The 72,089-nt window shown below is 41.5% G+C and overlaps 1 protein-coding gene and 1 pseudogene across 4 annotated transcripts; both read left to right on the top strand.

The window, feature by feature from the left end:
* Positions 1–14,160: 14,160 nt before the first annotated feature.
* On the top strand, positions 14,161–52,543 carry BDNF (brain derived neurotrophic factor). Of its 3 annotated transcripts, none has more exons than XM_081240064.1 (2): positions 14,161–14,459; positions 48,918–52,543. In XM_081240064.1, the coding sequence occupies exon 2, from the start codon at positions 48,939–48,941 to the stop codon at positions 49,683–49,685; it is 747 nt and encodes a 248-aa protein (XP_081096190.1). In that variant the 5' UTR covers positions 14,161–14,459; positions 48,918–48,938; the 3' UTR covers positions 49,686–52,543. The 3 variants fall into 3 exon arrangements, with proteins under 3 accessions (XP_081096190.1, XP_081096192.1, XP_081096191.1); XM_081240066.1 differs by lacking the exon at positions 14,161–14,459 and adding an exon at positions 15,444–15,599; XM_081240065.1 differs by lacking the exon at positions 14,161–14,459 and adding an exon at positions 46,909–46,962.
* On the top strand, positions 29,249–29,692 carry LOC308620429 (mitochondrial import inner membrane translocase subunit TIM14-like; annotated as a pseudogene). Its single transcript has one exon. The product of its transcript is annotated as a mitochondrial import inner membrane translocase subunit TIM14-like (transcript).
* Positions 52,544–72,089: the final 19,546 nt, after the last annotated feature.

The following is a 72,089-nucleotide window of genomic DNA, read 5'->3' as shown; positions in this document are numbered from 1 at the left end:
TCAAGGCAACTTATTTGAACCCAGCACAGAAAGGATCCAGATATTGAAGCAATCATTTTCTGAGAAAAGATGACTTGGAAAGTTTTAATTTGAACAATGATCTCAAACTTCTACAGATTACTTTTTTTTTTTTTTTTTTGCGGTAGGCGGGCCTCTCACTGTTGTGGCCTCTCCCCCTGCAGAGCACAGGCTCCGGACGCGCAGGCTCAGCAGCCATGGCTCACGGGCCCAGCCGCTCTGCGGCATGTGGGATCTTCCCAGACCGGGGCACGAACCCGTGTCCCCTGCATCGGCAGGTGGACTCTCAACCACTGCGCCACCAGGGAAGCCCTACAGATTACTTTTTAAAGGGATGGGATGATGAGAGACTCACCATCAAATTAAATGCTTATTTTCTTTGTACAAGCAGAAGTTCTCATTTTTCAGGTCATTTCTTTTTAAAATCAAAGATATTACACCCTGAAATTGTCTGGGCCTCATGAATAATGCATGATATACACATGATAATAGATAATTAGATGGACCAACCAGGAGGAACATGAAAGGGAGCTGGTAGCTCAAGGATTGCAGAAGGTGTGTGGGCATTTTGACATCCAGGAAATGCTATAGATTTGTCCTTAGCTAACTCAGACTGGTGGAGATAATTAAGAAAAATGTGGGTGTAGAAAGGCTACACTCCTTGGGATTGGCTAGATTGCTGTAGTATTTCAAAAACAATTGGCACAGCTGCCCACACTGGACATGATTGCCCTTTGAGAAGGCAGTAGTTATTGACTTTTTTTTTTTTTTTTTGGCGGTACACGGGCCTCTCACTGTTGTGGCCTCTCCCCTTGCGGAGCACAGGCTCCGGACGCGCAGGCTCAGCGGCCATGGCTCACGGGCCCAGCCGCTCCGCGGCATGTGGGACCTTACCGGACCGGGGCACGAACCCATGTCCCCTGCATCGGCAGGCGGACTCGCAACCACTCCACACCAGGGAAGCCCACTATTGACTTTTATAAAGATGCCATATTTAAGATAACTTCGGATGCACTCGGGATGACATACATCATTCTTGAATTCTATTTTAGACAAATGGCAAAATATATTTCAAAGTATTAATTTAAAAATAAAAAATTTAAAGTCGAGTTTCTAAAAATCAGCAGTTTAGCAGTGTGTGACCTCCGAATTTAACAGTTCAGTCTGAAGCTAGGAGAAATCTCTGGCCTGTGTGAGGCATTTTGACCATTTATGAACATTTTCTGGATCACCCCAGGAGGTACAAAGTACTTTGCCAATGTTTTCAACCTCTGAGTGAATGTTAAATGCACTCAAAAACCTTCTCACACTGGGAGAGGGAAACCCAATCAATAGCCCGAAACAGCAGAAGAAAATGCTCTGAGATCTTTGTGCCCAGAGTGCATGCTATGATGTAATGGAATCCAGGATTCCTTCAGAATATGCTAATTCCCATACCCATCAACACCAGAAGGAGTTGGAACTGATTTGTCTTACCTCCATCTTCAAGGAAAATAGCAACGACCTACTATCCCTAGGTAAAAAGGTGACTGTGGGGAAAAAATAGCTAAGTTGGGTGATTGTAAAAAGGCTCCATAAATATATAAAGCCTTTGGGATAGGACATTACAGGGCAAGTGAATAGAAAAAAGAGAGGGAACGTGAAAAAAATTAAGCAGAGAAATAAAAAGGGAAACCAAAATAGGGTTAGTATCATATGGGGGCTCTTGAATAGACGTGTCCACTCCGAGAGTATTCTTCAAGGCCATTTGTCTACTGAGCCTGATCTCTACCACCCATGCTCATTATTGTTCCGGTTACGTTGGTAGGAAACAATGATTTCTTCTGCTTTTACCTTCCTCCTCCAGTAAGGGCTTCTGTCTCCCCCAGCAACTTCCACAACCAATGTTTAAGAATGGCCTTGTTATTGTCTCTCCTTGGCATATGTTGGATAAACATGGGCTTGGTAACCACTTCTGTGCTGTGGACTCCACTCTTTTGGCAGTCTGGTCAAGCCTATAAACCCTTCTCAGAATAATGTTTCTAAATGAATAAGACTTAAAAACATATGATTACAAAGGAAGCCAATTACCTTGAAATATAGTTTTAAAAATATTTAAAAAGTAGATTGTGTGATATAGTAACATATGTGCTTTCTTAAGGCACTAAATAAGATCTAGCAGCAAGGTGAGTACTATAATTTTGCAGTAGTGATAAGCATCAATGTATTTCAAGATATCTGTAACAACTGACATGTGATATGAAGGTGACTGTGATTTCTATCAGTGACAAAGTCTGCAAATACTACTGTGTAGCCTTTCCCAAACATATCTGACCATAGAACGCTTGGAGAAGGGGGTGCTGATTAACATGGCATAGATTCAGAAATGTTAGTTTAGTCTCTCTCTGCCTTTCAGTGTGAGCCATTGAGTTTTCCATCCTGGCATTTGGAGAAAATTTTAAAATTCACTTTTGCCATTTGACAAGTTGCCAAGTGGATAAAGAACCAACTGATGAGATGGCTAAGGTGTAGTAGACATGTTTCTATTGGCTGAGCTTGCTGTTACTCCGAAGTTTATCCTCAGCACCACACGGGCTACCCCACTACCCTAGAATCCATTGTTCCATTGAAAAAGAGAAAAAGTCCAGACTCTGTTCACTAACTCAGTGAGCATGGCCTCAGATTCCTGGTGTGACTTCACTAACCTCAATAAGTTATAAAGACTTCATTTCTGTCATTACTATACTATGGGAAAGTATATGCAAATTATGATGGGATGGGATAACATTCATTTTGCATTTATCCAGGGCTAAGTTGTTTGCTTTGTATTTGACATTTATTATTTCACCCTCAAAGCAATTCTCTGAGATAGATTATATTCTAATTGTATAAATAAGGAAACTGGAGCTCAGAGAGTTTATTTACCCCAAATTATACAGCAAATCTTAAATGGAAAAGCTAAAATTCAAACCTAATTTTCTCTGGTTCCAAAGTCCATTATAAAACCACACTTCCCTATCTAATAGCTACCACCCAGATTTGATTTGGGTTCCCCATTATCAGGTTTGCACATACATTTTGTTAAGAGATCTTCAACACAACCCTTTGAGATGGCTGAGAATTTCAAAATCAGCGGCCACAAATGCTGATTTAGAATTATATTGAATCTTTTCTAACTAATGAAAAACTTTCAGACCACTAAGTGTCACCTATCAGTTTTGAAGCGCCATTTTCACAATCATAATATGGAGAGAGTGATGTTACTTAAAGTGTTTGGGGAGGATCAGATAAATTAATAATCAAATCAAACTTTACTGAGTTCACTGTGGTGAGCATTCTACATTTCCATAGTTAATCGAATCCCCACAATGATCTTTCTAGGCAGAGATTATTAGTATTCCTATTTGAAAGATAAGGAAACTGAGGCATCAGTTAATTAATTAACTATCCTAAATTAGCAGAGCCAATAAGTGGCAAAGCTTGACTAAACCCAGGTCCAGGCCCTTTCTTTTAATCAGTAAACTAATCTGTAAGTCCCTATGCAATCTTAGCTGTTCTTATTATAATTGTTGTCATGTTTAAAACACCAGCAAGAGAGAAAATTGTCCAGAAATAAGTACATAGTCACTGAAGACAAAGATTACTATCTGAGGGCTTCCCTTCCCTGGTGGCGCAGTGGTTGAGAGTCCGCCTGCCGATGCAGGGGATACGGGTTCGTGCCCCGGTCCGGGAGGATCCCACATGCCGTGGAGCGGCTGGGCCCGTGAGCCATGGCCGCTGAGCCTGCGCGTCCGGAGCCTGTGCTCCGCAACGGGAGAGGCAGCAACGGTGAGAGGCCCGCGTACCGCAAAAAAAAAAAAAAAAAAATTACTATCTGGAACTCTTCACCTGCACGTTCTTCCTTCCACTTACTTTAGTTTATTAACCCCATGGATGATGTGTGACTCCTTTCTTAACTTGTTTAGGGCAGTTCCAAGTTAGTTGACTTCTGAGAGTTTCTGAGTAAGAAACGTTATAAATTGTTTAGATTAGGAGTTAGTGTGTTTAGAAGCCTTTTCATAAATTTGCCTTTTCAAACTGTTACTGGCTATAGCACTGCCGATGCTGTGATGAGGAACTCCCTCTCCAAAAACACAGTGGATGACAAACCTCCAAAGCTAACATGCTGTTTACAGAGATGGAAAATAAGAGGATGGCCAAGCACAATCCTAAACGTAATTGCAAGGCTTACAGTCCCTGCTGGGGACTAAAATGTTTATTGGCTTTCCTTCTGCAATTTAATGTTCTTCCTCCCAAAGCCCTACTCCAAACTTGGAACTTCTCTGGAAATAGCATCTCATTTGGGGGAATGCCAGGTATTTGTGTCTGGGTCCTTTGCGTCTTTGCACCAACTCAGAACTCAGAATAGCAGCTCTAGAAACTAAGGCGGGGGATAGCCTGGGTAAGGGAGTAATACGTCTATTTGCACATCTTCCTAATACATTTCTTCCATCTTCCTCCTGGGAAACAACTCTTAGAAAGATGTGGTTTTAAATGAGAGATTGGCTGCATACTGGTAGTTGAAGACAGTACAAGTCAGTGGTCTCTGCAGAGGTGCTAAAGTCATATAAGGAATCAAGGATGTGGAGGTCAATGGGAAGAATCCATCCAGCCGCCATTCTGATCTATGCAAGGAAGGATGACCTGAACTCATAATGCATTTGATATGTCCCAGAGCTCAGAAACCAGCCCAGGGGGGAAAGGATGATCTTAAAGGACATTTTGGTGTATGAAAAAGTCTACCTAAAACCTCATCAGAGATAACTATGTATTATATAGAAGAGTATGCATCCTTACCTTGGCTCAAGGCTCTTAACTTTAGGGGAAATATTTTCATGAGTTCCAAGTTTAGTTTACCAAATGATACACAGTTCCTGCAAGCAGTCCAAATTTAGATAGAAAAAAGCCTTAAAGACGATCTAGTTCACAGGTTTCCCCAGTACACTGAAATCACCTGAATCATTCGTTCCTTTGAGCTAAGGTCTGAATGTGCTGCCAGGCTTGACAACCACAGCTTATAGCGCACTGCCCTGGTTTCATTGATCAGGCAACTGAGGTGTACAGTAGTTAAGATTGCTCCACTTATTCAACAAATATTTCTGTGAAACTGATAGTATTGATGTGAACAATCTTGGGCTAGTGAAGTGATTTGTACAGGTCACACAGCCAGAGTGATAGTTTAAACTAGAACCCCAATTCTCTTGACTACTGAGGGCCTTACAATCATATCATGTGACAATGATATTTCTTCTATTTCCCAATAATCAAAACATAAGAAAACAACGGGGCTTCCCTGGTGGTGCAGTGGTTAAGAATCCGCCTGCCAGTGCAGGGGACATGGGTTCGAGCCCTGGTCCAGGAAGATCCCACATACCGCGGAGCAACTAAGCCCATGCGCCACAACTACTGAGCCTGTGCTCTAGAGCCCAGGACCCACAATACTGAGCCCATGTGCTGCATCTACTGAAGCCCATGCACTCTAGAGCCCATGCTCCGCAACAAGAGAAGCCACCACAATGAGAAGCCCATGCACTGCAAGGAAGAGTAACACCAGCTCGCAGCAACTAGAGAAAGCCCGCATGCAGCAACAAAGACCCAACACAGCCAAAAAAGTAATAAATGAAAATTTTAAAAAAAGAAAACAATGAATAGTCTGTGCAAGATTTTAATTATCTTGATTTTCAAAGTAAAGCTTTTTTGTATATAGCTTAGATTAATTTCTTAAATATAAACATACTTAACAAAATGTTAATACCATTCCAATATGACATTATTAATTTCAAATTGGTAGCACAAAACTAATTATAGTATTTTAAATTTCTTCAAACCTCCACAGTTAATTTACGATTATTGAGACGCTAAGACAAGATGAATTGAAACCTCAAGTTTTCATTCATTCCTATATTATTCCCAGAGTTTTCAGTTGGTTCTAGATTTTTATCTGAGATTTGACAACAGCTTTATTTATTATTCTTGTAGCTTCCTCCCCTCTCACCCTAGGAAAACAAAAAATTGATTTATTTTTCTTAAAACAATCAAGAAATAAGGAAGAAATTCTAAAATTTCTTAAAATCCCTTGTCTTAAAAATGTTAGGAAATGTTTACTAATTTAAACTTTAGATTTCTTAACTCATGACATTTTCCAAAGGAATACGCTTTAAGACTGTTCCTTTGTTCTTCATATGACATCTATACATATAATTCTGCTTTTGAAATTAATTTCTATTATTAAATACTATTCTGAAGTTGTGCTCTTATCAATTCATTGAAGGGTAAATTAGAATTTTATAAATTCTTCCTAGGAATGGAGGGCAAAATCATATCAATAAATAACAATCTGACTTATCAAAAACACAGTAACAAAAAGTAAAATTAGAAAAAATGTTAATTAGTCAAGCAAATAGTCAAGAATATGTCAAACTTTGACATATTTTTTTGAGATAAATTGGCATCATGTAGGTTAGCATGATCCTTTTTTATGGAATTCAACTTATTTTTACTCACTTTAATTAGTTTTTGTGTGCAGATAAAATGGAAGGCAATGGAAATTTGGCTTGCAAAGTAGTTCTAAGATGATCTACATCCACAATCTGGTTGTAATATCATAAAAATATGTTTATTATGTGAGAATGGTAATTCAAGTTAGCATTCAGTATAGACATAAAGCAATGAGCAATGCAAGTTAACTTCAGTTATTTATCCTGGGAATTTTTTTTTTTTTTTGCTAAAAAGGCCAGAATATATGATAGCATTGGCTCATTCTTCCCAAAGCCTCCTGGAAAACATGTCTATGAAATATAAGTTCCTCAATGCTAAACATTTTACTGCATTTGGGAGAAGCATAAAATTTGGTAAGAAAGGAAGTGTTGGGTCTTCATTTTTCTAAATTAGTATGGAGCCTGTCTTAAGGAAAGCTGACTGTGGGCTGAATTCGCATCCCAGAAATATATTTAATTTGTATCATGGACTCAAAATCTGACTTCCAAAATTGGATATCTAGCCTTATTTTCCCCCACCTCACACACGTCAGCCTCTCTCCCAGGTCATGACTACTGTCCAAGCAGAGAAAAATGAATTTTCCTGAGTACATATGTAACAATAACTAAAATGATAATTAATTAATTAATGGGTCTTGGGATTTAAATGTGTGGCGCTGCTTTCCCCCATTCATTTCCCATTCTACCACATCTCTCTGCCCTCACGTTTTACGAACTATTATATTTGTCCTATCCATCTGTATCAACATCACCCTTCCTTAGGTTCAACTAGATTCTGCACTTCTTGTTACCCTTCTTGGTAGACTAAGGTTTTAGAAGTTCCTACTTAACAGCAAACACTCTTAGTAATCTTTTGATCACAGAGTCCCTTGACAGTTTCTCAAAATGATATTATGAAGGGGAAGTAAATGTTCCCTTTTTCTACTCAGTTTCTTTTTAGAGTGTTGATTTCATTCCATGTCTGGCTTAATTTCTTCTTGGGATTGCTGGATTGATTTTACAGTTACCATTGAATTCCTTCAACTTGCCCTAAACAGACAACTGTGAGTAGTAAGAATGATATTTCAGCTGATCCCATGCTTTTCAGCCGGGCTATCAAGAATTAGAAGACCCCAAATATTTGGTCACATTGGATTGTGAAATCATAATTGAGATATACCTGACAAGTGAAATCATCAGTTAAACTTGATTCTTGGAATCACGTAGGTTAACATGATTCTCTTTTATGGACTTCAACTTAGTTATACTGTATTCTAATTAGTTTTTTGGGGGGAGGGGGGGTTCACGGGCCTCTCACTGTTGTGGCCTCTTCCATTGTGGAGCACAGGCTCCGGACGTGCAGGCTCAGCGGCCATGACTCACAGGCCTAGCTGCTCCGCGGCATGTGGGATCTTCCCGGACCGGGGCACGAACCCATGTTCCCTGCATTGGCAGGCGGACTCTCAACCACTGCACCACCAGGGAAGCCCTCTAATTAGGTTTTTAATGCAGACAAAATGAAAAGAAATAGTCCAATTTAGGAGAAAGTTCAAACTTCAAAATTCATGTAGTGTAGACCTTACCTTCTGAGAGAAATTACTTGAGAAGATGAAAGCACTATCCTAATTTATCAGGTAAAGGTGCACAACTTGGGACATTAAGTGGAGAACAGAAAAATTACTTGTTCTTAAACAATTTTGTTGAGAAGTAAAAATAAAATGTCTTATTAAAGATCTGTTTCTTTTGAAAAATGCTTCATCTGAAAACTAAGGATAGAATATATAGCTTTGACATAAGGGCTCATCATTTATGAAACAATCACTTCTGTCTCCAAGTTGCAAGGGAAGGATTTGTCATTCTGATTGAATCTTCCCTCTAGTTTTTCCCAACAGCTGTGTTCAGATAATTCATGACTCCAATGTTTCCTGAGCCCTGGATAATTTCACAGACATGTCTAATACAGGCCTCCATATTTTCAGAAGAATATGGAGATCTTGGAGGAGATCCAGGGTAGACCAAGGGCCATGATTAATGGATTGGAAGTTGGAGTTTATGAAGAGAGTTTGTGAGATCTGATTTCTCGCTACGAGAAAAGGCTGAGGGGTGACTTAATAGCACAAGAAGGTTAGGAAGCAGCTGTTCTCCATCTTCACTAAGGTTGGATGAAATGAAATAAAATATAAATTGCAACAAGAACAAAAATGTGTTGCAAGTGAGAATTTCCAAGCCCTAGAATGGCTGGATTCTTAGGTCCTCAGAAGAAGCATGTGTAGTCTATTTCCTTGGTCTGCGGTGATAGGCCTATGAGTAGTGAGGTGGATGAGATAATCTCATAAGATCCCTCTGGATCTATCTTTTTATAAGTCTACCTAATCATATTTAGAAAAATTATTTTCCTGAACTATGTCTCATTTTCTCCCTACCACTACCTCCACCCCTGATCCCTTATCCTTTGTCCACCTTCTGTAAAACACTGCTAACAAAAGATGGCTAGGGCACTGATCAACTATGGGGGGCCCTCCCCAGCTGCTAGCTGCCCCTCCAGCTTTTTTTTTTAATCAGTTATTTATTTATTTATTTTATTTTTGTCTGCGTTGGGTCTTAATTGAGGCACACGGGATCTACGTTGAGGCACGCGGGATCTTTCATTGTGGTGTGCTGGCTTCTCTTGCAGGTTTTCTCTCTCTAGTCGTGACATGTGAGCTTCAGGGTGCGTGGGCTCTGTAGTTGTGACGTGAGGGTTCCAGAGCTCATGGTCTCTCTAGTTTGCGGCACATGGGCTCTCTAGCTGAGGTGCACGAGCTCAGTAGTTGTGGCACAGGGGCTTAGTTGTCCCACGGCATGTGGGATCTTAGTTCCCTGACCAGGGATCGAACCCATGTCCCCTGCATTGGATGGCAGATTCTTTACCACTGGACCAGCAGGGAAGTCCCTGTCCCTCCAGCTTTGGGAACAAGTTTCTTGTCCATCACTGCTACCCCTTGGCCACTAGGGTCATGCTGATGGTCATTCTTCTATACACTAAACCCATGACAAGGGAAAACAAAACCAAACAAAGCATAATTTCCTAATTTTAACTAACTCACAAGTGGCCCAATGGATTAAAAGACAAACATTATGTCTAGAATTTGAGCAGCTAAAGGGCTGAAATGTGTTTTACTCATCTGCCTGGATTCTAGTCCATAGAGCATTGGCTGGCAGTAGGTGCTCAGCAAGTTTTTATCAATTGAATGAACGAAACTAAGAAGTGAAGGTAGTTAACTGAAGTTGAGAAAGGTCAAGAGCGTTAGAGGTTTCCAAATGATTCCACATGTGAGACAAATCTAAAGCCTAATCCTTGCTGCCACATGTGTGCCACTGAGGACTTTATTCCCACCAGCCCTGGGCTATCCAGAGGACTTGGACAAGGCATCACAAGCTGCTTGGGTCCTTCCTCCAAAAAAAATTCACCGTAGGCACTGTGTAGATTCAGAATCATGGGAAAATAGGACAAATTCTTAGTGTGATTTTTAAAACATGACTTTAGGAAGTTCAGTAATTATTTTTTTCTAAATTTTTTTGCATATGTTGCTAACTTTCTCCATGAAGAATATAAAATTTAGCAGTAGGAAAGCTCTCACCCCAATCATCACACAGCCTAAATAATTGGGTCTCAAAAATATAATCCGCTCCTTACAATCTGATTCAATGTCCTGAAACCCTTTGGTTTAAACTTGCTAAATCTCCTGGCTCTTCTCCCAGCAAAACCAGCAAAGAGTCAGCTACCATTGTCAGTTCTAACTTTTGTCCTAAGCCCTCAATCACATCCCTTCTGACTATGCTTACAGAAACATTATAACAAGTAAACCAATTTATTCCTCACTATTATTTTTTAAATGTTCTCAGGGAAAATCTGGTAACTTGGAGGGCTACAAGTTTATGACTCTTATATGTCTGTGAGTTAGTTGTTTCATAATGGTTTTTATGCATTTTTTTTGATCCAACTAAATATTATTCCCAGATGGGATCAGTTTTTGACCTTCTTGTGCTACTCTCTTTTTTTTTTTTTTTTTTTGCAGTATGCGGGCCTCACTGTCGTGGCCTCTCCCGTTGCGGAGCACAGGCTCCGGACGTGCAGGCTCAGCGGCCATGGCTCACGGGCCCAGCCGCTCCGCGGCATGTGGGATCCTCCCGGACCAGGGCACGAACCCGTGTCGCCTGCATCGGCAGGTGGACTCTCAACCACTGCACCACCAGGGAAGCCCTGTGCTACTCTCTTAATCTTGGACCTTCTAACATTTTCTTACTATGGTTCCTTTCTTTTGTTTGCCACTAATGGCCATGCCTGGTTACATAATTCCTGTAACAGGTGTTAACCAATTTGGACACATTTGAATATGGCACACAGCTATTCTTATGGTTTATGAAAAGCTTACATACAAGAAGTACACCTCATATTAAGGTACCATCTAATTAATAGGGATATTATTCCTCCTTTAAGATTTTTCTCAGGACGGGCCTTACTCAATAATTTGGAGGATTGTGAGTGACAGTTTGGCATTAGATTGGGGCTTTGAAATCATGACTTTGACATCTTTGTCACTCTGCTCAGCAGGAGAGTTTTCTGTTTACTTATTATTTTCCCTATGCTAATTACTCCAATTTTCAGCAGTTTTTGAGGTCAATTCATTTGATTCTGAACGCCTTTTTTTTTTTTTTTTTTGCAAGGAAGACTGAAGGCAGGAGTAACTAGGAAACTTAAGTAAACATAATTAAACATAAAATGCTTATAGTGATAGTAGAATTGACCTCAGCCAATTAAAATTATTAATAGAAAAAATATGTCAATGTCAAATCTGAGCTTACTGCCTCTGTTCCCACTTGGGTAATGAGGATTAGTTCACATTTCCTGACAAGAATAGATGGGAATTTCTCCCTGACCTTTGTCCTTCTAGAACATTGTGTTAGGATAGTATTAGACCATAACCAAAAATAAATAGGGATTTTGACTAATTCAAAATTAATTTTGTAAGTGAAATAGGAAGCATTTTCTTTTCAAGCAGTGAAGTTTTTCCTCCTTTTGGTGATCGAGGAAATATTCAGATCACAAACTTGGAATCTTTGCTCCTAACACAGCAATCATGTCAGAGACCAATCTTTAAGAAGAGTCAGAAATACGTGCTCTATACTTTCAGCATCACCCGTGATCACAATAGGAAAATTATTTTGTAAAAATTTGATCTTAGACCTCTAACACTATCTCTATATGCTACCAGAATTAAACAAATAAAAAAATTATTCAGAATTCCATTCAAGACACTGGTACAACTTTAGTTTACCTTGGTGTCTTTTTTAAATGTAAGATGTATTTTTAAGGCAAATAGGCAAGTGTTTAAGTATGGTCTTTTATTGTTTTGGTAACACCATAATCACAAATCAGAAAGTTTGGAAATGCTCAGAAGTGTCCAGAGGTCTGATTCATTAGAGGGTTTATCTGAATTGGCATTTGATCTTCTTTTATTTCTAAATATTCCTGACATTTCTGATTCATCTGTCTTTTCCTCAGTAAAACTGCACCACACACTGGAAAGTAAAGATATATCCATCTGTATAACATCAAGGGAGAGTAGGAGTAAGAAGACTGGCCATAGATACAATCAGAGTCTCAGAATTAAGGACACTCCTTCCTTCAGAAATGCTGACGTGGTGACATGAATTTAGCATATAGATTTGCCATAACTTCTCACTCAGCAGCACTGAGAATGCTAAGATTCTTGATATGCACTGGCTAGGTATTTTTCAGGAAGGAACTAAATTACAAATGAGCTTAAAAAACTGTGGAAATAATTCATTTTCAAGCAAATTTAAAGTTGGAAAGTAAGCATTGGTTTGAAGTTAGCATAAAATTATTAAAAAAAAATCTTAGGGTAGGGCTCCTCCAGTACTTTATAAATCAGTACAAGTTTTGTTTTTTTAAATGTATAATCTAGCCTCTCAAATTGTTTTGCCATATTAAAAGAAATTGTGTCTGCATTCAGCCTACACCCCTGTCAATCAATTCAGAGGTTCTTTGAGGTGGCCAGGCTGGGCTTCTTGGCCTCTGTCCTTCATTGCTTCCCACTAGCCAGTCTATTTCACTTACATTAAATATTCCACAATATACTTCACCATCTGTGCTGTACGGTAGTTTGTATTGGTGATGTATACCCTCAAGTTGATAGAGGTGCAAAGCTAAATGTGTGACACTCTAAGAATAGCATGTATTTGAATAATTTGACTATTCAGTCCAACAGTTTGCAAAGAGGCTCTGAAAGATCACACATCCTGATAACACTTCCAAGAAACAGACAGCTTCCCTTTATTAGGGGTGGAGAGAGGCAGGGATATTTCTAGCTAGAGTTCCTGATTTATTAAAGTCTTATCTCTGGCATTTAACTGTGTGAACTTGGGCAAATTATTTTGTGGCACCGAGCCTCAGGTTTTCATTTATAAAATAGGAATAATAATTTCTGTGACTGGTCTTTAGGAGCTCTAAAACAGCTAATATAAGTGCACTCATTTTTTAAACTGTAAACCCTTAGGTAAACTGAACTGAGTATATAATGATATTATATACTCAGTTCAACAGCACATTTTTGATAACCACAGGAGGGTCCAGGAAAGGAAACTTTATAAATCTTTCCCTTTCCCCAAATTAATGTTGGACTGTTTAGAGAAATTTTTAAAGCAGTGAGTCTTAGCAATTATTAGGTCAAACCCCTTTGAGATTACAGAAAAAAATGCACATACACATAAAACTGCCTACCAAATTTGGGGGGAGATTACTATGACACTCATTTATGCATCTCTTAAGAATGTTTCTCAAAGTGTAACCTCAGATTTTCTGCTTCCCAATCACTAGAGGTGCTTGTTAAAATGCTAATTTATGGACGCTGCCCCACCCTTACTAAATCACAATTTCAGGAGGAGAACTCTGCATTTTAATAGGCAACCCAGGTGGTTTTTTATGCTCGGAGGAGGTCCAAGGACTCCAAGTTAAATGCTGGGGTCTTGTTCCGTTCCTTATTCTAAATTTTAAGGTCTGTCCTAGTGCTTACGGATCGGTCGAACTAATGGGAAGAAAATTCAGCTTTAAAGCAGGAACCTAGGTAGACGTTTGAAAACGTTCGTCCAATGGCAAAATGAAAATGGTCCTCTGGACCCTAGCCACTTAAATTCTCTCCAAGGGTCTCGGCTACCTGCAACTAAGAATCCGAAAGACTGCTCTTCTGCTGCGGGGGGAGGGGCGCGAGGTGAGGATTAATTGAGCCAACTGCCCACCCCCTACACACACACACACACACACACACACACACACACACACACGTTTAAACAGAGGCTTTTTATTTATCTTTGCTGCCCAGGTTCTTTATTAAAAGGATTGTTTTATGTGTGTAAGTTTGCTAGGGAGGGAACTGAAAACATCTGCAGAACCATGCAATGCCCTTTAACGGAACTCTTCTAATAAAAGATGTATCATTTTAAATGCGCTGAATTTTGATTCTGGTAATTCGTGCACTAGAGTGTCTATTTCGAGGCAGCGGAGGTATCATATGACAGCGCACGTCAAGGCACCGTGGAGCCCTCTCGTGGACTCCCACCCACTTTCCCATTCACCCGGAGAGTGCTGCTCGCGCAGCCGCTCCCCCAGGCGAGCTAGCATGAAATCTCCCTGCTGCCGAGATCAAATGGAGCTCTTCGCTCAGGGGGTGCGAGTATTACCTCCGCCATGCAATTTCCACTATCAATAATTTAACTTCTTTGCTGCAGAACAGAAGGAGTACATACCGGGCACCAAAGACTCCCCCCTACCACTTCTTTTTAACCAAAGAGAACGTGAAAAAAGAATAGAGTCTGGGAGTTTCGGTGCCGAAGTCTTCCCCAGAGCAGCTGCCTTGATGTTTACTTTGACAAGTAGTGACTAATAAGGTGGGTTTCTTTTCTTTCTTTCTCTTGCCGTTTTTCTCTGGTCGGCTAGAAAGCGTATGGCTTGAGTGAGGTCTGTCGTTGCCTCGGCTTCCTGGCTGGAGCAAGTAACTTGGTGTAACGTTATCTGGGGGCGTTCATTAATAAAAAATGCCGTTATTATCTTGATTGAATTCCTATTAGGCAAACTCCGGAGAGGTCAGTGCACGAACTCTGTTTAAGCCGCGGCGTGTTTAAGGTAGCGGAGTAAACCAGTAGCCCCCATGCTCCATGCGATTTCATTGTGTGCTCGCGTTTTCAAGCTCCGTCGTGCGGGAAGGTGCGGGAAGGTGTGTCCATGGCCCGGGAAACGCACGCCCTCTCCCACAGAACTTGGGTGCCGGGATGGGGCGGAGGGAGTTGCCGAGGAGGGGAGCAAGACCCTGGGGGCTCTGGATTCGCGCTCGCTAGCTCCCGCCCCGGCGCGCACAGCCTGGGTTTACGCGGAGGGCGCGGGACGATGGGTTCCCCGGGGCGGGGGCTAGGTCGCCTCTCAGAGCCGCGGGCGTGGCGCGCGCGTCCAGTTGGGTCGCCCCAGGGACGGGCGCGGGGCTTGCGGGGCCACGTCGCGGGCCCCCAGCGACTGGCGGAACGGGGCGCGCGGGCCCGGGGAGCTCCGGAAGCCCGGGGAGTCCCTGAGGCCGAGCGGGGGCAAGGGAAAGGCGCGGCGTCCCCTTTAAGCTGCCGCCCCGCACGGGTCTCGGTGGCGCGGGCGAGCTCGGGGGTGGGGGGCGGGGGGCGGCGCCGTTTGACCAATCGAAGCTCAACCGAAGAGCTAAATAATGTCTGACCCGAGCTCGAGGCGCAGGCTGGAGCTCTGGGTCCCCGTCGCCGCCGCGCCGGGGCGCACCCGCCCGCTCGCCGTCCCGCGCACCCCGTCGCGCCACGGGCTCCGGGGCGGGGCCGAGGAACCGGCCCGGCGCGCCCCCCACCTCCTCCTAGAGAAGCTTTGATGAGACGCTTCAACTGCAGCTGCCACCCGCTTCTGTGGGGCCGGCGGCGAGCGGCTCCGCGACGGGGACCGGGGCTGGGCGCAGGGGCCAGGAGAGGGCCAACGATGTGACTCCGCCGCCGGGGACCCGTGAGCTTTGTGTGAACCCCGAGGTAGGCGAGCATCGGGCGTGGGTCTTGGCGCGGGAGCCGCCGATCCGCCGGCGAAAGTTGGCTGGGGGGGGGGTCCCGAAGTTATGGGAAGAGGCCAGAACTCCTCCTTTCCTCCCTTGCACGAGTCCCGAGAAGGGGGGACTTTGAGTTGCTCCTTTGGAGCTTTCTCCTCCCACCCCACGATCCAGAGGGGCAGCCAGGACCCCCGAGGGAGAGGAACGCCTGGAAGCCCCGAAGTGGGGGAGAGAAAGCCAAGAGGAGACGCAGAGCTGCGCGATGGGGGAAGACGGCGCCCCGCGGTCCCCCGAAACCCTTCTCCAGCAGAGGAGAGGCTGTGAGAGCGGCCAGGGAGCCAGCTGTCGGGGGCCCCGACTGAGGTGACGGGCTTGGGGCTGAGATAGGAATCTTTCCCATGGGCTGGGATGTCCCCGCGCAGATTTCGGGGGGCCCCTTGCTCCCTCAGCCCTCAGCCCCGTCCGGGGCTCCAGCCAAGCTGCACACTGTCACCTGCTCCCCAAGAGTTGAGATCAAAGCGGACTTATCCTGGTCCAGTACCAGTTTATCTCGGGAAACTTGAGACACCGCTGCAGCTCGGACGTGAAAGGGGCTGCGGGACTCCGGGGCTAGTTGTGCCCACACCTCTCTCCATCCCGTGCCCCTCCCTTGAGGCACCTTCCAGGAAAGTAAAAGGTTTTGACTTTCGGGGGCTGGGAGGGATGTGTGTGTGTATTGGGGGGGACAGGTTGTGACTGGGGTAGGTCTCTGGGGATGCAGAGCCGGGAAGAGGAAATGGGTGAGTGAGCCGTGCCTGGAAAGAAATAGCTGAGGGTTGGAGGCCTTTTGCTCGACGGGCAGAGAAGGGGAATTGCAGACCGGTGGCACCTCTAGGGAAGAAAAGCCTTGGGGCTGCTGGGGTGAGCTAGAGTGACTGTCGGAGGATGCTGTGTTTGTGTGTTGCGGGTGGAGCGGGGTGGAGGGACTCGGTTGGAGGGGCCCGAAGGAGGTGGGGGGTGGGGGTGGGGTGGGGAGAAAGGCGCTAGGGAAGGTAGAGGGTGCCCTCTGCCGGCCAAGCTGCCCCGAGCAGCTGCTGGGGGTGGGGAAGTGGTAAGAGACGGCTTTGCGGAATCCCTTCAGTAGCTGGTAGGAGGGACTTGTTGAATGACGCTTCTGACTCCCGACTCGGATGAATTTCGACTCGTTGCGCCTCTTTGGCTCCAATGCAAAAAGTTTTCCTTGAGCTGGGGGAGCTTTGACAGGCTACGGTTAGTGGTGTGTTAGGGATTCCTGGATCTCATTTTAGTGTCCTTCAGGGATCTCAACGCTTACTTCTCTACGTCAGCAGTAAACAGCGAACGTTTTCTGACAAGAATGCAGGAATGTTCTTGGCCAGAAGCAAAGGAAAGCATATTTCTGAGTGTTTATTAATTCTAGTAGAGTTATCTTTTAAAGCAAAGCCATATGTAATTGGGAACGTTGATTTTTCACTGCATATAAGACTGCATATTGATTTTTAATAGGATATAATGTTATTAAATGAGACCTTCAAATTGGCTTGACTTTTGGGAAAATACCCCTTCTCCTTTAATTTTATCCAAAAAAATCTATTTTTTATATGTTCGTTATAAAGTCAGAGGCTTAAAAGTATATTTAAAAGTATATTTGTATATACTTACATTTTTTGCATTTTAATTTATTGAGGTATAGTTACAGATTTAATTCATCTAAACATGGGACCCCTCGATGTTTACATTATTTTTAGGTTGAAGGTTTCTGAGATTATGGCATGTAGCACTTCAAATTATTGTTATTATAAGTAATAGATCACAAAGTTTTGACCCTGGGAACCACACCCCTTTAAAACAGTCTCTAACTCCTGTTCCTTGATTTTGCAAATACCTTGCTTAAGATTCTTCTTTTGTAAGTTTACTGCTGGACTTGCAGCGGAGGTAAGAGAAAGGAAAGAGACACTTGTTGAAATGTAACCATACCTTTACTGGAATTTAAAACACATTGGTTACCCTTACTGGAATTCCAGGGCCATAAAGTCGTTGTCTTTTTTTTTTCTTCCACTTTATTTTGCAAAATGTGATAAATGTTGGTAAATATAGACTGGTACTAAGTATTATGACAGGAGAAGCACTGTGTATGTAGAGCTATTTTAAGTCATTACAGAACGTTTTCTATTTATGAATGATATAAGCAGAAAGAAATGATTTCCAGATAAACAAGACTTACGTACATGTTTTGAAGCATTAGAACATTGCAGACACACTTAGACATCACATTTTTTTAAAAAGGAAAATAACAGAGTAATTTTTCACATACCTTTGGAGCCTTTCATTGCCTATTCAGAGCTGAATTAGTAACTGGAAATCTTGTTTATTTTAAGATGATATTTAAGGTCTTTTGAGATTTATAGCAGGTCAACATTTGAATATCCAGAAAATAAAGCATTTAGGAACTCTGTTTTAGGATGTCTTTTCAATAAGTGTAACTTTTACTTGCAAACAGAAGGAGCTAAGAAAGTGATCATTTGCCTAAAATGCAATGATCTCCTCAAATGATTCATTTATACTATGTGAGTTAATTGCCTAAATCTCAAAATGGCCACAGAGGGGTGAGAAGGTGCTGGAATATTGCTGGTTCATTTTGATTCACTAGGAGAGAGGAAAGTCCTGTAAATAATGCAAATTTCTAAAATCCTGGCTCAAAGTCCTTGAGTTTCCTGTTTAATAAGGGCACCATTAGAATGTAAGTTATTCTCTTCTTCCTGGAATGGTTAAGAGTCCCAGCTTTTCAATAGTCAAGAGGAATATGATTGATAATCTCATTTCTTTTCAACATAAATAGCTCTGGTTTGTAACTTAAACACACACAGCAAGCTGAGCACACCCACCTGATAGTGGAGCAAAGAGCTTGTTTATGTTTTTGTACATTTGTCTTCAGAATCTTCTGTAAGTATCCAACACCTCCGCCACCACCCAACCTGGGTCACACACATCCATCCACAGCCCCTACATGCAGGTAGTGAATTTGTGGAATGTAACACCCAGCAGCTTTGGGTCTCAACCATAGACTTTATCTTCTACTGAGCTTCAAGAATATTGAAGATGTACACAATGGAAAGGTCATATACTAGTAGTTGATTAACATTTTAGGTTTTGTAGGTTAGTCCCAGAGTAGACAGAAGAACTATTTTAGACTGCTTGAATGAAAACAGCATGGAGAAGTATTAAATATATGAAAGCTCAACTCTGAATACCTTTTAAAATGAAAAGCACTGCTATTTCAGATGTCCATAATACTGAATTTATTTTAATGGTTGAAACATAATTTTCAACTTTCATTTCCCTGTATAGAAGATTTGTTTGTGTGAGGGGGCTAGCCTAGCCTAGCCCAAAGCATGTGACTATATCCCTTCAATAGGGTAATTGCTAACTTGTCTCAACTTGTTGTCAAACAATTGTTATGGAGCACTCGGTTTCCACTAATTGCAAAATTGCTGCTTAATTGAAGTACTCTCAACCATCTAGTGCAGCCTTTCAGCCACTGGCAGGCTCTGTAATCTCAAGCTGTTAATTGCATTTTAATAGAGGAAAGGAGGAGAGAATTCCGGGGAATTCTAGGTTTAAAACAGCTGGCTGTTGTTCAGTGGAGGAAGAAGTCATTTGAAAGTTAAGTTGCATTGTGATAAATTTTCTTTGTTAGGATGAATAACATGCCCAGATGGGCATTCAAAAAGTGAATGAGTGAACTTCTTGGTTACACTCTCCATCCATTTACTCTGTTTAGGATGGAGTAATGTCAAACAGTAATTGATGTTGGCAAATGAAATCCGTATGTCATTTGTATGTGGGGTTTAACCCTAGGAAACAGAGGAAGGCATTGGTATTTTTAAGCTTAGACAAGTGTCCTCAAAGTCTCCTTAAACTTCCACTTAAGGCATAGAATTACTTAATCCTAAATCATTTTATACTTTAAATGCATCTCTGACTTTCCAGAATACTTATACTAAAGCCTTAGAAAAGTCATGGACCCATTTATTAAATATATGGAATCATTATTGATGATAGACACGAAACAATGGAGCTCACTGATATATGGACTTTGGAAAACCTTTTCTGGGGTGAGGGAGTGGTAAATGCGCATGTTTTCTAAGTGAACTGGAAGGTATTCTTATTTCTGTGAGAAAAACATGAATAAGAAGTATTTAAATGAAAGTACTTAAATTCAAGTACAAACTCTGGGACACTTATACTCTTGGTGAAACAAATCTGACCCAATAATACTGGATGCTAAGAAGTGACTCATTGCCTTGATATCTCATCTATACGTTGCCTAAAGTTTGAGCATGGTTCCATTAGATGAATTGGGGGCTGGGTGTAGAACAGGAGAGTGACTGGAGGGGAAGCAAAGTCAATTCACAAGCTTCAGTGACAGCCATAATAAAATAAAAGTTTATTTCCGAAGAGCCCAGAGAATAACGAATGTTATGCAGTTTTCCCCAGAGGTTCACTTGAAAGAACTTTTCATTGGTTGTCACGGTAGTAATGTCTTGATTTTGAAAGTTCACAGAACCTAGTAGCTCTTAAATGTGCTTTCATCTTGGTTCCTTTGGTCTGACTGAAGCTTTATGACGACCCTCTGTGTTTTTGACATGCCCCTGCATTTTAAAGGGATAAGGCAGGGCAAAGGAAGATTCTTTAAATCTAAGACAGCATAACCAGGAAATGTGTAAAATCATATGGTAGAAAAATCACTTAACCTCAAGTGGCTTATTAAAATCAAACTAGAAGGCAATCTTTCATTTAATTACAACTAGTATGTATAAAATTAAGATTTATGTGATGGAAATGGAAAGAAAATAAACAGACAGTTGGAAGGAATTTAAGCAACTCATCAAAAGTTGAAGTAATAGCGCCACCTAGAGAACAAAATCACCAGCTTTACCAGCCAAACAGCTTATTTGCCATATGAGCCATTTTCTAAGGCTACAGTTACTAGGATTGCCTTGCCACCCTATTCGGATTTGGTGAGTGTATGTGCGGGGGAGGGCAGGGAGGGTATGGCTTAGGGTGCACTTGGGATTGTAGATGAGATTTTAAAACAGGCAGATCCATACCCATACCTCAATACCTACACTAAGTCCTTTTAACATTTTAATATTAGCCAAATGTAGAATAACCTGCCGGGAATAAGGGCTGGCCTCCTTTTTAACATTTATTATTTTCAAGGATATATGTTGAAGCATTGAATACAAAGGCTCTGATTTTATTTACTTGCTACAGGCAATCCATAACCCTTTCTGAGATATGATAACACCAAATAAGTAGAGTAGAGAGACCTTAAGAATGTCTTTGATCTGTGATCTTATTTTAACTTTAATGATTTGAGAAGAATTAAGAGTAAAATAAAAGGTCGTGTATGTGGCAAGACTTTAAACACCAAAAAAGTAAGGGGCGGGGAAAGGACAAAGAGAAGGCAATTTTAAGAGTTGCCTCAACCTTAGAATAAATAAAGATGTACATCTGAGCCAGCACCAAAACCGGTAATGGAGCCAGGAGCCAATAATTACAAATTAGCTTAAAATTCTTTGATGACAAAATCTGCATTTCATTCATTTTTGCATGCTTCCACAATAGTATCCAAAATGATTCTGGTAGCAGAAGAGGCACTTAGGCAAATATTGTTGAATGAACAAATAGATTGACTAATAGTTGCCTCAGCTTCTGACTAGCAATGTGGGCAATGAAGAAACTTTATAATTATAGAAAAATGTGTATTTGTTTTGCTGGCAGAGAGGCAGAAATTGGAAGAAATAAATGTAATAATATTTTTGTTTTTCTAGTATGTATTATAACTGCCCTTTAGTTGGCTTAATTCTAAAATTTCTTATGTACAATTTGGCTCACTCGTAAAGTTGTCATGTTTGGAACATATGAAATGTTAAAGCTGATTTAGACAGTAGCAACTATAAAGCTACTGGTGGATTTTCGTTTAAATGTTTTCAGTTTTGGGGTACTGGTGGGCGATGCCAGTCATTGTGCTTCAGGGAATGGAAGATGGTATATGTTAAGTTTGTTCCAATTTCTGGTAAGCAGTTAACCAAAGAAAGTCAGTATATTGTCTGTGTCATGCATAGAAGCAATCAGGTGCAGAAAACTTTACTTTTCAGGAAAAACATTACTAAAAAAATAGCTATATATCTATAGCTTATGTATATATATAGAGAGATATGGGGGTGCGGTGGGAGAGGGAGAGAGAGATAGAAGGAAACTCCTTGAATAAAATTTTTGCCACATGGGATTTAGTCTAATCGCTCTTGGTTTGGAGCTGTTACCATCAGCATTTGCTGCCTTTTCTGATACTTGCTTTCTGCTTTTGAAAACGGAACCTGTGCTCAAATCGAAACAAGTTTTTCTGTCTTTTCACATATTCATCTGTTTCTTGAATCATGGGGAGTGTTTTTAAACACAGATAAATTTCTTTTACATCATGCAGAATCTGAAGGCCAAGAAATTTGCTTCATGCTGCGGGCAGAGATGCTTGGTGGAGTCCCAGGCCACATTCCTAGACCAGACTGGTGAAGGTGTTCTCTCTTACAAAACATGGGGAAAGCACATCCAACATTCACACACTGGCTGATAATGTATCTGAAGTCACAGATGATGGGCTTATCATTTTGAAACATAAAGCCAGCAGACATTCTGTTGGATGATAGAACCTGGATCATTTACATTTACTTAAATGTAAAATACTGTGGTTAGGTTAAAAGTCAACTGTATAAATAGAGAGAATATGGAGTTGAGACAAGGTTTTGGGGGCTGACTTGGACTGTACAAAGGAAACTGCAGGTTCAGTGGGAGCCAGTGGTGTGTGTGTGTGTTGGTGTGCGGTGGGGGGCTTTGGACAAAGTTATTGTGTTTTGGTCTGTACTAGTAGAAGCCTAACACGCAAATGGAGAAACTAATAATTTCCCCCCATTTCTAAAGTAGACTATGTATGGAATATCTTCCGTTTAAGGAGCTGAAATAGGTTGCTTTCGGTACAGCACTGACAAATTGGTGTATATTGTGATCACTGTGATCATGATGCATAGGAAGTTGGAAACCATTGGCAAGTGAGGAATGGCTGAGAGAACTTGGAATGGGTGGCTTGGGGACAAGAAAACTTAGTCTGGAATGGTGAATGTATTCTTTCTACCTTAGGTAATCTAAATCACATGATGGTAGGTACCTGGAAGGCTGGGTTAAGAAGAATTCTGGAGCTGTCCAGCCTCAATGAGAAAGAATGTTCTGACTGTTTCTGCCTGCCACGGCTGGGGGATTAGAGTGGCAACATGTGTGACATGTTTTTGACGTCCTAATTTAGAGGACAGTCTTCACAAGTGTAAAGAACTGGCACATGGAGGAGGGAGAGAGTTTTTTTTATGTTGCCCCAGAGAGCAGGTCTAGGACCAGTGATAGAATTTAGGCACTGTACGTAGTATCTAGAAGAACTTTCAGTTCCATTTAATTAAGCAAATATTGCAGGCTCACTGCATACAAAGCACTGTGTTGAGGGAATTATTATCTAACAAAGAAAAAAAGAAGCTTCTTTGGAATATGATCAGTTTCCTGTTATAGATATTTAAGCAGAGGCTGAAACCCATTCAGAAAGGACAGCTATTAACATGAGAGGTCAGAGTTAGGTACATTCTGAAGTACCTTTGTATTCCTAAGTTTTTCAAATATATTGATCATATCATAAGTATGCTCCTTATTTTGAGTTCATATACAATCCTAATGACGATCATATATTTCTGTCTTTGGATCCTCTACCTGAGATAGGGGCCGTACCATAAATTGAGCATCAGAAATCCTTCCCATTTCTTTGCAAAGTGCTGGGCTTTTACTTTTTTCATGCTTACAAAAGTAATTATTTTTCCTTTGGATCAGACAGAATGGAATGTTTAAAAAGAGAATCCTGATCAGATTCAGATGCCCAAATTGCTTAAGAAATTAGCCTTTGACATTAGATTTTTTAGAGAGTTCAGCAACTGAACTGAAAAAACCCCTCAACATTCACCTTCCCCTTCTGGGAACTGCAGAATCATCAGCTTTCCAAAGAGTTTCTTTTTTTAAATGTAAACTGTCAAATCAGTGGACCCCTCCCCCCAACCCCTTCAGGCTTCAACATGGATGGAGTTAACTTTTTTTTTTTATAACTTATTTTGCTCTTCTGTAGATCAGTTGGAGATTAACCAACATGGAGATGTCATTAAAATGCAAGTCTAGACCCTAGGTTGCATGGCCCACTCCTAGTACTCATGAATATTTATTCCTCATGGTCTCTAATACTGCTTTCAAATATTCATATTGTCAGTCATCAAAGCAAGCAGTTTACTGTTTACATCCCCTTTAGAGCATCACATATTTTATATATAGTTCATGTTGCTACATGTATGTTTTCTCCTGTTTCAAAGCTTTTCTTTAAAGAAAAAGTAAAAGTATTACATGCAGGGAATGATTCTTTTATTTATTAATTCATCAAGTGTTAATTGAGTGCCCAGTGGGTGCCAGGCACTGGGCTAGATGGATCCATCCATCTTCAGGTGCCCCTTGATAAGGAACTCCAGTGATTCTGCCAGTTAAGTCTTCCATTACCTCTTCATATACTCACTTCAAAAGAGTATTTTTAAAATCTATTGAACGAATTCTCTGAGTCATTTCAGAACTTCCTGCCCATCCTGTATTTTCAGTTATGGATTGTAATATTTTGGAAGAATTTATGTCACTTTTAAGAGATTAATCTTTTTTTATATATAACAATCAGGTATCATTTCGTGTTCAAATTAAGGCAACAAAAATGCTTGTTAGTGTCTTAAACATTTTGCTATTATTTGAGGATATTTCAAGAGGAATTCTTTTATTTATTTATTTATTTATTTATTTATTTATTTATTTATTTATTGGCTGTGTTGTGTCTTCGTTGCTGCACGCGGGCTTTCTCTAGTTGTGGCGAGCGGGGCCTACTCTTTGTTGCAGTGTGCAGGCTTCTCATTGCGGCGGCTTCTCTTGTTGCAGAGCACGGGCTCTAGGGGCGCGGGCTTCAGTTATTGTGGCTTGCAGGCTCTAGAGTGCAGGCTCAGTAGTTGTGGCACACGGGCTTAGTTGCTCCGTGGCATGTGGGATCTTCCCCGACCAGGGCTTGAACCCATGTGCCCTGCATTGGCAGGTAGATTCTTAACCACTGCGCCACCAGGGAAGCCCTCAAGAGGAACTCTTGTAATGATGCTGGTAGAAGCCATAGTAGAAGGAGAACTTCTGGACTAAAGATGCTGTTCATTTCCACTGATGTTATGATGGATTTTTTCCGTACTTACAAGGACATGTTTGGGCCTTTTAGTATTCAGGAATGTGTCTTTTATTTTGTAGTGTTTATAAGCCCTGTGTGTTTTCTCCCTAAAGAAACTAAAAATGTGAAAATGCTTCCATTTACTAGAAGCTGGTTTCATGATTATGCTGAGTAAGAAAAAGAAGGAAAAATCAGTGTAGTAAATACTATATTGCCTTTAAACATTAGTCAATAGCATGCTTAAACTGTAATTTTTTAAAGAGTTTCCTAAAACCACTTTTCAATCCATTGGGTGGTCTCCTTTCACTGTGAAGTCAGGAGGTGTTTTTGCTCAAATACATGGAATAAATAAGGATCTGTATGTAGTGTTTGTGGATCATGTAAATATGTCAATGGAACTAGAGCACAGTTTGGTACCATCAACTCAGAAATGTTTAGCTTCTTGATATACTGAACAAAGAAGCAAATTTTCACATATTCTCTTGTGAATCTCAAAAAAAAAAAAATCACAGGATCAGGAAGTAGTAATAGATCCCATTTTCCTTCTAATACCAAACCTATAGCCACGTTTCTAACCTTCTCCTTCACTCCTGAGCAGGGCAATCAGAATAAACCATAAATCCATAAATAAAAAAAGAATAAGCCATAAATAAATAGTGCCAGGACTATTCCATTCATTCTTTGTTCTTTGAGACAAAATCAGAGGGTTAGACACAGGTCCTCTAACCTCCAAATTAGTGGTATAAATGTAAATAAGTACATTGTAGGATTTTTTTTTCCTGTAATACAATCTTACTTAAAATCCCAATGTGTAAAACAAAAATAAGCAGGGCTGAGTTAGTTGAACTGCAGGTGGGAACATCAGTGTCCTGTCTCCTTGGCCTCGATTTAGCCCCTTGCAAGAAGGCTCTTGACACTCTTGTCTGCAAAACCCAGCTGGAAAACTGTTGTTCTAGAGAAAAACCAATAAGTAGAAATCCCAAAGTCTTAAATCTTCCTTCCTTCTTCATGGAAATGACTGTCCTCCTGCCCATTCCTGTGGCCATTCTCTTGCATTGAGAGTTGTGTTCATCCGCTTGTTTAAATTATTCATGGATGGTAACTTGGTAACATAGATACAGGTATGTGAAATTTTCCCCACTGCATAATTATTAGAAATAATCATGGACATGTAACGGCTGAGAAGCAACATAAGGTGACCTTACCTTAAATATTTTATTAATCATTGAAATTTATCACCATTAATAAAATTTATTTTAAAATGTTCTTCCTAAAATACCAGTATATTTTTCTAGTTTTCACATCCCTGGCAATGATTTTTTTTAAACTTTGAAGTGTCTATTATTCCAGAGCATCTGATTGTTCTTCAGAGTTAGTCTCATCTAAGAATTTAGGGGAACCCTCGCCATCACTGTTCCAAGCAGTATCAGAGATTATATATATATATATAAATTTATTTATTTGTTTGTTTTTATTTTTGGCTGTGTTGGGTCGTCATTGCTGTGCACGGGCTTTCTCTAGTTGCGGAGATCGGGAGCTACCCTTCATTGCGTTGCGTGGGCTTCTCATTGTGGTGGCTTCTCTTGTTACGGAGCATGGGCTCTAGGCACGCAGGCTTCAGTAGTTGTGGCTTGCGGGCTCTTGAGTGCAGGCTCAGTAGGTGTGGCGCACGGGCTTAGTTGCTCCGCGGCATGTGGGATCTTCCCGGGCCAGGGCTTGAACCCGTGTCCCCTGCATTGGCAGGTGTATTCTTAACCACTGCGCCACCAGGGAAGCCCCAGTATCAGAGGTTTTGAAGACTTGCCCTAGTGCAGTGCCCCAGTAGAAATTGGTACTGGGACCAAAAATCAGTTGGTTTGTCATCACTAACATTCCTACATGATTTTATTGTCATATATAGGTAAGATTGTACACCTCGGTAATAACCTTGTCCAAAGGTATAGTGCTCCATACATTAAGAAAATGCATTCACATGTCTCATTCCACTTGATTCTATAAATAACTTTGAAAAAATTTGGGCAGACATTATTCCTATATAACAGTTGAGGAAACTGAAACTTAGAGTAGTTAAATAACTTGATCCAAAATGTACAGCTATGGAACCAGAGCAAGGATTACAGCTTCATGACTTCTCCTAATCCAGCCCTCTGACCATCATGCTGGCTGTCTACAACCGTGAACTGCAGAATTCAGGTTAGAAACCATATTTCACCCTTGATGCGTTAATGTGGGTGCCCGGCACAAATGGAGACCAGTGTCGTCACCCTGGCCTAGTGTCCACTCTAGAGAAGCGATTGGCACCCTTCTGTGTGCCAAGGAAGAAGATGATGATGGGAAGATAAAAAATGTTTACTCTAAGGAGTTTTTAAATTTAGTTTCCTTTTTTTTAAAGAAAACAAAAAACTCTTGAAAAAAGAGAAAAAGGATATGTCTTGTTCCTTGAGCTTCTTAGTTATAATTTTGCTTAAAGCTGAGGGTCCTGTAAGTGAACTGTTGGAAAGCATACCATGGAGCAGTGGTTCTTAAAGATGGTGATCATCAGAATTACCTTCGAAACTTAAAAAAAAATACAGCTATCAGGTCCTAAGCCCTGAGATTCGTGTGTTTGGTCCAGAGCCTGGCCATATGTTATGTTTAGAAACTTCCACCGGTGGTTCAGATGTGCAGGAGGTTTAAGAATTGCTGAACTAGAAACCAAATAAATTTAAAAAGACATCATTTACTTCATCGTCCAAATACTTGGATTTGAGCATGGTTAGAAGTGGTTTGCAGTCTTGTAAATAATCATAAATTCAGAAGCTTTGAGGTGGGAGGTCTGTTGAAGATATTCTTCTGACTTGAAAGATACTGCATAACTGCAGACTTCCATGTGAGAGCAGAAGGCCTGCGACAACATTCCTGGGCCCAAGTGTCGAATTGGATTCCAAGGCCACCGCTTACTTACAAGGTCTAGGCCCTTGTACAAACTACTTCCGATCTCTGTGCCTCAACCTCCTAACAGGGTCGTGGTAGGGATTAAGTGTGTTAATACATGTAAAGTCCTCAGAACAGTGCTTGGCATAGTAAATGCTTAATGAATTTCAGCCACTGTTGTTATTACTGGCACTTTCCAGCCCTAAAAGAGTACCTTTTATGGCTTATTGTCAAGACAATTAAAAACTGTATCAGCATGCTCCATGCCTAAATCTGCTTCACTTTGTACCAACGGTGACAAGACCAGAACTCTTTTGTTGTAATCTTCAGAGGCTAATTTGTTTACTTGTTGACTTTCTCTTCCTTTCATCCATCTGAGTCCTACCCATCCTTTAAGACCCAGCTCGAATTTGACTTCCTCTAGAAAGACTCCTGCCCAAGAGAAACCTGTTCTATCTGAATTCCTGGGTCATCCATGGTCTCTATCTTACAATTCAATAGTTAACTATATAAGCAATAATTGCACAACTATTAAAACATTATTGGGTGTCTTCTCTGTATCAGGTTCTCTGCTAGGAGCTGTGGATGTGATGTCTTAGTTGAGAAAAACATTCTAGAGTATCCTGCTTAGGATGCTTACAGCATGTTCTACATTAAACTGTAATTGTTTGCTCACATGTCTAAACTGTTCTGCATCCCCCACCCCCTTTAACAGTGAAGTTCCAAAGGCAGGGATTCTCTCATTCATTTTGGTGTCCCCAGTATCTGTGCTCATAGTATGTCTATTAAGTGAACAAAAAGTTAAAAAGTCAATTTTAGGAGAACACTAAGTCATAGTCATTCTAAGCAATAAGTTTGACAAGTTGATATCCAAACAAGGCCTTCACAGATAACCCAGCCATGGAAAGATGGGCAACCTTTGTAGCTCTGGTGAGAGAAGAGGCCAAAATGTAGCTTTAAAAACATTTGTGGATTTTTTTTTTCCTTGTGGAATAAACATGGGCTACAACTTACTTTTCTTCACATGAGGAAATGACAGAAACATAGCCGGTTATGACCTTCAACTTCATTCAAGTGACCAGAGCTCTGCTTATGAAACATGAGCTTGTATCCCTGACACTGACATACACCTTGGAGGTGTTAACTCATTATCCCTGTGTTCCTGTGAACATTTTTTTAAGAATTGTTTCTGATCTTGTGAATCTCTAACTAAATGATTAACCGTGTGATATTGACCATTTGGAGTGACATTGAAACACCTCCCTTGAAAGCTGTTGACAGTTAGCTGGGAGTGTGCCCACCTCCATAATTGATTTTCTTGTTGTATTTGAAAGTCAGTGAGGATTTAAACTCAGGATTCAGCCACTTGAAGAATCTATTAGAGTTACCACTTTGTAGAGTTGGTGGGGTGGAATGTACCGCGCTCCCGGTGGAGGCAGAGGAGCCGAGCGGGAACCATGGCCAGTACAGTGGTAGCAGTTGGACTGACCATTGCTGCTGCAGGATTTGCAGGCCGTTATGCTTTGCAAGCCATGAAGCACATGGAGCCTCGAGTAAAACAAGTTTTTCAAAGTCTACCAAAATCTGCCTTCAGTGGTGGCTATTACAGAGGTGGGTTTGAACCCAAAATGACAAAACGGGAAGCAGCATTAATACTAGGTCCAAGCCTACTGCCAATAAGGGAAAAATAAGAGATGCTCATCGACGAATTATGCTTTTAAATCACCCAGACAAGGGAGGATCTCCTTATATAGCAGCCAAAATCAATGAAGCTAAAGATTTACTAGAAGGTCAAGCTAAAAAATGAAGTAAATGTATGATGATTTTTAAGTTCCTATTCATTTATGTATATGAGTACCAGCTTTTTTATAATAAAGTGCCTCAAAGCTACACATTTTTTAAAAAAAACAGCTACCAGGTTAATTATTCCTGCTTTACATGAAGCTTCCTTGAAAATGGTTCTCTTAAAGCAAAGCACATCTAAACTTGGTCAGTTCTTAATAACCTGTGCTGAATGAATAAATGAATCCTTAATTGAAACAGAGCACATTCTGATTCTTAATCAGAGTTAGTTTAAGCCTCTTGTGCAAGAGGAGACTCTGACGGTAATAATATAGGATAGTAAGCCTCCTAGGGAAATTTCTGTAAGGAAGCATGGTCAACTGAAACATGAAGCTGAAAGTGAGACGACATTGCATTTGACCCAAAGTGGCCTGGGAAATTCTTAGCAAGGTCCATCAAAGTCATTAAGTGGTGGTCTCAATGCATTGTACGGTTTAGACCACTTAGACCCAATTGGAACCAGGCATCTTGCACAAGGACTTTCCTTAACCAAAGTAGAAAGGAGTTCTTTGCTTTCTTCTGAGTTCCAAAGAGACTTCTGGTTTCCAGACCAGGTGTCTAGATAGCAGTACCAAGTTAGGGCACCAACAGTGAACTTCCTCCTGTGGTTATTTCCTACCTCTTGGAATGGAATGTTTCACTTCAAGAAGGTGAGAGAAGCAACCTTTGGGGTTTCATGATGAGTTTAACATTGTGGTCCAGCTTGACCATCCGTTTAAAGGGAGATCTGCTTTCCAGATGACCATAAATATGGAGAAGAGAAGGTTTTCTTCTTTCTTTCTTTCTTTTTTTTTTTGTTTTTTGAGAAGATTTTTTTCTTTTTTGCCTTTTTAGAGAGTGCTTTTCGTACCATTTCAAAATTTGGGGTAAAAGGTGGTCCCCTAGGGAGCATTTTCAAAAGTGTTTGAAGTTTGCATTTTATTTTGGAGGAAGGTTGGAGGCCTACCTATATATGACAGGCACATGGCTCCAACAACTACACTGATCGCAAGGATAAGGGCCATCCTTTTGAATCATTCATTTGACATTGATCTTGCATCTGTATTCAGGTCTGTGCCCTTTAAGTTTGCTCCATATATGTTTCCCTAATTTCCCTGTTAAGGCTTCTAGAATTTGCAGTATATTCAATTACAGATGACCACATATGGAGTCATTTAACCATATGTCTTAATCTTCAAAGTCTTACTTTGTCAGCCTGCTCTTTTCTTCTGTTTACATTTAGATTCCATCTTTTGGAAGTTTTCTTTCCTCCCCACCATCTAAGTGTCTCAGAGACTTTTGGGAATGGGTCTCATTCTCCTTCTGTGTTTGGCCATGGTCACTCCTCAGCTTGGTGTTGTGCTTTACAAAGGTTGTTTGTAGGGTTGCCCTTTAGAGTTTATAGAGCCTTTTTCTATGTGTTGATGATGCTTGACATGATGCTGTGACAGGCAGGGTGAGAACTCTAATCCTCCTTCTGTCACAGAGCTGAGGCAGCAGAGTCCTTGAATTGGCTCACCCATGAATGTTCACCCATGAATTTGCCCAATTTGTTGGTAAAAAATGGCCAGTTCTCAGCCATTTTATAGGGTCAACTTAATAGCAGGTGGGAAAGGCGGACCAGAACTCGGGTCTTCAGTCCCCAGCCCCAGAGACAGTCCTTTATATCCAAGTATCCCACATTAGATTGGTTTCCAGAGATGTCCCAGAAATTGAGATGGTTCCCCCAAAGACTTTTGGTTTTAGTCACCACCAGGACCTAGAACTGGTTAAATCTCTTGAGTGTCTGTTGCATCAGAGCACTGTGGGAGATTCTTTGGTGCCAAAAGCAAAGCCACTAGGTTAAACATTTTTTTAATTGGTTATTTTTAATTTAAGTTTTTGATAATTTATTTACATGATTCAAAAATCAAAATAGTATTAGAAAGTCTACGTTGAGCTCAACACCTCTAATCATTAGAGAAATGCAAATCAAAACCACAATTAGGTATCACCTCACACCAGTCAGAATGGCCATCATCAAAAAATCTACAAACAATAAATGCTGGAGAGGGTGTGGAGAAACTGGGACCCTCCTGCACTGTTGGTGGGAATGTAAATTGATACAGCCACTATGGAGAACAGTATGGAGGTTCCTTAAAAAACTAAAAATAAAACTGCCATATGACCCAGAAATCCCACTACAGGGCATATACCCTGAGAAAACCATAATTCAAAAAGAGACATGTACCACAGTGTTCATTGCAGCTCTATTTACAATAGCCAGGACATGGAAGCAACCTAAATGTCCATCGACAGATGAATAGGTAAAGAAGATGTGGCACATATATACAATGGAATATTACTCAGCCATGAAAAGGAACAAAATTGAGTTATTTGTAATGAGGTGGATAGACCTAGGGTCTGTCATACAGAGTGAAGTAAGTCAGAAAGAGAAAAACTAATACCATATGCTAATATATGGAATCTAAAAAAAAATGGTACTGATGAACCTAGTGGCAGGGCAGGAATAAAGATGCAGGCATAGAGAACAGACTTGAGGACACAGGGGGAAGGGAAAGCTGGGACGAAGTGAGAGAGTAGCATTGACATATATACACTACCAAACGTAAAATAGATAGCTAGTGGGAAGCAACCGCATAGCACAGGGAGATCAGCTTTATGCTTTGTGACCACCTAGAGGGGTGGGATAGGGAGGGTGGGAGGGAGGGAGATGCAAGAGGGAGGAGATATGGGGATACATGTATACATATAGCTGATTCACTTTGTTGTACAGCAGAAACTAACACACCATTGTAAAGCAATTATACTCCAACAAAGATATATATTAAAAAAAAAAGGCTACATTGAGAATTCCTGCCCCACCTGTGCCATGCCCACCTGTATCCCCACCTGACACATACCTTCTGTGGGTGGTCGTTTGTATTCGTCTCATGTGAATACAGTGTGTTTTATGGAAATACAGGTAAATATGAATATTATTATATTCCCCCAGTTTTAAAACAAAAGATAGTATGTATATGTATACATCTGCTGATTTGTATCTTGCTTTTATCACTTACCAATATATTTCAGAGAGCTTTCCATTCCAGTATATGGGAGCTAACTTGTTTACAGTTGCACGAATTCATTGTAAATATGCACTATAGTTTATATACTTTCCTTTAGCTAGAAATGGGACTCCTTCTAGTATTTTTGCTATTCTATGCCTTGTTGCAATTAATAACCTTGTGTATGCATCATTTTGTACGTATGCACCTACCTATTACTGTACATTTATTCTCAGAAGCGGAATTGCTGGATTAGCAGGAAAATTCATTTAAAATTTTGATAGTATTGCCTTATTGTCCTGCAAAAAGGTCTTGAACTGTTTGTACACCCACCATCAGTAAATGAAAATGCCTGTTTCACTACAGCCTCACCAACAGAGTGCATGTCAGTCTGAAAGATGAGAAACGGGAGGCGACCTTCTAAGTGAGGTCTCAGTCTCTTCCGTGTCCCCTGGTTTGCAGTGGGAATACTGCCCAGTTCCGAGAGCTGGTGCAGGCATCAGTTCCAATGGAAATAATGCCTCACCATGACGTGGGCTTACGCCAGCTCTAGTGACACACATGGAATGGACCCACATTGCCACTTGCAGAATTTCCTGCAGTGGAAAGTTGAACATGCATTCATTATTCACCCAGCTAGCAATACTGGGTCTAAAGAGCACAACAGTGTTTACTGGAATAGAAAAGGAAATTGTTCCACTGCAATGCCCTGCGTACCAGGCTTTCAATGCTTGTTTCCCAGCTGCTAACCTTATTTCTAGGGACTGAATTCCAGAGAGAGATCCCAAATCACAGAGGAAGTCTTGCTACATTTGGAGCTTTCATACCCAAGGGGGTGCTCTTTTGAGAAATAATTTTGCACTTACCCTAAGATTTGTAATTAAATAATTAGTGCTTTATAAGGTGAAGTAAAACTATGGGATACAATGTTGCAATATTGCTAGACTTCCCCATTAAAGTTGTCCGGTAGTTTCCTGCATGTTACAAATAGGGCATCCTGTGAGAACATAAGATTTATAGCCTAGATAACATCTCCACATGTTGAAGACTATATATTACACATCATCCTTGCACGACTCTGCCATTCCCACTGGTAAGATTGATTCTCCATCTTATTCTTCTCTGAGGACAGTGTGCTCCGTTCAGAAAAAATTCACTTTAATTCCACTGCACAGAGAAGTGTGCTAAATGAGCCTGGCAGAATGGTCATTCAATCCAAACGAACATTCTTCTCTTTCACAGAATTTTTGAAGGGGCCACTTAAAAGGGGAAAGCCACTCCTCTCTCCTATGTGGACTAGTTGCACTTGGGGAGTTAACTGATGACTGTGTCTGCCCTACACAAGAAACACAAAACAATTCCTGGGCATAAGGGTGGACTGCCAGAAGCTAGCTGACACACCACTGACAAATGCAGATACACATTTTCTTTTGTTAACACCTGTCAAGGCTTCACAACAGGCATTTCCAGTTTTGTTCTCAGGCTCCTCACAGCTGCTTCTTGAAGGCTGCTCTCTGCCGAGGGCTGACCAAGGCCAGAAGCGTGGTGTTCTTTTACGCTATCATCTAACCCACCACACACATTCAGGATGTCATCCCAGGGATATGTTCTGCATCCACTCCATGTAGCTGTGGGGTCCGTTTTGCCTTAGTCGTTCACACGGAGGGCCTCTGGGTATCAGTTTGGTGGCAGAGAACGTGCGTGAGACCTGCGCTCCATCACCCTTGTTCCTTTGGCTTTTTTGACTCAGTAGCTTCTATTTGCACAGTCTGAGTCCGCTGCTCTGTCTGTACTGGGCCAGCTGTCCTCCTGTCTTTGTGGTCCTAACTAGGTGTCTGAACTGCTCCCCAGGAATATATTTGACACTGTCTTGCCATACTTTCACTCCCATCTCACCCCCTCAGCTCTTTTCTTGAGTAACAGGACAAACCTCATGGGTCAGAAGTGGGGTAACCTAGGCTACCAGACTTGGAGGGGATTAGGTTGAGATAACTGAAAAAAAAGGTTTTTATGTCAGAAGTTTTTTTTTTTTTTTTTTTTTTTTTTAAGACATATGGGCACTTGGGTCTTGATTGAAATTACAGTAAGTCCCCTATGTACTGAAGAGTTCTGTTCTGAGAGCGCATTCATAAGTCCAATTTGTTCGTAAGTCTAACAAATTTAGCCTAGGTACCCAACTAACACAATCGGCTATCTAGTACTGTACTGTAATAGGTTTTAATAATTTTTACACAAATAATACATAGAAAACAAACACAAAAAATATAGAAAACATTTTTAATCTTACAGCACAGTACCTTGAAAAGTACAGTAGTCCAGTACAACAGCTGGCATACAGGGGCTGGCATCGAGTGAACAGGCAAGAAGAGAGTTACTGACTGGGGGAGGGAGAGGAGGTGGGAGATGGTAGAGCTGAGGGGTCATCAGCAATAGGAGACAGAGGGCAAGCTGCAGTTTCACTCACGCCTGACGTTGATGGCACAGGTTCTGGTTCCTCGCTGGATTCAATTCTATCGACCCTCTTGAAAAAACGATCCAGTGATGTCTGGGTAGTAGCCCTTTTTTTCTCATCATAGACGACACGGTAGCACTGGATTGCATTCTGAATGGTTGCTGCAACCTCCGTGTACTGTTCTGCGTTCGGGTCCTGTGCCTCAAAAACTAACAGTGCCTCCTCAGATAAAGAAAACCCCCTTGCCATTTCCCGAGGCATGAATCTCTTCGGTTCTTCAGTTACTTCTTCCTCTAGTATCTCTTCGTCCTTTCTCTGGGCCTCCAATTCCATCAGGTCTTCATTAGTAAGTGCCCCGTGTTGCACAGCAACAGTCCTGTAAAGTACACAAAAGCACAACCACTTGTAGAGGGTGCATGCACATGACAATGTACACCAGACACATCAACTAACATGTGATTGGACATGTGAATGCACGTTTGCATCTTTGAAAGTTCGCAACTTGAAGGTTCATATGTAGGGGACTTACTGTATTCTTACTCAAGTGGAGTTGACACATATATTTGGCAGTTGTAGTTCCTGGTCTGAAAAGTATGTGGCTTTGTTCCAGTGCCCAAAGAAATCTTCTCAGGGGAAAATGTCCTGCCATTTCAAACAAATTACCTCCCTGCAAAGTTTTGACACTCTGCCCTATTAAGTATGCATGTATGGTTGGTACCTTGAGGGAATAATTCAATATTGGAAAGAGGGTAGTGAAGAAGAAACATTAAGATTATGTTCAGCCTCTGTGGAATTGGCGTGTAAACAAACTACTTATCAGGAATGATCACATGGGGCTTTGCTTAAATAAATAAGAAGTTGGTGGAATAGACCTCCCTCAAAATATGACACCACATTCACATCTGACCCCATATGGAAAGAAGCATGCAAGCTAGCCCAGGTTCAAATTCCATTTCCACCACATGCCAGTCATATGGTCTCAGGCAATTTACAAAATCTCTCTGAGCCTCAGTTTTCTCAGCTGTAAACAGTCAATAATTAGATTATTTACCTCATAGCTAGTAAATGTTAGCTGTTATTTTAAATCACTTTTTAATATGAAGAGAAGTTGGATATTACTTATTTAACCAGCTCCCTAGAGCATCTTCCAAACCCCCCCATATACACCACTACCAATACTGTATTTATTTATGATACTATGTAGAAACACAGCCCTCATCCCCTTGTTTCGATTAAATGTATTGATGTTAGAGTTTGCATGACTTCTGTAGGAATCAATGTTGAGTGAAAAGGGTTGGAGACAAACAGACGTTCTCACAGTCCTTATACTCATGAAACCACAGAATTGAACGTTTCCATATAGTTACATTCTATGATGTGGATATTTTCTGACCAGCCATATGGATCTTTTGTCATCTGAGATGTTAATATTTTCCTTGTATTTTATAGTAGCTCTGGAGCACAGCCAGTTTCTGGAATAGGGTCCGCCTGGCTCATTATGTACAGGGCCCAGGAACCGGCTTCCTTGTGCTGTTCAGATGAACGGTGACACACACGAGTTGGGGGCTGGGGTAGGGCAGTGGGTGGGGGAATGCAATTAGTTTTGCTCCTGCATTAAGCTACAAATAATGAGTACTTTCCTGTGTTTTACAATAAGCAATTAAAAGAAATTATAGAGTTGGATGCAAAAATAACCTGAAGGACAACTCGATGTGTGGAACCACCAGTTTTCTCCATGTGTGGAGAAGGTTAATCCTAGAGAACGCACAGAACACTGCGTTGCTACAGAGAGGGTTGCGTGTCCACACATGTTTGGCCTCTACCCACACGCTTCTGTATGGTATGACTGTGCATCCCAGAAGAAGGGCTGTGGTGTGTGCATTTGTGCTTCAGTGGAATTTAACAAACCGATTCCTGAAAATGGTCTCATAAAGGTGAGCAACAGAGCTGCTAGCCTTATCTTGCTAATTTTATCTTTCCCCTAGGATTTCTTGGTAGTAGCTTTTAAAGGAATGTTACTCTTTTGATTCTAGAGGCAAGTTATCCTCCGTTCAGGTTCTTCCCCCACCTGTTTTCACCTCTCATGCTTTTTTAAAAATTATAAAGTTCTGTGTTCCTTCCGAGGATAGGGTCTAATCTAGAGAGAGGTCTCTTCACCAGTTGAGAATTATCCATCCCATTCTCTCTTTACCCCTTCTGACTTAATGACATTGAAGTCTTCCAGTTTGGACCTAAGATGGGTCTACTTATGTACAGATATTCTTTCTTTATGGAAATTGCACAGATAACTAATTAACCACAGGCATACATTGGCTATGGAAATTTTCAGGAGCACCATCTGTGGAAACACTGAGAAAGGCATACATCTACCACAGCTCTGGGGTCCATTAAGAGTGTGTTTGTATGGGGACGGTGTCTGGTGGGTGTCGGCTCACAGCTGTCAGAATCCCCACGGCACCTCCTGGCAGGAACTCAAGAGTGTCCAGCAACACTCTGAAAGCAACCTGTCGATTTGACATTGCCGGTTCTGAAAAAAGAGACTGAAATAGGACAGACGGGTCTTAACTTTCTTCCTTTGCCTTTTTTTTTTTTCCGATTGTAATTGTTCTGGCATATTCCCAGTCTTCACATTGTGGCAGACTTTTTAAAGGTGGATTTTCTTTATCCTCTGGTTTGAATTAGTGCATGTTCTCCCCTTAGGGACAAAGACTGCAGTTGTGTCACCCTTGCATTTTTTTTAGACAGAGCACGCTCCTTCCTGGATCCAGGAACTTGGAAGACCACGTTCTCCTGTGTTTTCACAACAGCCCCTGTTAGTAGGTGCACCTTGTTTGTGATTTGGAGAGGCAGTCCCTTAGCTTTGTTCACATCTGTACTGTGTGGGGCTCAAGGTGGATACTGCCTGGGAAAATAGGGTTTTGTGGCATCTCAGCCTCATCTCACCCACCCATCTGCCAATGATGTAACAGCCACGATATCAGGGCTCCCAGTGTGAGTCACTTGCATTTGTACTGGTGAACTTGGTGACTTCTTGGGGTTTGGAAACTAGCCATCTTTTTTAGTCCTTTGTAAAAAGCCTAAAGAGTGGACCAGTCTCTAGCAGTTCTGTTTATGAAATTACCCTACCCCTATCGACTCCCTGCTAATGCTGTTCAACTCAAAGTTTTTACTTTTCTTTGGAAATCTAACATTTTTTTAAAACCATTTTGGGTGCTTCAGTCTTGAAGCAAATGATCCCACATGTTGGAACTCAACTGAGAAATCGGGTTGCTGCTGGGTACCTTATTGAAATAGAGACAGATTTGGGCTGGAGAGGGGATTTTTTTTGTTGTTGTTGCGGTATGCGGGCCTCTCACCGCTGTGGCCTCTCCCGTTGCGGAGCACAGGCTCCGGACGCACAGGCTCAGTGGCCATGGCTCATGGGCCCAGCGGCTCCGCAGCATGTGGGATCTTCCCGGACCGGGGCACGAACCCGTGTCCCCTGCATCGGCAGGCGGACTCTCAACCACTGCGCCACCAGGGAAGCCCTGGAGAGGGGATTTTTATGCTCGATACGTACGCTAATATACTTTAGGGTTTGGTTGTTTGCTGCTGTTGTTTTTTGTTTGTTTCGTTTTGTTTTTGTTCTTGTTTCTTTTGGCCGTGCCGTGGGGCTTACAGGATCTTAGTTCCCCGACCAGGGATTGAATCCGGGTCCTCGGCAGTGAAAGTGTGGAGGCCTAACCGCTGGACCACCAGGGAATTCCCCATTGTTGTTTTATTTTGTGAGTTTTTTGTTTTCTGTTTTAATTTCATAGTACTTGGTAGGAGGTAGCTGGATCTGTTAGTTTTAGGACAAGTGTAGAAATAAGAAATCTCCATTGAGCGGGTCAGTCAGTTCTTTCTGCCTCTGTTTCACCATTTCACAACAGAAAGAACTCGGGAGGATCAGAGACATCCGGCTGAAAGTAATATTAATGTGCCTGGAAATCTACTAGCTGCTCTAACTGATCACATCATTTCCAGTGTCATTCTGATCAAGTGAGTGATGTTAGGGTTCTAAAGATCAGGGAGGCCAGTTATGCTTGTACTTGCCTTGTAGCATTGAGATAAAATTTAGTGATTGAGTGGAAGTCCAGATTTAGATCAGTAGTACTCTATAAATTCTCATTCAGCCTGTCACGTTTATAGGTATCCTGCACTTTATGGTATGAACACAACAGTGGAAAAGCCAGCTGACATAAAGGGAACCCAGATTTTACTTAACATTACAAAAGCAGAACTATTTTGCCACATAATAAATGTCCCAATAAAACAAGTTGAACCAAGGAGGTTACTTAAGTTGATGTTAACCCTGCCGTTTCCGTGTCTTAAGTAGACACCGCTTTTTAATTGAATGTTAACCGCCATTTGGTTTTATCACTTAGTCCAGTGCTTCTCAACTTTAATAAGTATACGAATCACCTTGAAGTTTATGAGTCTTGTTGAAATGCAGATTCTGACTGAGTGGATGCTGTGATGGTTTGGAGGAGGGGAAGCTGAGATTCTGCTTTTCTTATTAGCTCCCAGGTTTTGCTAATGCTACTGGCCCATGGATCCCACTTTGAGAAGCAAGGCTTCATTTAATTTCCACCCATGGACATTTATACCATACCTACATTTCCTAAAACTTATTTCAGTCTCCACAAGTTTCTCCTTCTGTTGTAGTATTCTTAGTAACAAATTGGAATTGCATTAATACACTTAATTTATAGATGTAACACTCAAAAAATTATCTGAAGTTGGAGATTTAGGTTGCATGAAATGAATTTTGTACTTAAATTTTTTCTATAAGTTCAAAGTCCATATGTTTAAATGAAACTTAAATGCCTGTGTTACAATGATGTTTATATCTCCTTATTTACTATTTCCAGAGTCATTTTCCCTTTACAGGAAAATTTTCCCCATGATTTCACAGGACTTGTAGAGATCAACACCTAGCATTAAATGTGATGGATCCTTGATACTTTTTTCAGGCCCTTCCTTACACAGTGGGTCACTGAAACTTCACAGAACCAGGTAGACAGTGTCCTCTTAATTAATGTTACTGTCTACCCTGTGTGGAAATTTAATAAATAATACCTTGCTTTTTGGCATTTTAATAGTCAGTATATTGTTAAATATGAACTTTAGCTCAGTATGACAAATTCCACCTGAAATTCTAAAGAAAACAGAATCCTAATTAAAGAGGTTAGGCTTTTGTGTGTGTGTGTGTGTGCGGTACGTGGGCCTCTCACTGTTGAGGCCTCTCCTGTTGCGGAGCACAGGCTCCGGACACGCAGGCTCAGCGGCCATGGCTCACGGGCCCAGCCGCTCCGCGGCACGTGGGATCATCCCAGACCGGGGCACGAACCCGTGTCCCCCGCATCGGGGGGAGGCGGACTCTCAACCTCTTCGCCACCAGGGAAGCCCAAGAGGTTAGGCTTTTTAATTGAATGTTAACTGCCATTTCGTTCTTGTAATCTAACAACTGGCAGTTTAAAACAATACTTTAAAAAGCATTTTTAGACAGTCTCCTTCTTTGATGGGCAAGTGACCTGTGTATGCTTGAGACTTCTTTAAGAGGGACTAGAGATGTACACTGTTGGGGCAGCATTTCTCTGGGTAGAGGAGGTGGAGGAAGGGGGCAGAGCATGGATAAATGGATAAGACTGCCAGCTCTGGGTGCCTCTGGCTTTCTGGGACGCTGCCTTGGTTCCGGTAGCACAGCAGGTTTCCCAGAGCAGTAATGATGGAAGCACTTGTAGACCTTTGCATGGTGGCAGCTGTGCCTGGGGTTGGAATCCAGGTGGAGTGTATTCTTTGCCCAGGCCTCGTCCTTGTGCCAGGCATTTCCTATCTCTTATTCCGAAATTCATTCCATCATTATAGCTCACTTTAAGACACTGCTCTTACTTTAATTGCACCTCCCTAAATACTAGGCAAATATTACCAGTACAGAGGGGAACTGAGTCATTTAATGTGTGTGGGAACTTAGTTTGTGCAAGGTACCGTACAAATTGTGGTAATTCAGAGAATGCCCAATCCCTCTCCTAATGGAGATTACGGTCTGGTTTTACTCCTGGATAAGGTAAGTCTCCAACCAGTAGAAAAAATCCTTTTTCAGAAATGCGGTGGGGAATAGAAGGAGTGAATAGAAGGCCAGAGCTATAGGGCTTTCTATCAAAGATGTATGTAATTTTGTATATCAAATTTATGATTCAGGGAAATACACCTTTTTCTCATGGTACTCACACGTATGTGTCACTCCAGGTTTGAACTAAGAACCAGCAATTCCTCTGGCGTTCTTAGTGAGGCTAAGTAATGTCTCCAGATCTCATTCGACACCATGAGCGTACTCGGGTCAGAGAGTAGTGTGAAGGACTGTGTTTTATAAGAAGTGTAATCAGGTACTCTTGGACATAAACTATGTTATGGTTTAAAACTACATTTTTTTTTACATCTTTATTGGAGTATAATTGCTTTACAATGGTGTGTTAGTTTCTGCTTTATAACAAAGTGAATCAGCTATACATATACATATGTTCCCATATCTATTCCCTCTTGCGTCTCCCTCCCTCCCAACCTCCCTATCCCACCCCTCCAGGTGGTCACAGAGCACCGAGCTGATCTCCCTGTGCTATGAAGCTGCTTCCCACTAGCTATCTATTTTACATTTGGTAGTGTATATAAGTCCATGCCACTCTCTCACTTTGTCCCAGCTTACCCTTCCCTCTCCCCGTATCCTCAAGTCCATTCTCTAGTAGGTCTGTGTCTTTATTCCCGTCTTAACCCTAGGTTCTTCGTTAAAAACAACATTTTTAAAGGAACTTCCTTCAAAGCTTTGGAACGTATGCATTATCAGATATCATTTGCTAAAATATTTAGTAGTTTCAGTTGATTGGTCATTCAAGTAAGTAGGTGAGCATCTGTAATGATCATGAGCTTTTTTTCCCTCCGTTGTATTTGTGGATTCCAACTACCCATTATTTTCCTTGAGGGATGTGAGGTGTTTCTCTTTTAAGTCTTCTTGGCTAAACAATATATACCTAATGGGAAAACAATACAGAAATGATGCAGAGGGATGGAAGAAACTAGTCCCTGTAGGTGAAGGCATAGTTTTCCTTTGGAATCTGTGGTTCTGACCTTGTTCTTTCAGAGGAACCAGGGGAAGTGGATGAGTTGATTAAAAACTTTGGTCATCTTTCCTCCTGTATGAAATGGGGATAATTATAGTTACCTGAACCTCTAGGGTCCTATGAGTCTTAATTACTTAATATTTGCAAAGCGTTTGGAGATCTTTGAATTAAAAGTGCTGAGCAGTATAATCCAAGTTCAGTGTAATCATAATTGAAATAAGAGTTTATATGCCCGCCTTCCCTCCACCTCCCTCCATTCTCTTCCTTTGGCCCAGACAGACATGGCTCATGGTTACCATCCAGCTCTGCACACTTCTCTTTAAACCCTTTGCTTTTGGCAACTTAATTAAGCCTAAAAATACATATATACGCACATATATATATACATACATAGAATAAGTTAAAAATCATGTCCAGCCCCCTTAACCCCAACTCCACACTTACGTTAACTCCTTAGTATTTACTTTCAAACCTCAACAGCCGCTAAGAATAAAATCAATTAATTGACTTGTCTCTTCCAATGTATCATTCTTTCAGGTTCTCCTACACATTGTGATAAACTGGGCTTCTTGAAGCATTCCTCCCACTCAGAAACTCTCAGTTGATTCTTCTGTGCCTGTACAGCAGGGTCCAGACCCTTTACCATCACGCTCAGAGCCTTTCAAAACCTAACAACCATTCACTCTTATTCCTCACTACTCGAGAACTCTTCTGTCCAGAAATATACTACGTGCCTTTAACCAAGCTGTCATCCATCCACTGGGGTCCTTTCTGGATACATTAAAATCCTTTCTATCCTTGCTATCTTCTTCACAAAGCGTTCTTCTTTCTCTAAGTGGAAGTAACCTCTTTCTCTTTATAGAATTGTACCTATACTTTTCTGGGTCATTTCTACCTTTATATTTTAGTTACTTTACATATATGTCCTACCTCCCTCCTAGACTGTAAGGCTTGAAAACAGATCCATGTCTGATGAATGAACAAACAAAAATAAGCCTAGACTTGCAGGATTTCATTAAATTGGGCTCTTAATAGATTTTTGCATCATGTATGTTAGGAATTAAGTATTAATTGATAATTTTGCCAACATTACCATTATCCTTGTTGCTTATAGGGCTGTCTAACATGAGCAACTATGTCTTTAAACTGTGTTTCCTTTGACTACATGCTCATAGACAAAACCCAAAGTGACTGGGAACAAACAAAGCTTTGTATTTTCCCCCTGTATGCCCAAATTATCCATATTATTGTTTGGTTCCCCTTCTTAGCTCTGGACATGGAAACTTGGCTCTAACATGCCTAAATTTTTGCAAAGCTTCCTTTTAGAGGAGGACTGAATTGTCTGAAATTCCATCTGCTGAAGCAATCAAGCCATAAAGTTGAAGGGTCTTGAAGGTCAGAATATCATCTTAATGGTGCTGCCTTTAGAAAGTTGGGCTCTAAGATACACACAACTGCAGAAAACTGTGTCCATATTTTATAAGCTTCTTCTTTGACCACTGTTCATAGCATCACTTCTCTCCTCCCTGTGGTTAAATATTTTAAATTAAAAAAATATATATTTAGAACATGTCCTGATACTAAAAATGTGGACAGTGAGACGGGGAACCTTATAGCTTTATGATATCTGAGTAGTAATTGTCTCATCTGTATAATGTGGATAATAATACCTGTCCTATCTCCTGTGGCAATCAAATTAGATGATGCTTGTGAATGTTCTGTAGTCTTTTAGACAAATATAAGTTATTACTACAGCCTGCTGTCATGGATATTCATTTGGTTGAATGTTTAAGACTTGTGAGTCATGCTTAAAAGTAAACCTTATTTCTATTTCGTTGATTTTCTTTTTAGCTCTGTGCACTATATTTAATTTTTTGAGAATGGGGCTAAAAACAACCTTCCTAGCATTTTATACATGTGGTTGAGTTGATTGTTGTAAGGCTTGGAACAGAATTAACAGCAGTGAATTTTGTAATGTCTAAATAGATATATAGACTAACAAGCTACTTAGCAATTTTGCGTAGCCTCTTTATCTCTTCTGTAATACTCACCTGAAGAAACTGTCATATAAGAAAATTGTCATGGAGGTTCTTAACCTTTTATGATTTCCTAATACAGTATATAAAATTACTCATTGAAGAGGTAAATAGGACAAAGAACATTAAAAGACTAAAAGTTCCAAATTTTGCTATAATTATTATTACTGCCACCTTTCCAAGTCTTCTATTAGAAACAGAGCAACAAAGGAAGTAGTAGGGGCAGTTAGTGTGTTGTAGTGTTATTTGCTTTAAAAAAATTATTACTCAAGGTAAGTTATACCCTATTAGAGAAACTCGAGATTCCTCATGGCTGATAATTACCATCTATCAAATACTTTAGAGCCTATAATTTGGGTTTAGTACAGCCTGTAGTTGACCTAATAATTTCAGTGAGTTCACTGGTGCTTGCCATATGGAAAGGCTTCCTGTGAAAATGATATCAGCACTGTTTTCTCATGGTTTAATAAACCCATCAGTAAGTTTTGACTGAGTCTATCTACTACTACATTATTCTGTGTTAAGCATTATGGGGGAATCACCCATGATCCAGAGAGCTTATCATCCAGTTGAAGACTGACCATAATTAGTAAACACTGCTACCAATTAACCAGTGAGTAGGGAATGAAGTACTAAATGAGATGTCATGTGGAATTTTAGAGGTGAAGGAGGGCAGTGTGTGCTGGAGTAGTTTAGAGAAGGTGGCATGTGTGATTTGATGGTTGAACTGGGTCATGAAGGATAAGCAAGATTTAGTCAGATAGAGAAAAAAGAATTTTCCAGAGGAAAGGAACATGTCACTTACAGGCACTGATATATATGGGGCTCCAAGGACTCTGGCCTGATCAGAGGAGAGGTGATGAAGGACTGAGTTAACATGAGGAAGTTAGCTAAGTAAGGTGACGCCAGATTTTGGAAGGTGTTGAATAGTGGGTAAAAGAGGTTAGATTTGATCTGGTGGAATAAAAAAGTCATTGCAAGTCTTTTTATAGGAGCCTAAGATGAGAGGTTAGTCAGGTCATCAGAGTTAAATGGAGCAGAAAGGATGTCATGTACATTGGGGGGGGCGCGGGGAGGTGGGCATCGCTGGGGGCATTATAGTCAAAATGAGATGTCAAGGGCTGAGGTGAGACAGTGGCAGTGGAATGGAGAAACAGGATGGACAGGAGAAATATTTTAAAGGAAAAATGAGCAGGACTTCTTCACTGACTGGATTTAAAAGCTCTACAAGAAATACATTGGCAGAATTGATTCCAAGATTTCTATCCTGCAGCCTGGGTGGTCCGAAGTATCAAGAAACCATTGTCAGGAACAGAAAAGTTAGGAAGTGACATTGTTCCAACAAAAAGTATTGGCCTTATAAGCCAGTAGGCAGTTAGCACTGTAGAAAGTCACTCAGCTGGGTGGGGCCGTGGCTTGGGGTTGGGCTTTATCACCAGGTAGTTTAATTACTGAATGTCTGCAGATGTCCTGCTTTGAGGGATGCCCATGTTTGGGCTTCAGGATGAAAGCCAAGTAATATTTACTCAGATGCCATTTGTTCCTTTGAAAAATTTGCTTGTGGAACTGATGAGAGAATGATACTTAAAGTGCTAACTACTTCTATAACCGAAAAGTTATTAATAAAAAGATAAATGCGACAAGTGAAAAGCAGTAACTTTACAGGGTCAACTTCTTTAAGCCAAGTATAGAAAAAAGGATCATTAAAAGACTCATTACTATGATAGTGATAATAAAATAATTTTCCAACTCTGTAGTTTAAGATGCCTCAGTACCTTGGGCCATTTTAAGCAGTGAGTGTGGGCACTTAGTAAATACTTACTAAACTTTTTCATTCTAAGATGCACATTTTCTTATGCTTTTTTTTTGTGGTACGCGGGCCTCTCACTGTTGTGGCCTCTCCCGTTGCGGAGCACAGGCTCCAGACGCGCAGGCTCAGCGGCCATGGCTCATGGGCCCAGCCGCTCCGCGGCATGTGGGATCTTCCCGGACCAGGGCACGAACCTGTGTCCCCTGCATCGGCAGGTGGACTCTCAACCACTGCGCCACCAGGGAAGCCCCTTATTCATTTTTTTAACATCTCTGAAATTGGGTTGTGTCTTACAGTTGATGTCATTTTATTGTCGTTGGCTGTGTAGCAGTTGCACCATGTTGTCATTGCCTTAACCAATTTATTTTGCTTAATTTTCTTTTTTACATATGCACAGAAGTTATCTATGATAAAATATGTCCAGATAAGTCTAAAAGAGCTCTTTTCCGTTCTAAGTGATAAAGAAAGCAATAGTTTAACTGGCTGCGTTTTTTATATCCTAGTGGTACCTAAAATGGTGTACTTTAGAAGGATAGTATCTTAGATTTCATGAAGTATGGTATTAAAAGATAGCTAATCACAGCAAATGTCTACCAGTGTGATAGAGGGGAGGAGTAAAATATTCTAAATTTGCCTTTTTTCATCAGCCTGCATTTGAGGTGCCCCTTGGGTTGTTTTAATTTGGACCGGAAACACTAGGAGAAAGGATCTTCATTCAGTGGTGTAAATACAGCTGCCAGGAATAGAAATCTCCTTGGAGGATCCATTTCTTTGATGGTGTGGAATCCAGAACCTTCACAAAAGTTCAGGTATTAGCAGACTGGATATCTGTGTTTTATTCAAACCAGTGTGTCCTCCTAATCTGAGGCTGTGTTCTCTAAGCAGTTCTGAGCATGCTTGCTACTCATGCAGAAGCAAGAGTGAATCTGCAAGGAAGTTGGTTGGTGTTTGGGGATGGTAGTGACGTCTTGTAGTACTAGAAAATGTGATCTCTGATAAAATTCGAGGACGGAAACATTGGGTTCTCGCTCCCAGAGTTTCAGCTCTTTCTGCAGTATGACCTACTGACTGGAGGAGGTAGGTCACCTTCCTGGCAAGTGACACTTCATGGACAGAAAAGCAGTCCCCTTTCCTACCGACTGGCACAGCGTAACAGCTGTGGCACATGCGTGTCTTTTTGTAAGTCTTTGCTCCAGAACTCAGAAGTAGGAATAAAGTTAGAGTGTTGGGCTCGGGCTGGGGAATGCTTCTCATTGCTACTCAGGGACGCGATGCCTCAGGTAAGTGATCCTGAAGTCCTTCACCGTCCGACGGGAACCTTGTGTCTGTAGGTATGTTTCCACCTCGCTCTTCACTCATTCTAATTGGCTTCCCAGAGCATGCTTGTAGATGGAGAGCCAAACTTAGAGTATAGCTACTCTCTGGCAAGCAGGAAAAGATTAATTTTGTAGTGTGCTGTTAAGGGACTTCCCAGAAAACTTCAAAAGCCCAGAAAGAAGCGCCAGCTCAGCTGCCTGTACCAAAATGTGCACAATGCCACCTGGCTTGTTAAAGGTACAATCGACTCAGAGCTCACGCACACATGTGCACACAGGTCACATTCCAATAAAAAGAGAGGCTGAGCTCTCTTAGATGGGTCTGCACAAGTGCCAGAAAAGCCGAGGGGTGAGGGGCTTAGGGAGTTAGTGGAGATACACGTGGATGCGCATGTGGCAGGCACTTGAAATTGCCTTCGAGCATTTTGATGCCACCTTCTTCAGTTCTCTCTTAAGCAGACACGTTGCTTTCATGATATCAGACCCAGGCAGAGACACGTCATTAAAATCAACGTGTAGAAAATGATTTCTGTTTGGGAACGAGCAAAACTTACTTTCGTTACGATCACCAAAGGTGTAGTAGAAAAACATTGAAGCTGGACTTGGGAGCCCCGAGTTCTAATAGAAACTTTCTTCGTGACGGGAGGAAAGTCCTCTATGGCCTTTGGTTTTCTTATCGGTAGAACTGGATGATCTGATGAAATGATCTTTCTCCTTTGTTTTTCTTTGTTTGTTTTTGGCCGCACCGCATGGCTTGCCGGATCTCAGTTCCCTGACCAGGGATCACACACAGGCCAGAGCGGTGAAAGTGCTGAATCCTAACCCTAGACCACCAAGGAACTCCCTCCTTTCTTCTAATGGATTATCTACATGGGAGGAAAGAGAGTCAATGGGGAGCCTCCTTGTAGCTCCCTGACTTGTTTTGTTGTTCATGCCTGGATAGCCCATAGCTAGAAAGGCCCCCTCAGACCCCACAAGCCACTACTGGTCCTGTCACACGTTCCTGCCGTAGGGCCACGTTGCTGACTTGAGGGAAAAAAAGATTACTATTACCCTCACAGTTGTTGCTTGGTAACATTTCTGCTGTTGTGTTTCCTGTGACAGCCTGAGCAGAGATCATTAAAAATTAAACTTACAAAGCTGCTCAAGTGGGAGGAAAGAGGCAAACTCGAAGCCACAGTTTTTTTTCACTTGCTCAGGAGCCATCTAATCTCGGGTTTACATGCTAAACCTTGGGGCCAAGGCTGCACAGCTCTGGTTTATATTAAAGCCCATCGAGCACACTACTGACATTAACCTGTGTCTGGTGCAGCTGGAGTTTATCACCAATACAGCAGAAACCTTGACCCTGCAGAATGGCCTGGAATTACAATCAGATGGCTGCTTTGTATCCCAGCAGAAGAGAGCCCTAAACAGTCTTGTGTCCTGTTTCTGCTTTCTCCCTACAGTTCCACCAGGTGAGAAGAGTGATGACCATCCTTTTCCTTACTATGGTTATTTCATACTTCAGTTGCATGAAGGCTGCACCCATGAAAGAAGCCAACATCCGAGGACAAGGCAGCTTGGCCTACCCAGGTATGCGGACCCATGGGACTCTGGAGAGCGTGAATGGGCCCAAGGCGGGTTCAAGAGGCCTGACGTCGTCGTTGGCTGACACTGTTGAACACGTGATCGAAGAGCTCTTGGACGAGGACCAGAAAGTTCGGCCCAGTGAGGAAAACAATAAGGACGCGGACATGTACACGTCCCGGGTGATGCTCAGCAGTCAAGTGCCTTTGGAGCCTCCTCTCCTCTTCCTGCTCGAGGAATACAAAAATTACCTGGATGCTGCGAACATGTCCATGAGGGTCCGGCGCCACTCGGACCCTGCCCGCCGCGGGGAGCTGAGCGTGTGCGACAGCATCAGCGAGTGGGTGACGGCGGCAGATAAAAAGACTGCAGTGGACATGTCAGGCGGGACAGTCACGGTCCTCGAAAAAGTCCCCGTCTCGAAAGGCCAACTGAAGCAGTACTTCTACGAGACCAAGTGCAATCCCATGGGTTACACAAAGGAGGGCTGCAGGGGCATAGACAAGAGGCATTGGAACTCCCAGTGCCGAACTACCCAGTCGTACGTTCGGGCCCTCACCATGGATAGCAAAAAGCGCATTGGCTGGCGGTTCATACGGATAGACACTTCCTGTGTATGTACATTGACCATTAAGAGGGGAAGATAGTGGCTTTATGTTGTATAGATTATATTGAGACAAAAATGATCTATTTGTATATATACATAACAGGGTAAATTATTCAGTTAAGAAAAAAATAATTTTATGAACTGCATGTATAAATGAAGTTTATACAGTACAGTGGTTCTATGATCTATTTATTGGACATTTCCATGACCAGAAGGGAAACAGTCATTTTTTGCGCACAACTTTAAAAAAGTCTGCATTACATTCCTCGATAATGTTGTGGTTTGTTGCCGTTGCCAAGAATTGAAAAACGTTAAAAAAAAAAAAAGTTTAAAAAATACTACTAATAAATTGCATGCTGCTTTAATTGTGAATTGATAACAAACTGTCCTCTTTCAGAAAACAAACAAAAAAAGAAAGAAAGAAAAAAAAAAGCCTAACAAAAATTTGAACCAAAACATTCCGTTTACATTTTAGACAGTAAGTATCTTCGTTCTTGTTAGTACTCTTATCTGTTTTACTGCTTTTAACTTCTGATAGCGTTGGAATTAAAACAATGTCAAGGTGCTGTTGTCATCGCTTTACTGGCTTAGGGGATGGGGGATGGGAGGGGTATATTTTTGTTTGTTTTGTGTTTTTTTTTTGTTTGTTTTGTTTTGTTTTGTTTTTTTAGTTTCCACAGGGTGTAGGAATGGGGAAAGAATTCCTTCCATCTAGAGTCTGGTTGATAAAAGATTCATTTGTATGTTGCAGAGATGTCGGCAGTATCAATCAGATGACTGGAAAGTGAATAAAAATTAAGGCAAACGAATGATGTGCTCACTCCACTTCCCATGACGCATCTCTTAGGCACCTGCTCACCCTCTGGGCCTTGGTCGGGGGAAGATTCTTTGGTTGGAAAGATCTCCATTTACTCTGAGCACATTCTTTCCCCCCCACCCCCTCTGGTCCCCTCCTTGTTTTGTTTTCTCTAAGGGAGAAAAATCAGTTGCGCGCTCTGAAATATTTTACAACTGCTGCAAATGAGTAGACATGTTTTGTCACATCGTGGCACTCATATAAGCATGGAGAACAGTGATTTCTTTCTTTCTTTCTTTCTTTTTTTCTTAGATGAGAGAAAAACAAAATATAATTCAAAAATAAAAATTCTTTTAGATGAGGGGTAAACATTTGGGTCAATCATTGTAAGGCTTAAAAAAAAATCATGGTAAGGCATATAACTGTCTTGAAAGCAAAAGGTAGAGTTCTGTACAGACCCAGAAACACCTAGATCAGAGCAGAAGTCCACACTGCCAGTGAAATGAGACTGAACAGCCATCTGGAGGCTGTGTGGAGCTGACCTATCATTTCCAGGTGGTGCAGAAGGAATTTCTGAGTGGCCACGCTGAGGTCTAGGTGGGGTGGGGAAGGGTACTTGAGACATTCCAGAAGGGAGGCCTCTGAAGGGCCCTTTAGGGGTGGCTCTGGAATGACACGTGTCAAGTTGCTTGGACCTCACGCTTTAAGTGCCTATATTATCTAACCGTGCTAAGAGGTTCTCGCTGGAGGACCACGCTCAAGCCGATTTACACCCTCCACCTCTCAGTAATTTCGCATAAAGCTGGATTAGCTTGGAACTACACGGTGACATTGTGATCATGAAATGGATTCGATGAGATGGGAGATGTTTGCTACATGAGCACTTATTGCTTTGAAATTAGACTTGAGGAAACCAGGGTTTTGTCTTTTGAGAACTTTTGGTAAAGGGGAAGGGAACAGGAAGAGGCCCCAAAACTCAGGTTGGATGACCATGGCTACCAATAGAAAATCTTGTCCAGAGACAAGACTTTGGGATGGTGTCTGCCCATCCAGGACACCAAAGGCTTGAAGGCGCCTTGCTCGTTGGAAGAGGCCAGGACAGAGCTGACAAAGTTTTGCTCCCCGGTAAAGGCGGCAGCCACCTCCTGACCATCCTGTCTGTTCATGGAGAGGGTCCCTGCCTTACCTCTGCCATCTTGGGTTAGGAGAAGTCAAGTTGGGAGCCTGAAATAGTGGTCCTAGGTAAAATGGATCCCAGTGGAAATTAGTGCCCATTTAGCCCATTGTGTAAACCTGAAAATGTCCTGGACCGGGTCCTTGAGTATCAGAAAGCCTCAAGAAATTTGCTGTAGGGTGAGGGATAAGCAAAAGAGGCTGTCCACCATGACCCAGGGAATGAAGATACCATCAGCAAATAATGTCTACTTGTTCAGTCTTTCATTTAGAACGAGGCTATCTTTTACGGTACCATCCTGAATACCTGTCTTTAAAAGAAGGAATAACTTATGTAGTATAGGTTTGTTTTGTGCTGTTTGAAACGACTATCTTTGTAATTATCTTTAACATGTAATGAATACTCAGAATATCTGCTGTCTGATCAATTTTCACAGCCTCCTTTCGAGGGACAAAGTTCTAAAACAAAACAAAAAAGTCCCCATCACAGTCTCAAAGTGTACTGCAAAGGCCGGATCTCTTAAGTGGCCAAGTAGGAGGCATTCAGCAATCATGTGGTCAGTGGCAGTCTCTTATTCAATAAGCTACATCACAGTCACATGCTTGGTGGTTTACGTTGACTTAAGGTTGATTTTGTTAAAATCTTTCTCTGTTGCTGTTCATTTTTGTTCCGTTTTGTTTGGTTTTGTTTTTTTAAAGTCTTGCTGTGGTCTCTTTGTGGCAGAAGTGTTTCATGCATGGCAGCAGGTCTGTTGCTTTTTTATGGTGATTCCCATTGACAATGTAAATGTCCGTGGCCTTGTTCTCTCTATGGTAAAGATATTATTCACCATGTAAAACAAACAAACAAAAAATATTTATTGTATTTTAGTATATTTATATAATTATGTTCTTGAAAAAATTGGCATTAAAACTTAATCGCATCAGAAGCCTATTGTAAATACAAGTTCTATTTAAGTGTACTAATTAACATATAATATATGTTTTAAATATAGAATTTTTAATGTTTTTAAATATATTTTCAAAGTACATAAAATCTGGGGGTTCTGGGTTTTTTTCTCTTCACTGTAAAACAAACATGACAACGTGTTTTGTTATAAATACGTGTGTTCCTTGCTTTAAGACCAACCTGACTAGTTTTAGCAATTGCACAGCCCTCCAGAGAGGATGCCTATTTCAGAGCATGGGAGACCAATCCTGCAGTCTGTGAGCTTTCAAGAAGCTCTAGGATTGGGCCTGTCTTCCACAGTGGAAAACAGGAGTGTCATTTTCTAGGACACTTGAGAGTTTTCCCCTTTGAAGTGATATACTTTCATCAAATACCAAGCCATGTATCCTAGCAACATCAGGATCCATGAATTAGGGCTGGCTGGCTCTATTTGATTATAAAATAACTGTTAAAAAAATCAAAGTAGGTTTACTTAGGGATAATGAGGATAAATTGGCCCAAATTTAGAAAGTCAATGACTGAAAAAAACCATAGAAATTCGATATTTAGAGGCAGGTCATGTACCCTCCGTTTGGAAATGGTGCCATTTGCATTATGTGCTCGTATCCGTTGCACAGATCTAATTTTTGTACGTGGAACATGCAGATTTTATATCACAGTACCCACGAGCTAACAGATTGCTAGGATTTCTAAAAAGATTTGCCTCTTTCATGGCTGCCAAGCTGCTGGGTAATTTAGTTAAAGTGTTTGAAGTTATCGCTAAATCTTAGGGAAATAAATGGAAGGATTTTAAATGAGAGAAAGGGCCATTAAGGAAAAAAAGCATCTGTTCCTACTCTTTAGACTCCCCATTTGAACACTGACAACCCATCCCAGAGCGTGGTGAACTATATCTGTGCAATGTATCATTTCTATTTCAAACATACACACACATGGTTTCCTCTTGTATTGTCTTATAAATAAGGATCAAGAAAGTCATAACAAACATAGATGTGTGGGTATGGAAGGAAAGGCAGATCGAATGAGAGGAATTCCTCCATCCTAATCTGTCCAGTGAGTTTGCAAAGTGCTCTAAATCCTAGGAGAAGTCCCGACGGCCAGTGAAGACAATGAGCCCGGCAATGAATTAGAACTTCAGGAAACTTCGGGCTTAACCAATTTTCACAGTCGAGGAAGACTAAAAGGTTTTTGAATCTTGATTAAAAAGAAGTGAGAATTCAATGTGACATTCAATCTCCTTAAAGTTAAAGGAGTTTGGTAAACATGACAGGAAGTTTTCATCAGAAGATGAGGTCAGAGAAACAAGCAAACAAAAGGTGGAGACATCTCCTAAATTAACCAACTTGAACTTAACAGGAGTAGTCAATTTTTACTCTAGTCATTGGGTAAGCAGTTAAAGCTCTTTCATTATGAAGATGCCTGGAAATAAGCCAGATCATTGCTATTGTTTTTCATCTTATTCATAAGCCTCTGTGGTCATTAGCAGTGGCTATGAAGTCTTTTTATTAGCTATACTAATTCTGTGACTAGGGTCACAGTTCTGAGTGAGAATCTAAACTAATTCATAGAATGGAGCAGTGTTAAATTTTCCCTGATTCATTTAAGAGGTTACTAGACTCTGGATAAAATGTCAGACACCTTATGAACTGCAACAGAAACCTTCATGCCTGGCCTCAGCTCAGCCAGCACCCTAGCAGCATTAGGGCTTAGGCCTAATTAAAACATACATGTCTCTTCCATGTTCTCACATTAAGCCTGTTCTATAAGCTTGGAAAGAGTGACCCACAGATTTGATCCAACCTTAAAATGTTGAACAGCAAAATTAGTGATGGAATCTGGGCTTTTTTTTTCTTTTTTTAGCTGCGGGTTGTTTTAACTTGTTTTAAAGGTTGGGTGGTTGGTTTGGGGGGAGAAATTAATTGGGAATCTGACTGTTGTTGGTTACAATAAGCTAACTGGTGGTTGGTGCTGTGAACTCCCCACCTAAGAGCCAAATTCAGTGGCTAGAGTAGGTGCAGCCACTCCAAACCAGCCAGGCTTTATGTACATTCCAGCTAATAAATACCCGGCCCACACCTCTATCCCCTATTCCTTTAATTCTAGCCACCCTTTAATTCTTTGTAGGGAAAAAAAAGGCAACCTCCTTGCGTTTTGATATATGAGTAGATGCAGTAAGTTGCCTGAAGAATATATTTAAATAGTAGAAAAATATTGTGGCCTTACCCATGATATTCCTCATTAAGAAAAAGAGCCATTTATGTCGCACTCTCTACAGGATTTCCATAGGCCTTTACCTCAATCCCTTGAATTAGTTGCTAGGCACAAAATACTAGATCAGGAGCTCCCCGACCTGACATTTGCTTTTCTGAAAAACAACAACCCTGTATGCTTGGTGATGTCAGTAGCATGGACTCGTAAAAGCTAGTCTTCCAATTCATTAAATCTTATCCCACCCCTAACACACATGCAAAATAAACAAATAGGACCTGTGCATTCATTGTATGTTTAAGTGCGAGCTGCTAATTTTTTATATGTGGCAAAACAAAAGTACTTTTCCTTTGCAAAAATAAGCCCTTCTGCCCTAAAATACCCCACATAGAACACTGTAGTTAATGACAGGATATTAATAATCATAAGCCTGTAAGTGACAAGAAAAAGTGTTGGTTGAAAGACTGAGCTTGGGGTGTATGTTCTGCATTTAGAAATCATCACAAGGATGCTTCTGCAGCACTGCACTTTGGTACTGTATGCTGTTCAAATGGTTCCTTAGAAACCAGGAGCTGGTCTGCGTAGAATGGCTGAACCCAGGGGAAATATTTTCGTCTAGCTTAAGTGCTCACATTTTGGAAAAATCCATATCAAGTACTGAGGTACACATTCAAATTAATTTAGTCTACATTCTCCATTGAGCCTTAACATTAAAAAATAATCATAATAGTTTCCAAACTCGAATTTGGTGCATATCAAGGGGGAAGAGGAAAAAGACACAAAACAAAATAGAAACGCTCCAAACATCAGAGACCTTCTCCAAAAGGTACCAATAGCGTTTACTTGGAGACTGTACTATCTGTACACGCCTCTGATTGGACTAAGCAGTGGTCCTCAAGGTGTGCTCTCCAGTCAGCGGCAACAGCGTCTCCAGGAACTTGTTAGAAATGTACATCCTCAGGCCCCACCCTAGACCTACTGAATCAGATGCTCTGGGGGAGGGGCCCTCAATCAGTGTTTTTAACAAGCCCTCCAGGTGATGCTCTTGAATCCCTGGACTAGGGGGAGTAGACAGTCTGCCACGTATTCTTCTAGACAGTAGGAAGACAGCACAGCCCAAGAAATTGGATCTGTGAGTTCCAATCCCAGCCATGCCACCACCTCTTTCCAGGACCCTGAAAACATCATTCAAACCATCCAGATTTTCATTTCCTAAAAAACACAAGGGCAATGGGTACTCCCAGGTGGAGCAATGCTCAGTGACGGGAGACTGCAATGATTTAAAAAGCAACCATGAAAATGTGTGCTGGGAAAGCTCACTGCAGTTGATAGTCAATATTTTTTTTCTTTTTTTTTTTCAAAGCTATAGCAGTAGTGGATTCAGGACCCAGAGCATGTAGTTGTTTGTAACACATTTGGAATGACTGCAAGAAATGAGAAGCAACATGCAGCAAATTAATGAGAAAAAGATTATTCCATCTGGGGAGCTGGTCTCTGCATCTGCCAACATGGCCCCCTCTTTGTGAAACAGCTATATTAGTCACAAATTAAATAAGCTTCCTGAATTAATCAGCTATTAACGTCCAGCTGAGGAGTCCTAGGTTCACCCCTCCAGAAAGACCAGATTGCAAATGCAAAGGGCCTCTCCAGCCTCGGTGGCAAACCTCTTCCTGAGCATAGGAACTATTTCTGGAAGGGAGGACCGGAGAATAATCTATTTGCACCTCCACCGCATCTGTGTGAGTGTGTGTGTATCTGTGTGTGCGTATTCCTGCACATGTTAGACACTGCAAACTGCATTTGAAGATTCTCTGTTTAGGAGCTGGGGTGGAGGGTGTCCAAATATGTTACCCATCTATTGGACCACATGGAAACCTGAATTCTGACAAGCCTACCTTAGGAACCAGGAGTCCTGGTAGTTCAGTCTTTAACTAGGATGGCCAAAGCCATTTCTGGTCTCTGGACCTCCAAGCCCTCATCTATTGTAGAAAAAGACTGAACTGGATGGTCTTGGAGGTAAATTCCAGCCCTAAGAGTCTATCATTCCAGTTTTCCTACTGCATCATTTGTGGTAAAAGAGGTTAAAGAGGGGCTTCCCTGGTGGCGCAGTGGTTGAGAGTCCACCTGCCGATGCAGGGGACACGGGTTCGTGCCCCGGTCCGGGAAGATCCCACATGCCGCGGAGCGGCTGGGCCCGTGAGCCATGGCCGCTGAGCCTGCGCGTCCGGAGCCTGTGCTCTGCAACGGGAGAGGCCACGGCAGTGAGAGGCCCGCGAAGGTTAAAGAGGCTTCTGAAGCTCTTAAAGGTTGGGGAACATTATGAGAGTTCACTGTCCATCTCCTGGGTCCCTGCACGCTTACTGCTTGGCACTTATCACAAGATTGAAATCAGGAGGTACTTGTGTCAAAATGGGAGTTGAGGAAGGGGGGAAATGCCCCAAGGAAGGTTTTCACTTCATATATAAAATGAAAATGTTACCAACTCTTTGACAATCAGGCAGAAAATGCCTTGGAAGAGGAGCCCAAATATTCTTCAAGGTGCAAACATTTTCTGCCTGGCTCTACACTTGCTTTCAAAGCCAGACAATGATATTTGCCTATGTTTTATGTCACTCCGTGACAGAAATGGTGCCCAACAAAGAGAGATCTGGTATGTTTTGCTGAGGTGAGGTCAGGAAACCCTGGATCAAACTGCAGGATTTGCATCCTGTAAAGTCACTGTTTATAGAACCCTCCAAAACAGAAGGGACTTGCCTCTCAGTTCCTTTGGGTTTATAGCTTCACCAGGGTCATGCAGCTCTCAACCTGCTTCTCTGCTACCCCCAGCACTCTAGGTGTAGCCTCTTTCTGGAGACAGTGGCCTTGAAGACAGTGGTGTCACATGATGAATCATGGCTACACCACACCCAATAGACTTCTTCACAGCAAACCTTCAGGGAAGGTCATTCTGCGTAGAACTTTGGCTCGCTTAGGAGACAAACCTCGCTGGTTAGGCAGAGTCTGCAGTTCCTTGTTCCAGCTACCCAACTTTGGCTTATTCCTGGGCCAGAATCCTTTGGGCCTGAATCTCTGAAAACCTATATTTTCTTTCTAGTGCCATCTATGTCTGCTTCTCGTTCATGCTGATCTTCCCTTCCTGGCGACCTCAAGACTCTATTTATTCTGCGGTCCAACTTCTCACCCCTCAGAGTACAGGACCATAGATTTTGGAGCCTGAGGGTTGGGGGTCTGAATTTCAGCTCTGACACTAGAGCTATGTGTCTGTGGGCAAGTTACTTAACTTCTCTGTGCTCCAATTTCCTCGCTTGTAAAGGACAGGTAAAAATACTACCACTTACCTCATAGGATTTTGTGAAAAGCAAATGGGTCAATACACATAAAGCACTTAGAAAAACGATGGTCCCATGGAAGTGTCAAACTCTTACTCTGTTGACTGTGGATGAGCTGGGCTCACCTAGAGCAGATATCAGAGACTGTGCTCTAATATTCTCTTGACTCCTAGAGAGGATCCTATTTCATCTGGGTTTCATTAAGCATCCAAGGCCACTTGTCTTTTCTGGAAGACTCAGGGAGTCAACTCTTGTGTATCCCCTAGCAATATACTCCTTGACAGTTAAACTCTGGCCAATACACACACTTAGGCAAATGGAGAAGGAGATACACTACAATCAAAGGCATCTTTCTAGATTGTACAATCCAAATGAAGCCCATTATCCTTTAAGTGTCCATCCCAGCTGAATGGAAAAGACTGAAGCCAGGGTGAAGTGGATGAACTCACAGAGTCAGAAAGAAAAACAAGGTGCCACAGCCATACTTCTAAAAATAGCTGTGGCCCGTCAGGAAGATCCTGCCTCACCACCGAGCTGCATGCCATCCAGCCCTTCACACAGTAAGAAGACTAGTGCTTACTGTGAGCAGGCAGTGTTTGAGGCACATCGTGCAGACATGCTCACTTAATTCTCACAAGAGTCCATAGACTAGGTGGTAGGATTAGGACTCCCATTTTAGAGATGAGGACACTAGGGCACAGAGAGTTCAATTAAGTTGCCAAAGATCACTAGTGAGTAGCAGAGCACGACCTGGAGTCCAGGCAGCCTGGATCTGGGGCCACTCTGTTAACCCCTGCAAAATAGAAACAGTGTAAGAGCATTGGGAAAATATGGAAACAAAAAAATGAAGGGAGCTACGTATCTAAGAAGAGTTGGGCCTCCATCAAGAAGGTAGAGCACTAGGGGTGCTTATAGTTTTTAGCTTTCGAGAGAACGCTGGCTTGCTCTTTTAAGGGTTAACGTGCCAAGAGGCTCATCTTGTGTGCGGGCCCTTCCCAAAGTGGACGCAACTCTGCTCTGTGCTGGGCAATCTGAGGGCAGGGTTTCTAGAGCTTTGTCTCCAATACCTGGAAAGGAGGCAGCTGTCACCCAGTCTACCTCATAGCAGCTCGGAAGGGCTTCCTGTGAGCAGCCAGGATTGGGTAGACAGGCAGAGTGTTCTGGAACCACTTGCTAAACTCAGGAATGCCCAATCCTCCCTAGGTCAAAAACGTACAGTTGTTTTGTGTTTGGGCTTGGTGGAAGAGAGAAAGTGCAGTGATCCTGGCCCTGCTGGGTTGGCATCAGGAGCACAGCAGCACATGTGCCATCTCTCCCCTACTCTTCCATGTAGGGCAGACATTGCTAACAAGTCCTAGCTGAGCTTAGTTGCAGTCTCAGAACCGTCTTTACGGCTGTGCTCTGTGTAGTAACTGCCAGTGGAATAGGACTGACCCAGGAGACGAACTCAGTTTGCTGCCCTGATTCCCCCAGTTTCTCAAGAACAGATCCTATAGGTGATGGGATCGATCTGGCAGCAAAGTCAAGGTGCTGAGGACTGGATATGCCCATCAGGTTGGAGCAGAATTTGGGTGTGAAAGGGCAAAGTATGTTCTACAGACATGTGAACATGAGAGTGAATTCCATGGGCTTCAGACAGATGATCCACTGTGAGAAGCCCAGTAAGGAATGATTACCCTAGGACCTGATTGAACATGGGAAGAGTTTGACATAGGCAATAATATTAGTACCAGATGCCATGCTATTGTACCTATTTTGTACCAGATGCCACGTACCATATGCCATGCTAGATCCTTTGCATGCTACTTAAAATACATGTCAACTCTGTGATACATATAACTTTAGAGACAAGGAAACTGACAACAGACAGCCTAAATATCTTGCCCCAAGGTCACACAGTTAATAAATGAAAAAGTCAGATTTGAAGCCACATCTATAAAATCTCAAGACCCCCAACTGTTTTCAAATCAGCATTGTTTCATTTCCTTTCATTGTTCATATGTTACCTACAATTCTTCATAAGTTTGCTGTTGCCTCTGTTAATAATCTCTTGGCATGCTCACTATAACCCTGGCATTTTTCTCCCCCACACCGCAGCTTTACTAAGATATAATTGACATATAACGTTGTGTAAGTTTAAGTACAGTGTGTTGCTTTGATACACTTATATATTGCAAAATGATTACCACCATAATGCTAACTAACACCTGCATCACATCACATAATTACTGTTCTTTTTTGTGGTGAGACCATTAAAGATCTATTCTCTTAGTAACTTTCAAGTGTACAATACAGTATTGTTAACTATAAGCACCATGCTGTACATTAGAGTTCCCAGAACATATTCGTCTTATAGCTGAAGTTTGTATCCTTTGACCAAAATCTCCCCATTTGCCCGACCCCCAGCCCCTGATAGCCATCATTCTAGTCTCTATTTCTATAAGTTCCCTTTTTTTATTTTTATTTTTTTATTGAAGTATAGTTGATTTACAATGTTGTGCTAATTTCTGCTGTACAGAAAAGTGATTCAGTTATATATATAGAAAGATATATATATATATATATACTTTTTAATATTCTTTTCTATTATGGTTTATCATAGGATATTGAATATAGTTCCCTGTGCTATACAGTAGGGCCTTGTTGTTTATCCATTCTATATATAAAGGCTTACATCTGCTAATCCCAACCTCCCACTCCATCCCTCCCCCAACCCCCTCCCCCTTGGCAACCACAAGTCTGTTCTCTATGTCCGAAACAGAGTCTGTTTCTGTTTCCTAGATAGGTTCATTTCTGTCATATTTTGGATTCCACATATAAGAGATATCATATGGTATTTGTCTTTCTCTTTCTGACTTACATCACTTAGTATGATAATCTCTACTTGCATCCATGTTGCTGCAAATGGCATTATTTCATTCTTTTTTATGGCTAAGTAGTATTCCATTGTGTATATGTACCACACCTTCTTTATCCATTCATCTGTCGATGGACATTTAGGTTGCTTCCATGTCTTGGCTATTGTAAATGGTGCTGCTGTGAACATAGGGATGCATGTATCTTTTTGAATTATAATTTCGTCTGGATTTATGCCCAGGAGTGGGATTGCTGGATCATATGGTAATTCTATTTTTAGTTTTCTGAGGAACCTCCATACTGTTTCCATAGTGGCTGCATCAACTTACATTCCCACCAACAGTGTAGGAGGGTTCTCTTTTCTCCACACCCTCTCCAGCATTTGTTATTTGTAGACTGTTTAATGAAGGACATTCTGACTGGTGTGAGGTGGTACCTCACTGTAGTTTTGATTTTCATTTCTCTAATAATTAGAGCTGTTGAGCAACTTTTCATGTGCCTGTTGGCCATCTGTATGACTTCTTTGGAGAAATGTCTCTTTAGTTTTTCTGCCCATTTTTCCATTGGGTTGTTTGTTTTTTTGTTGTTGAGTTGTACGAGCTGTTTGTATATTTTGGAAATTAAGCCCTTGTGGGTTGCACCATTTGCAAATATTTTCTCCCATTCTATAGGTTGTCTTTTTGTTTTGTTTATGGTTTCTTTTGCTGTGCAAAAGCTTGTAAGTTTGATTAGGTCCCATTTGTTTATTTTTGTTTTTGTTTCTATTGCCTTGGGAGACTGATGTAAGAAAACATTGGTATAACTTAAAGTTCAGCTTTTTTAGACTCTACATATAAATGAGGTCATACAACATTTGTCTTTCTCTGACTTATTTCACTTAGCATAATACCCTCATGGTCCATCCACATTGTTGCAAATGCCAAGGCCTCCAATCTTAATCACCAGACCAGTGGCTCTTGATCATGATCTATATATCTGAATCACTTAGGGAATGTTTTAAAAATACCTATGCCCAGGCCCCACCCCAGATGAGTTAAATCAGAATCTCTGGGAGCGGGACCCAGGCATCTGTATTAAAATTCCCCAGTGGTTCTGTTGACCATCCAGGGTAGAACCACTACCCTAGACTCCTCTTCCTCTGGGTAAGCATGAGTCAGAAATATCAGAGAATTCTGGTCCTAACCCAGTGGCTAGGACTTGGGCATTGTAGTTTAATGTCTGGGGATTAACCAACTAGACCCTAGACCTAGGGGAAATCAAATAGAGTAGAAGATTTACCATGGAAAAAAAACAATTCTAGGTATGAAAATCAACATTCAGAGTCAGGATGGGATGACCCGATAGCTCAGTTAAACACTGAATCCTGAACTAGGGTCCTCAAACTCCTTCAGATTCACTGTGATCAAGAACAGGAGAGGCACAAACTCTACAGGAGGGCTGAGCCTGTAGGTGAGGGTCAAGTGGCAGCAGTGCAGAGAAAAAAGCTCCACCGGCCAGAAGGCAGGCAGGTCATCATCTGTCCCACCTCTGAGCAGGCTGCTCTGAGCCAGAGACAAACCTGCACACGTCATTTCACTAAAGCTTGTCTTATTCTGCTGGACTCCAAAGGACTTTATAAAGTTCAAGCAAAAAGAAGATTTGATTGTTTGGAATGTCTTCTCTGTTTTCAGAGTGACCATTAGGTTAACATTTGGCTTTGTCTTTTGCCCCTTCTAATTTTTCTGTCTCCCCCCACCCCTACCTCAAACTGCCAAGCAGTCAGTTGGATTGACACTTAGTAGGAAAAACATCTCTATGTCTCTTGGTCCCTTCCTGGAGGGCTTCTTTGAGCAGCAGTGCAGGTGATGCCCAGCTTACCCAGGCCACGGGGCTCATTGGAACTGGCGAATGCTGTGTGTCAGCAGGCAGCAGGGTCAGCTGATGAGAGGGTAAAAGTGGGCAAGTGCCTGGCTTCTTCCCCGTGTTTTTCAGAACAGGAATCTGAGTCCCTGGAATCACTAGCCTGTGGGACCAGAAGCTATTTTGAGCCTTCTCTCATCCAGTGGAAAGTTAGGGGTGGTGTCATCTGAAACTGCCAAAGAATATCCGGTTTCACCCTTATCCGGGACATGTCCCTAGAGGAAATGGAAGCAATGTTAGAGAGCAAATACCTGTGTCAGAACATCCCTTTGTTTTTATTTGTGTGGCATTTTTTCTCATCCATTCCTTCCATTTTCAGCTCACTCTTTCCACTACTCTAGTTCAGGTCTTCGTTACTTCTTGCCTGGACTCTCATGATAGTCTTCTGGTGGGTTCTCTACCTCCAATCTGTTACCCCCACCACAGTCTATCCTCTCATGATAGCAGAAGGATCTCCCTGAAGATTCGATAGAAATCATGTGAAAATGCTTTGTAACACAGTATACAAATGGCACCGCCCATCAACTGACTTGGCAGGAGACAGGGATGCTGTCCTTACTCACTGGTAAGGACACAGGGATAAAGTCCAGTGCTTCTGCAAAAGGATGAAACAGACAGACTGAGTGGAATGTTTTAGGGTAACAAGGGTATCAGTTGGTACACTCAGTATTGGCACCTTTAAAAAAGTTCTCAAGAAGTCATTCAAGATGGCCTTGTCCGCTCAGCAATTGTATGACAGTGTGTAATCCTGATGAGAAGTGCAGGATGAAGACCTAATTATGCCCATTTCTCAAGGAACGGAGGCTAAGAGAGGCTGGGTGATTTGCCAAACATCTCTCAGTGAGCACATAGCAGAACCTTATATAAATTCAGAGGACATGTGCTTTCCAACGTGCTATTAATACAGATACATTGATGTAGAATGATGGATGGATGGATGGATGGATGGATGAACGAACAGACAATATGATTTTCCTTCCTTTGACATATTGAAGGGATTTCCACTGTTGACAGAACATAAATCAATCAGACTGCCATCATAGCCTTCTAGGATGTGGTTGTAGATTATTTTCCTGCTGTATTGCTCAGACCACTCCCAACCTACCCCTCCCTATTCTCCGAGTACACTTTACACTCTCTCTCCGCCATGGCTTTGTTCACTTCCTGATTCCCTGATTGTAAAAACCCCACCCAAGCATAACCCACTGCCAGAAAAAATACAGGATTCCCAGTTAAATTTGAATTTCAAATAAACAATGAATAATGTTTAATATAAGTATGTAGAAATACTGCATGGGACACACTTAAAATATTATTTGTGTTTATTTAAATTCAAATTGAACTCGGTGTGTCTTGGAATTTCATTTGCTAAATCCAGCAGCCCTACCCATAAGATGTTGCTCTACCCATGTGCATACTCTGATTTTACTCAGCCTATCTCAAAGTCGGATTCAGCACTTCTTTGTATTTTCCATACAGAATTCATTCTTACCAAATCATTGGTGAACAATGTGTATTTTACTGAATGTTTCTTAGTAAATGTGAAAGGTGGGGTTTACGTTCCATAATACCTATCATTTCATCTTTTAAAAATCTTATTAAAAATGGCCTCCTGAGCCTCCGTTTTTGGTGAAAAAGTTGCCAAGCGTTCCTTTGACCTCTTCCCTACATGGCATTCAGCCCTGCTCCCCAGCTCCCACTCTCTGTTACACAGGGAAGCTTCCATCTTCCAAACCCAGGCACTGGCCCAAGGCACTTTTGAACATGATGGTGGACTTATCAAAACAACCTTTCCATTAATCAGGCCTCTTCCTACAAAGGAATCATCTACTAAGAAAATAAAAATTGTTCCCACATGTTACAGAATCGTCAAGGTTCAATTTTATGAGGCTTTTGGGATTTTCCCAGAAAAAAGTAATTGCTACCTCCCCAGGCAGTAGTTATGTGTCTAGGTGACTGAGCCCCTTGTTTTACCCTATGCTCTTCTAGGGCCATGGGCATTTTCATTCATCTACGCACCCACTGCAGTCCATATAGCCATCAAGCACTCAACAAGTGTCTATGAAATTGGATGACGCAGTATAACACCACATTTTAAGTGCATTTAGCCCCAAGTGACTACAGAAAGATTAACAGCAAAACAAGGAGTGGGTCCCAGCAGTCAGGGAAAGCTATTGGATAGTTCAACTGAGTGATTCTCCATCCTGGTTGCAGGTTAGACATCTAGGGAGTTTTATAAAAAACCATGAAGTCTTGGGCTTCCCTGGTGGCGCAGTGGTTGAGAATCTGCCTGCTAATGCAGGGGACATGGGTTCGAGCCCTGGTCTGGGAGGATCCCACATGCCGTGGAGCAACTAGGCCCGTGAGCCACAACTACTGAGCCTGCGCGTCTGGAGCCTGTGCTCCGCAACAAGAGAGGCCGCGATAGTGAGAGTCCTGCGCACCGCGATGAAGAGTGGCCCCCGCTTGCCGCAACTACAGAAAGCCCTCTCACAGAAACGAAGACCCAGCACAGCAAAAATAAATAAATTAATAAACTCCTAACCCCAACATCTTAAAAAAAAACAAACAAAAAAACCCCATGAAGCCTAGACACCATCCCAGATCAAGTGAATCAGAATCTTTGGGGGTGGAGCTCAGGCATCTATATTGTTTTCAAAGCTCCCAGGTGATTTTACTGGGCAGGCAAGGTTGAAAACGATGGGTGGTTGCTAGAGGTTTGGACTGACATTCTTCTTTGGGTCTAACCCATAACAAAGGAGTGAGAATGGGGTATGAGGGAGAGTTATGGATTTCTTTTCATTTTTTCATACAATGTGTTTTATAGTTTACACAGTGCTTTCACACACGTGTGGAAACATATGCGCATACCATACCCACAACTCAGTCTAGCCATTGAGCCTTCGCCACATGTTCCCTTCATGAGTGTGAGGACCAGGTGGCTGCAGATGTGCTATGCAAATATGAAATCTTGGCTTTGACTGGGTTGGGCATTAATTCACCAGTTCCCAATTCCACTTTCTCTTGTTTGGGTTCTGGTTTCACGAAGACATCCGTAACTGTGATACATTTTCGGGTAGGAAAGGATGAAGAACTTGCTAAAGCAGAATTGGCCAGCTTTCCACACCTCCATCCCCACCACACATCAACCTGAACTGACCATCAGAGGAAAACCAAAGGAACGGCTTCCTCCTGGTTTGGATACATTCCACTTGAAGCTCTTCCAGGCTTTGTGCCGCAGAATTCCTTCCAGTGTATGTGAGTGTAAAGAGATGGATTCTTGAAGTGGAGACTCTGAAAAATAAGGATGAGCATGTACAGAGAGAAAACATGGGCCTGAGAGTCAGCAGATTGGAATCCCTGACCTTGCTCTGCCCCTCTCCAGCTGCATGATCTGGGCAAGTCCCCCCTTCACTTCTCTCAGCCTTGGTCATCTCCTCTGCAAAAGGAGGATGCTGGATTTGATGATCTTAAAGTTCCCTCCGGCTCTAAATACTCCATGGCTTCTAAGTCTTGAAAAGGTACATGAGAAGTCTGTTGAAACTCTGTGAAATAACCACTTCTAGGAAACTAAATTCTCCCCCTGAGCCCTGCTTACACATGTGCTCACATGATGCACTGAAATAAGCTCTGGATGTGAAACAGAGGGCAAGCTCAGGGCCCAGCTCTGCCTTGAACCAGCACCATGTTCTTGAGAAAGACATGCTTTGTCTCTGGGCCTTAGTCTTCTCAGCTGTAATCTGATGTTAGACTACATCTTCTTGACTGTCCCTTTCAGCTTGGTCATGCCAGGGTGTGCTAGTGGCTGAGAGTTCATGTCACAAAGAATGTGAAATTTAAACATAAGACAACATTCAAAACATGAAGGAGAGATCAAAATTAAAGATGGAGAAGATACCAGTTGTCCAGGACAAAGGAGTGAGCCAAGCTCCAGTGCAAGCAGAAGGAAGGGGGTGAGAAAAGGAGGAAAGGAGGAAGGGAAAGAATTCACAAATAAAATTTAAGTTCTAGGTATATTTTATCCAGTCAAGGGAAAATACCCGTGATAGCATCTTCATTTAAATATGGAAATTGTACCACGTTTCAGACAGAAAGCTCTTCACATGAACAAGTATTTGTTTGCAAAATCAGCTCCCTCTGTGGTTAAAAAAAGCTTTTTTTTTTCCTGTAAACTGATGTGATTTTTTTCAGAAGAGAGCTAACTAGATAAATAAGCCCATATTTTGCCAATTCTTACTGATAAATAACCGTGTCTCAAAGTCTTGGGTCTTATTTTTTTGTTTTTGTTCTTTTTTTCATTTGGTCCTTTTAAGAGCCATTTTAGGGACCTCCAATTTTAGAAGCACACTTTTTAGCTTCACACTTGAGGCTCCTGGTGATCTGGCCTCACCTGGGGTTTCAGGTCCCATGCCTCCCTGCTCTCCTGCACAGCCCTCAGGATCCACTTTTCCTGAAACACCCACTGCCTGTTTCCCATCAATATATTGCCCTTCCCACCCCTGGCACTTTGCTTGTCCTTTCTCACTCCTGTCTCTGGAAAAATATATCCTTCAAGACTCAACTCCAATGCCATGTCCTCCTTGACGCTGCTCCTGATTTCCCAAGCTAGAAACCATCTCCCACAGGCCCTGTCCTGAAATCTCTATCCCACTTTAATTCTAGCCCTCAATGGACCCTTAGCATTTTCAGTCATGCCATTATACTCCTAGAACACAGCTTTCTTTCTTCTTTAAAAAAATTATTTTATTGAAATATAATTGATTTATAATGTTATGTTAATTCCTACTGTACAACAAAGTGATACAGTCATACATATATATACATCCTTTTCCATATTCTTTTCCATTATGGTTTATTACAGGATATTGAATAAAGTTCCCTGTGCTATACAGTAAGACCTTGTTGTTCATCCATTCTATATATAATAGTTTGCATCTGCTAATCCCAAACTCCCACTCCATCCCGTCCCCACCTCTCCTCCCCCTTGGAAACCACAGTTCTGTTCACTATGATTGTGAGTCTATTTCTGTTTTGTAGATAAGTTCATTTGTGTCATATTTTAAATTCTACATATAAGTGATATCATATGGTATTTGTCTTTCTTTGTCTGACTTACTTCACTTAGTATGATAATCTCTAGTTGCATCCATGTTGCTACAAACGGCATTACTTCATTCTTTTTTATGGCTGAGTAGTATTCCACATATATATACACATACCCCATCTTCTTTATCCATTCATCTGTTGATGAACATTTAGGTTGCTTCCACGTTTTGGCTATTGTAAATGGTGCTGCTATGAACATAGGGGTGCATGTATCTTTTTGAATTAGAGTTTTGCCTGGATATATGCCCAGGAGAGGGATTGCTGGATCATATGGCAACTCTATTTTTAGTTTTTTGAGGAACGTCCATACTGTTTTCCATAGTGGCTGCACCAATTTACATTTCTACCAACAGTGTAGGAGGGTTCCCTTTTCTCCACACCCTCTTCAGCATCTGTTATCTGTAGACTTTTTGATGATGGTACCTGCTGTGAGGTAGTACCTCATTGTAGTTTTGATTTGCATTTCTCTAATATATTATTAGCAATGTTGAACATCTTCTCATGTGCCTGTTGGCCATCTGTATGTCTTCTTTGGAGAAATATCTATTTAGACCCTCTGCCCATTTTTCAATTGGGTTGTTTGTTTTTTTTGTTGTTGAGTTGTATGAGCTGAATACAGCTTTCTTGAGAGCAAGCTTTGCTTCTCAGGGCAGCACACAGAACAGTGGGTATGAGATTAGGCCCAGCTGTCAGACAGACTTGGGTTTGAATCCTGGCTCTGCCCCCAGTTTCTGGGTTACTTGACCTTGGAAGGGTTACTTGACCTCTAAGCTTCAGTTTACTACTCTGTAAAAGGTGGATGGTACCTACTTCATAGAGTTGCCAGGAGACTCAATGAGATAGTATATGTGAAATAACGCTTAATATAGCACTAACTGTATGTCAGGCACTGTAAGCACTTACTATGTATTAAACTCAGGAACCTCATAGCAGCTAAGCCCCGCTTTGCACATGAGGAACCTGAGATGCAAAGAGCTTAAGGATCCTGCTCTGGGACACATAGCTAGTAAGCAGATCATTCAGCTCCATGGCCCATGCTCTCAGCCATTGTGCTGTATTGCCTCTGTTCTAGAAATGTTCCCAATTTTTGTCTGTAAAATTTATTTCCTTAAAGAGCCTAGCACACTGTTGGCATGAAGTAGATACTCAAGAAATCATTATTTGAATGAAGTGACTCAATATTTAATTTGAAGAAAGTTACCTGGTTAGATGCCTGTTGACTAGAATGTGATTGGCTATTTGAATGGTGTATTTGTGGTGAAATGAGAAACAAGTGGTGAGCCTACAAGCTTTTCTGGGTTCCCTCCACTGCCTCATTTCTACCATCTCCATTGGTGAATCTAAGATACATGGCATTGGCCCTTGGAAGGAAAGATTTCACTTTAAAAATTGTTTTCTTTCCAAGGAAATGTCAATATACTGGAGACATCCAAAGGATGTCTTCCAAGGACATCCAAGGAAGAATAATGACATACCAAGGTTACCTTTCACTGTGTGACCTTAGGTAAGTCATTTCATGTCTCTTAGACGTAGTCTTCTCATGTGTAAATTGTTGGGGCTGAACATAATGATTTTAAGCTCTATTCTGTGTTGTTATACATTTCTGTCTTCTTTTGATGTCTCAATGTGTGCTTTAAGGGGATATAAAAATGTATAAATTTGACCTATATAGGATGTTTTTGCCAAATGCAAAGAACAAAACAGAAATAAAAGCATTTTTTGCTTGTAGAGTTATTATTTCCATTACTATTCATAAATTTGCATGGTATTAGTAATAATAGCACCTCCTGCAAATTTAATACCTTTACATTTGAACAGGGCTTTTTGAGATTTTTCAAAGGCTTTCACCCTCATTGTTAAGTCTCCAGACTATTGAAAAACACTGCAACAAAAACATGAAAGACAGATGCATAGAAAGCCTGAATTCCATCTGTATAGCTAGCACTTATTAGGCATCCATCATTTCTAAGTTCTGTAAAGAAACTTGAAAGACATACCCTAAACTCAAGCCTTGTGCTACCTAAGAGGTAAGACGTGCAAACACATCCAGCTACAAATTAAGAGCATGAAAGTATTGGGCAAACAATGGCCTGCCTAAAACATCCCAGCAACCAGGCAACAGGCCAAAAGGTCATTCTAGGATTTTTCTGCCTTAATAATCATCTCTTCCAAGTGTGTGGTGCTTAGAGTTTCCAGAACATTTCACATGCATTTCTTCATTTAATTCTTAGAAGAGACACACACACCATCACTGCCACCACTTCCATATCTGTGTAGAATTCTATTCTCCTAATTTAACAGATGGGGAAACTGTGATTCAGCACTGTAAAAAGACCCGCCTTAAGTCGAGAAATTAGTATAATGCTGACACAAGATTCAAATCCATATCTTCTGACTCCAAATACTGCTTTCTTGTCACTTTCTTTTTTTACTTTTATTGAAGTATAGTTGATTTACAGTGTTGTGTTAATTTCTTCTGTACAGCAAAGTGACTCAGTTATATATATATTTTTTCATATTTTTTTCCATTATGGTTTGTCACAGGATATTAAATATATTTCCCTGTGCTATACAGTAGGACTTTATTGTTTGTCCATCCTATATATAATAGTTTACCTCTGCTAATCCCATACTCCCAGTCCTTACCTCCCCTACCTCCCCTCCTCCTTGGCAACCACAAGTCTGTTCCCTATATCTGTGAGTCTGTTTTTGTTTTGTTGATATGTTGATTTGTGTTGTATTTTGGATTCCACATATAAGTGATATCATATGGTATTTGTCTTTCTCTTTCTGACTTACTTCACTTAGTATGATAATCTCTAGGTCCATCCATGTTGCTTGAAAATGACATTATCTCATTCTTTTTGATGGCTGAGTAATATTCCATTGTATATAACACATATAATTTATATATATATAATATATGTATATATACCACATCTTCTTTATCCATTCATCTGTCAATGGACATTTACATTGTTTCCATGTCTTGGCTATTGTAAATAGTCTTGTCACTGTTTTTTATCTGAGGTTTCATGGAGAACGGGGAGGTGGCCGGAAAGCTCTGGAGGTTTTGGTTACCATCAGGTTGAATAAGAGAGAACAGGTGTGCTTGGATGAGGCAGGGAAGCCCAGGTACATGGAGGAAAAGAATGATGGTCTTTAGTTGCTTAAATATTTTAAATTGGAAAGGTATTTTTATGTCCATTTACAGATGAGGAAACTAAGACTCGGAGAAATTAGTCCAAAATCACATAGCTAGTGGCAATGTCAAAATTTGAACCCAGGTGTGCCTGGCAGTAAATAAAATGACTAGAAGCATAAGTTTTGGTATGAGCCCAGCTCTCCACAGGGATCTTGGTCCAGCTCGCTCCCTAAGCCTGGTATCTTCATTACACAATGAGGCTGATAGTAACTACCAATAAGATCTTGTTTTATGTATTAGGTGAGATAATCCCTGTGACACACTCAATATGGTATCTGGTGTATAGGAAATGTTCTGTAACTACTAGCTACCAAGATTATTTGCTAGACCTCACTGCTTCTCTTAAGTACCATCCCTCCCCTCCTTCATGCCATTCCAGGAAGCTACAAGTGAATGTAAGAGATGGAAAAAATATGATCAAGTAGAATGGATGTGTTTATAGCTGTCCAGCTCACACTGATCTTCTCGGTGGACTGCCTTTGACACATAGACACAAACAGATGGGTTGAACAGAGCTGGTTAGATCAGAGATGAACACGGATCTAAGTGGAAAGAGTCAGGCTCTCCTCTCTGGAAATTTGAAAGTGGGATTGGGAAAGACATGATGAGTTTTGCTTGTTTCTAGAGCTATTACATGTAAACGGGAGAGATCTGGGATGGCCGTACGGCTTCCTGTGAGCTAAGGATTATAACTGTCTGTGGATAGAGAGAGGGTGAAACCAGTCTGCAGAGAAAGGCGGTAGTGAGAGGGTCTCCTGCCCCAGTCCCCTCCTAAGACCCCCCTCTGACCCTGTCCTTGGGTTCCATGTCCACGTCCTCTGTGTCACCTCAGCTCGATCAAGGGGTCCCACCTACTACAGCAGCAACGGGGGCCCTGTAGCCCTTTTACTCAGCCCACACAGTGCGGGAGTCCAAACCCCAAA

Source organism: Mesoplodon bidens (genome assembly GCF_964165515.1).
Source record: "Mesoplodon bidens genome assembly, chromosome: 7".
Lineage (NCBI taxonomy): Eukaryota > Metazoa > Chordata > Mammalia > Artiodactyla > Ziphiidae > Mesoplodon > Mesoplodon bidens.
The sequence above is the reverse complement of the archived record's forward strand: the minus strand, read 5'-3'. Positions and strand labels throughout refer to the sequence as shown.

What these genes read in the sequence shown, in the direction of transcription:
- BDNF (XM_081240064.1), top strand. Translation starts at nt 48,939, where the DNA reads ATGACCATCCTTTTCCTTACTATGGTTATTTCATACTTCAGTTGCATG.